General features: G+C 40.2%; 1 pseudogene; it reads left to right on the top strand.

Annotated features, from left to right (window-relative positions):
* The first annotated feature begins 27271 nt into the window (after nucleotides 1-27271).
* LOC114892187 lies at nucleotides 27272-70562 on the top strand (annotated as a pseudogene).
* Nucleotides 70563-72089: the final 1527 nt, after the last annotated feature.

The raw sequence follows: 72089 nt of genomic DNA, 5'->3' as shown, positions 1-72089 counted from the left end.
AATTACAGTTTTCTGAATGCGTGCAAGGGAAGTATACTGAAATTCTAGGAATCTATAAAATCCTTGAAAATTAAACATCTTTGGCATCTAAAGCGTCATACTTTTTGCAGCTCTGGCATATTAATAAGATAATAATTTTAGCATAAGTTAGCAATAGGCCACACCCCTTAATAGGTAACTCCTGGCCCTGATATGAGCAAGTCTGATGCTGCAAGACTAGGAGAGCCTTTCTCCACTCAGAGAGGTACATTAGGAGGATGCCACTCAGAGGTGTTGAATATCCTGATTATTGGGGTTCATCATTTTTATCTTAGGTAAGTCATATTAGTCTCTTAATATTTATTAGTTTTGCTTATGAAACTTGAACTCCAGAAAATCCACAGTTTTACCACTTTCTCTATATAGTGTTACAAATAAAATTCATTCTATTATCTATCCTACAATCTGAAGAACTAAAACATAAGTTAGCTGACACAGCCATCAGGTTAAAACGCTTGTAATAACATGTCAGTGCAATCAAATAAATTATTTGACTGTTACTATTTTATTTTTTACAGAATAGATAGATTAATCATCCAAGTATCCTGGGGAAAAAGATTTATAGTTTCCTTGTTAAGTGAGGGCAACAGGGATCAGAAAAACATAGAAAGAAAAATTATAGACAGTATTCTATGCTTACTCTATAAGAAAAGAAGAGAGGATATATTTGTGCCTTCTGATAGCATTGTGAAAGAGATGGGTTTGTAATTTAAAGATATCACAATGTAGCACAATTCTAAGTGAAAGACTGTGGAGACAGAAGAAAAGACAGAAAATCTCTACTGTTCTGAAACCATAGTGAAGAAAAAAGAAGAAAATATTTATTTGTACAGTATTAAGTATTCCTTTTCCTACACTAGAGTAGAGTTTTTTTTTCCACTTAATGTCACTGTACATATTTTATTTGCAAGATGCGTTAATTCCCCATTTAAAAGTTTCACCACCCTTTGTTTCCATAGTCAATTTTGTTAGAAATTATCCCTTAGAATCCTCTTTGCATATGTTTACAAACATTCTAATTAGTGGCAAATAGTCTCACTTATGTGATGTGAAAATATAGACAGGAATTTTAATTAAACAAATAATAAAACACTATTACATCTTCAGAAAATGTAATTACCTACCACTCATTTTGATACATTTAGTTGATCTTTCCATTAAAGAATCTATACACTATTAGTATATGAACTAGTTAGTTATATTCATGATGACTGATTGTTTTTATACATTTATTTCACCTAAAAAGAAAATGCATAGATATATCACTTAGGTCCATTGAAAAGTTGAGATAATGATTTCATATTTGATAAAATACTTAAACACAAGTGGAAACTTCATAATAAGAAAATGTATTTTATAAACTGATAATTCATGTATGTTGTAATTACTATTTAAAAACATAAAAAGCTCTCTTGTATGATATAAGCAAAAATTTAGCTCAAATTTTAATATTTGTATGCTATCTATGTTTACCTTCTGAAAATTAAAAACAATTACCATGTGTTAACAAAAATCCCATCGTACTGATATGTAAATACACAACAGGAGTGGAGGCAACACAAATATCCAAAATGAAATGAATTAATGAGTAAAATGCATGGAAAGGAATATCATTCAGCCTAAAAATGGAAGAAAATTCTGAGACGTTTTACACCTAGGATAAACGTGGAGGACATTGTAAGTAAAATAAACCAATCAAAAAACATAAAAAGCCCCCACAAACACTGTGATTTCACTTATTTCATGTTCCTAGAATAGTCAAATTTACAGAAACAGAAAGTAGAATAGTGGTTTTCAGGGCCTGGGGAAAGGGGAGTTACTGTTTAATAGTTTCAGTCTGCGTAAATGAAGAGTCCTGGGGGTTAATATTGGTGGTGCTTGCACAATAATATGAAAATATTTAACACCACTGTATTGACAGTACACTTAAAAATGGCTGTATCAACCAATTTCAGTGTGAACATCTGATGTGAATCCTGACTCATACAAACTTTCATGACGTAAAAGCACTTTTATAAGACAGTTGGGAAATATGAAACCTGACTGGATATTTAATATTAAGAATTGTTCATTTTTTACATATGATAATGGTATTGTGGTTGTCTTTTTCTTAAGTTCTTATTTAGAGATATAAATAGAAATATTTACAAATTAAATTGTATAATGTTGGATTTGTTTCAAAATAATGTCAATGGGTGGAGGTATTGATAAAACAAGATTTGTCATATGTTGATAACTGCTAAAGCTGGATGATTGATAGACACATGGGAGTTCTGTATACAATTCAATCCATTTTGTACGTATTCAGTTTTTCCATAATAAAAATTATTAAATGGTTAAGTTAAATATAAGATATTCTATTGCTATTGTACATTTTCCATTATAGCTTCCACTGGTAATTACTGGTATGTAAAAAATGATTTTTGTAAATTTGCCTAGGGTCTGCAAACCTGGTAGAATACTCTTATTAGTTCTAACAGTTTCTTGGTTGATTCTGACCGGTTTTTTTTAGTAAATGATCACATTTGAAAAAAATGAGTTTTATCTATTCCTTCAACATGTAAACCTCTCATTTTTCTTTCTTTAAGTCATTTGCCTGGAACTTCATACAGTGTTAAACAGTCCCAATGTTAGTAGGGAACTTTACCTTGTTCTTGATTTTAAAGTTTCCCCATCAAGTATATAGCATTCATTGTATAAGTTTTTACTGAGTTAAGGAAGTTCTCATTTATTCCAAGATTGTGAAGATTTTGTAATCATAAATAGATGCTAAACCTTATCGAATATTTTTCTGCACAATTAAAATATTATATTTTTCTCCTATTTTATATTAGTGTCATGAATTACATTTATAGAGTTTTTCTGATGTCAAACTATCCTTACATTCCTTGGCAAAACAAAGGTGATCATGATTTATCAGGTTTAATGGACTGTTGCATTCAGTTAGCTACTATTTGTTTGAGGACTTCTGCAGCTATGCATAAGTGAAATGAGCCTATAATTTTCTTTCCTTTCTGCCTTACCTGATTTTGGGATCAGAATTACGATAGCCTTATCAATTTGGTGGACAGGTTTTGTTCTTTTTCTCTTTTCTGAAACAACTTGAATACGATTAAAATTAACTCTTCTTTGGAAATTTGCTCGGATTCACCCATAAAGCCCTCTGGGGTTGGAATTTTTGAAGTGAAAGTCTGTGGTTAGTTACCATTTTGATTTTTAAATCTTTTCTTGAACCAATTTTGGCATTTTATAGTTTCCTTAGGAATTTATCCACTTCATGTAAGATATGAAATTTATTAACATATTGTTACTCATAATACCCTCATATTTTAATCTCTGGTTTACCTTTCTATAGTTATTTCCCATTTTACATTCTGTGTATTGCTTATTTGCATCACCTCTTTTATTCCTTGATCAGTCTTGCTAATCAAAATTTTAAAGTGTTAACCTTTTCAAAGAACAAGACCGTAGTTTTACTTATTTAGTATATTTTTTGTTCTCTATCTGCTTTCTGCCTTTATAGGTTTTATTTCCTTCCTTTTTTTTTAGTGTTTATCAATCTCTCTCAAACTTTTTGAGTTGGTAGCAGAGCTTATTTAATTTTTTTCGTGATTTCCTTACATGGATTTAGTAATATGTTATCTATTTCCATACATGGGAATTTTTAAAATCTAGCTTTGTTAACTTTTAATTTTAGTGGGAAATATAGCCTGAATAATATAGATCACCCTCTGTTTGTTGATTATATATTTCTGTTGATGCCTGATAGTTCATGATTATTAACTGTTCATGTTTTGGGTATGTCTGCTTATTTTTTCCTGCTTGACCCAGCTGTTTCTAAGATTAAAATCTTCAACAAGAGTTGTCAGTGTATTCTGGGAATTCCCTGGTGGTCCAGTGGTTAGGGCTCCTGGGTTTGATCCCCGGTTGGGGAACTAAGATCCCACATGCCGTGTGGTGTAGCCAAAAAAAAAAAAAAAAAAGACTTGTCAGTGTATTCATTTCCTCCTGCAGTTCCATCTATTGTTGCTTGATATACTGTGATACTGAATTAATAGTTTTATGATGCTAGTGTGCAGTGTCCTTCTTTGTTCGTTATATTTTTGCCTTACATTTTTTTTGATAGATACTAAGATTGATGATCTATTCTGGTCATTATTGTCAGATGGTATATGCTGTCCACTTTGTTGTCTCTCTCTTAGTTATCAGGTGTCTATTTCTTTTAACCTGTGTACTTATGTTATCCCAGGAGTATGAGCTGCTTTGTCTGGTACCGTGCAGGAGGAAAGGACCAAAGACTGGCTCTAGTCTTTGTCAGTCTCCACAAGTTCAAAGACAGATCAGAGGGGACCCAATAAACCCCAAAGCACCACACAAGTCACTGTTGATTGTTCTGGTTGACTCGCCAGCAACTCTTCTGGTCCAGGTTTACCTTTAAACCCCTTAGGAAGCAACAGCACTGGGAGAAGTCCACCTCCCTAGATATACTCTACTATTCCTTTGATATTGGAGGCGGAGAGAGTCAAGGAGCCCATACATTGTCCTGTATTTGCCTGTTTTCATCAGGACTCTAGTACTAAGTTGTTGACACCAGTGACCAGGCTGTTATGACTGGTTTCTGTGGGCAAGGAAAAGCAATGATTGTGACAAAGTAACACATGATAGAGGCAAGAGTAAGCTTTCACCTGATGCCTCTCCCGGAAGCCTCCCAATGAAACTGGTATTTCTGACATATTCAGTCCCACATACTTTCAAAATAAAAGTCAATAGGTAGCTCTTTCATTAGTCCTTTATTCCCTGGGCTCTCCAAGGCATTCCAACTTTCTGTGACCCATCATCTGGGGAATTCCCTCTCATACTCAACAGCTGATCTTGACTCTAACTCAAAATGTAAATTCATCTGCTTTCAATACCCCATTTATATAGTTATATCCATCTATATTCTTATTTCCCTTAACCTCATAGGAAGATTTTATCTCTCCTCTTATTTTGGGAAAAGAGGGAGGCTCAATTTAGTTTAACATATATTTATGAAATGCCTGCTATATGCCAAAATACATGGTCTATGGGCCCTTTGTGGATATTACAATCTATTTTACAGTCTATCCGGATAAAGGAATTTAAAAAAGAAGTTTAAATTCTGTCATGGGGGTTAGAAGAGGAGAAGCACAGCGTGTAAAATGAAGAATGTAATATTCTCTCTTCTTCCCTCCTACTCCTTCTTTGCTGTATCTGAAAGAATGGGTTATGATTTATGCATTGTGTTTAACTTCCAAGGAGGACATATTAGCTACTCTGACCTTGCTCACAGGGTATGAAGATTTCAAAGTTTACATTTTGAGCACTGGAGAATACGGACCTTTTAATCTTTCAATCTCTTCTTTCCCAAGGCTACACTGAAAAGATTTCTGAGGCTGCTCCCAATTATTAGCATCATTTTCCTTCACAAAACTATTTTACCCTCCTCTTAATGTAGCTTAGCCTGGTTTGTGAGGCCTGGGATCTCTTGGAATTGGCATGGACACAAACACTATCTTGATAACTCCTTTCCATGGCTTGAAATACTTGGCTCTTTCAGCTACTCTGATGCCCCGCTTCTTTCATTTTCCCCCTCCCTCACTGGCTGCTCCATTTTAGTCTCTTTTCCTGGAATGACGGAAACATTGGAACTCACTCCCTTGCATAGCTGTGAAAAGCTAAAACTTGACGCTTGGTGCTGCCTTATCTGATTTCAGTGAAACACACATATACAGTTGAAAGGGAAAACTTTCCTGTTTTCTCCCTACTCACTGAATGCTTTTGACACAAAATGTGTGATTTTTTTCCCACACTAAGCAATTCTCCCATTCTTTGAAGAAACCAACTTGGTGTCCTATAATTCAAGTCATTTTTGACACTATCTACCTGGAGTTACTGTCAGGTCCCAAAGGTTAAAGGGCTCAGTACCTCAAGACTGCCTCTCATGTCACAAGCCAATCAAAAGTCCAAGTTGTCCCTGTGCTATAGATCATTACAATTTTGAAATAGGCAACTATTAAACTGGTGAATCAATAACTATTAAAGGGTATAACTGATTCACTTTGTTATAAAGCAGAAACTAACACACCATTGTAAAGCAATTATACTCCAATAAAGATGTAAAAAAAAATTAATTAAAAAAAAAAACTATTAAAGTGAAGCAAAAACATAGAGACTTCCAAAGTGATTTAAATGCAGAATCCTAGATATTTAAAATGAGCTTTCCCCAAATCTTTTACGTCTTTCTCATGTCTAAAAAATACAAATAAAAAGATAGTCCCAAGACCAAAAAAAAAAAAGGATATAAGTTAGAAACAGCCAGATAGAAGAGATGCATAGGACAAGGTATGTGGGAAGGCATGTGGAGCTTCCATGCCCTCTCCAGCACCTCCACATGTTTACCAACCAGGAAGTTCTCCAAACCCCTTTGATTAGGATTGTTATGGAGGCTTTATTACAAAGGCATAATTGGTCATTAATGATTAAGTCCATTTCCAGCCCCTCTCCCCTTCCAGAAGGGCTGGAGATTGAAAAAAAAAAAAAAAAAAAAAAGATTCCCTTCCCCAAGGTTTTGGCTCCTGCAGGATCTCACTGGGGCCACTGCACTGCCACAGTGGTGTTCCTTGGGTGCACAAAAGAACAAACAAAGGGGGAATTGCTACATTCTCTGAGTGTTAGTTAGGAGTCCCCACCTGTTCTTTGAGCCTGAACTAAAGAGCTCCTCCTGGTGCTCTTTCTTTTACTGTATCTTGGCACCCAATGCCAGGAGATACCAGAGGAAGAAAATGGTAAACTCATCATCAATTCAGTGTTAGTTTAAATTCTGGTCTTCCTTCCAACACCACCTGCTATTATTCAGTTCTCAAGTCTTCAAATAGCTGCTCTATGCACTCTATCCAGGTCTCAGAGCTGGACTAAATATAGTATGAAGTCCATCTTCCAGTAGTGTGTGTTCACTGATATCTCTGCTCATTTGTTTTTTTATTGTTTTCATTTTTAAGCTTGATTCCCTAGGGGTCACCCCTGCGTCTACTTAGCTTAGTGTTCAGCCATAGGTTGGTCAGAGGTTGTGTCCAACACCTTGAGCAGGTAAGGTTTCCACTTTCCGCCAGTGGATCTGAGTGTGGACAGGGAGCACACCCAAACTTCAGGCTATTTTCAAATCAGTCCCAGCATTGACTTCCACATGTGCAGACGCCATCAGCCACGTGTTTGTGGGTGGCCTGGAATCCCTCTGGTGCCTGCCGTGTATACACACAGCCTCCAGTGAACCCAGGATGTGTGGAGAAATTTTCAGGCCCCCTGTGGCTATCTCACCTCCCAGATCTCTGTGTTAAATCTGCCAGTTCACCTGCCAGTCCATTGTTTGCCCCAAACAGCTCCAGAAGCTCCCTGTTTCTTTGCCACCAAGATCACACTTACCCTGACTACACTCCAAATCAAGTGAGCCGCCCCTGGCAGAGGCAGTAAAACTTAATGTTTTCATGGGGGTAGGGAGAGCAGCACACAGGAGAGGATGGAAACAACCCCAGCTACCCAGTCTTCACAGACATAGAAAACAAACTTATGGTTACCAAAGGGGAAAAGGGGGGGAGGGGGGCGGTGGGATAAATTAGGAATTTGAGGTTAACAAATACACACTACTATATATAAAACAGACAAACAACAAGGGACTACTCTACAGCACAGGGAACTATATTCAATATTTTATAATAACGTATAATGGAAAATAATCTGAAAAAGAATATATATATATGCATAACTGAATCCCTTTGCTGTACACCTGAAACACTGTAAATCAACTATACTTCAATTAAAAAAACAAAGACAAAAAACACCCAGACTCAGCATTCTTATCCAGAGTTCAGGAGTTTTCACCCACCAGTAGATACTTATCAATTTGTCATGTGCCTTTGATTGAATTACAGAGCTTGGAAATGTGTGTGTGTGTGTGTGTGTTTGTGTGTGCACATGCTTTACTTCATCCAGCTCTCATAGAAGCTTTTTGGAGAGAGGATTTGTCAGCCTTTCCATTCCATTATGCCAGAAGCCAGAACTTCTGGTAGCTACAAAGAATTTTTTAAACGGCCTCCAGGATTTCAGACCTTATTCCTGGAACCTGTGAATATGACCAAACAGCACTCCTCTGATTATGATGTTAAGCACAACTGACCTTAAGATAAGTTTATCAAAAAACAAAAAAAGGTTCTGCAGAGCCTATGGGCAGGACAGGAATAAAGACGCAGATGTAGAGAATGGACTTGAGGACATGGGGAGGGGGAAGGGGAAGCTGGGATGAAGTGAGAGAGTGGCATGGACTTATATATACACTACCAACTGTAAAATAGCTAGTGGGAAGCAGCCGCATAGCACAGGGAGATCAGCTCCGGGCTTTGTGACCACCTAGAGGGGTGGGATAGGGAGGGTGGGATAGGGAGACACAAGAGGGAGGGGATATGGGGATGTATGTATATGTATAGCTGATTCACTTTGTTATAAAGCAGAAACTAACACACCATTGTAAAGCAATTATACTCCAATAAAGATGTAAAAATAAAATAAAAATAATAAAACATTTTTTTAAAAGATTAAAGTTTATCAGAGTAAGCCTAATCTAATCACACTAACCCTTTTAAAAGCAGAGTTTTCTTTGGTGGCAGAAAACAAAGTCAGAGATTAGAATCTCGAGAGGACTGGACACACCGTTGCTGGCTTTTGAGGTGGGGGAGGATGTAATGAGAAATGGGGCAGCCTCTAGATGGGAGAGCAGCCAGCCAACGACCAGGAAATGAGGGCTTCTGTTCTATAACACAGGAACTGAATTCTGCCAACAGCCTTGGAAATGGATTCTTCCTCTGATACTCCAAGTAAGAGCCTAGCTGGCCAGCACCTTGATCTCAGCCTTGGGAGACCCTAAGCAGAGAACTCAGCTGAGCCCAGACAGAATCCATCTGCAGAAGCTAACAAATCTATGTTGCTTTACACCACTATGTTGTGATAACTCTTTATGCAGCAATAGAAAACCAATACAGGGATTGGTTGGGGGTCCACTTGGGGGTCCGCTTGGGGGTCCAGTGGTTAAGACTTTGCCTTCCAATGCAGGGGGTGAGGGTTTGATCCCTGGTCCGGGAGCTAAGATCCCATATGCCTCGTGGCCAGAAAAACCAAAACATAAAACAGAAGCAATATTGTAACAAATTTAATAAAAATCTTAAAAATGGTCCACATCAAAAACTCTAAAAAAAAAACAAAACCAATACATAACTCATAAAAAACAGTTTTCATTACTCATCATACCCACATGGGGTCTTGATCCCCTCTTCAGTACCTTCCTTGACAAGTGCAGCCAAAATACCTTACCCAGACTGGTAACAGTAGTCATAAAATCTGATTAAAGTCAGAAGTGTCCTGCCAGGATCTTATCAAAGTTGTACTTTGTTTATAAACTTATCTCTAAAATTATCCTTTGAAGATTAAAGGTAATTATTACAATTATTTTTATTATAAACTCCTTGCTGACCTCCTAGGGGTGGAGAGGAATTACAACAAACATAGTAAGACACAGATTAGGCCAAAAGGTTGGGCAATGAGAAAAGTTAAGAAAACCTATTCAACCAAGACAGGAGTTTGCTCAGCAAGGTTGTGGAAGCCAAGAGGTCAGCTGATCCTGGGAGAGCCCTTGTTTCAGTCTTCTGGACAAAGGAATCTATCCTGACCTGAGGCTGGCCACTGGCGAGATCCCAGCGATAAACCCCAAGGAAGATGCTTCACTCCCAATGTTGCTTCCCTGCTGCTCTGAATGGGACTCTGCCTCGTAATAACTGGCTCTTCTTTACTAAATCTGTAGTCTTGAACCCTGCTGAGAGCAACTTTTAGAAGGACAGGCATTTGTTCACACTAAGTGGGTAGTCTGTTAGCCACTTGCCCCAAACTGAGGTCAGCCTGTTCCCTAAGAGATTCACACAGGATTTCATCATAGATGCTCGCTCTAATCTTCTCAGCCTTGTGGGAAAATCCTCCCCAATAGGTCATTGTCAGCCCTTATTTGCCTTTCCTCTGCCTCAGATTCTCCAGAGAGGAGCTAGCCATGAATGTCCTGGTGCTCAGGCAGGAGCTCGCCATTGTGCTCACATGAGTCATTCGGGCTGAGCAATTATAAATTAGCAGAGGAGTGAACAGCAGTGTGTCCTGGAAACCCTTCTTCTAACTTGCTTTTAGTAATCTGAGGGATACTAATGTCAGCTAATTATTTGAAGAAAGAAGAACTTCAGGATAACTATTTTAAAACCAAAAACCAAAGGTGTCACTTTGAGTAAATATTCCTCAACTTTCAGTTGTACTATAACTACATTTCCCATACAAACTTAACTTTTAACTCTTGAGATTTTGTTGTTTTATATACAGTTAAAGCCAACGTAAAAGTTTTGGAATAAAAATGAAAAAATTTAGCTTAATTTCACTTAATGCACGGAATTAATATGAAGAAATTCTATCTTCCTTTACCGTCCCTTTTCCTCTACCCCATATCCAGCCCATTAGATAATCTGTTGAATTCATTTTCAGAATATATCTAGAATCCTACCATTTTTACCATCCCCACTGCCACCTTCCTGATGCAAGCCTGCCTCATCTCTCACCTGTAGAATTACAGTAGCTTTAACTGGTCTGGGTTCCCTAGAGCCTGCTCTACTCTGCAGTCAGAGTGATGATGTCATATAACATCCCTCCTGTGTTCAAACTCCTCCAGCGTTACCCCGCCTCACTCGGAGCAAAAGCCAAAGTCTATACAATCTGGACCTTTACTCAAAAGTAACCTCAGTGAAGCCTTCCTTGGTCACCCTACTGACAATGCTTACTCCCTCCCCCACCAGTTGTTCATAATCTCATCCCTACTTTGTGATTTTTTCTGACCTAACATACCACACTTTATATCTGTCAAATTACCACCCACGTAAGCTCCAAGTGGGACATAACCTTCGTGAAGGCGAGGAATTTTGTTCCCTACCCTATCCTGAAGCTCTAGAACATGGTTGCCACATAGCATGTGCTGAAAAATATCAGTTGGATTGGTGGACGAATGCATGCAAGGATGGATGGTTGGAAACGGAAACGAAACAGCTTAATTGGTAGTAACACCAAGCACTGCCACAAGATGGAGACCTTCCTTAATAGAAGTTTATCCCCACTTTTCCCTTCTGTTTCTATTTGCATTTTTTCCCCTCTGTATTTGCATAGGTGCCTCTTTTACCTACAGACTTGCCTGGGTTTCTCTCTAGCTGTTTGTGTGTGTGCGCGTTCATGTGCATCCTCTCTTCTCTTTTGGATTTTGTGTCTTTTCTTGTATATTTGTATACTTTTTCTCTGTATACATAGTCTCCACTTGCAGGATGGGGGAAACAACTTAGAACTGAAACAGATACCTCAGTTTTGGAGAGACCTTCAAGATGGCGGAAGAGCAAGACGCGGAGATCACCTTCCTCCCCACAAATAAAACAGAAATACATCTACTTGTGGAACAACTCCTACAGAACACCTACAGAACGCTGGCAGAAGACCTCAGACCTCCCAAAAGGCAAGAAACACCCCCACGTACCTGGGTAGGGTAAAAAAAAAGAATAAACAGAGACAAAAGGATAGGGACGGGACCTGCACCAGTGGGAGGGAGCTGTGAAGGAGGAAAAGTTTCCACACACTAGGAAGCCCGTTCACTGGTGGAGACGGGGGGCGGGGGGAGTGATGGGAGGGAAGCTTCAGAGCCACAGAGGAGAGCACAGCAACAGGGTTGCAGAGGGCAAAGCGGAGAGATTCCTGCACAGAGGAACGGTGCCGACCAGCACTCACCAGCTCGAGAGGCTTGTCTGCTCACCCGCCGGCCGGGATGGGTGGGGGCTGGGAGCTGAGGCTCCAAATTCGGAGGTCAGGTCCCAGGGAGAGCACTGGGGTTGGCTGCATGAACTCAGCCTGAAGGGGCTAGTGTGCCACAGCTAGCTGGGAGGGAGTCCGGGGAAAAAGTCTGGACCTGCCTAAGAGGCAAGAGACCATTGTTTCGGGTGTGCGAAGAGAGGTGTCCATCGACAGATGAATGGATAAAGAATATGTGGCACATATATACAGTGGAATATTACTCAGCCATAAAAAGAAACGAAATTGAGTTATTTGTAGTGAGGTGGATGGATCTAGAGTCTGTCATACAGAGTGAAGTAAGTCAGAAAGAGAAAAACAAATACCGTATGCTAACACATATATATGGAATCTAAAAAAAAAAAAATGGCCATGAAGAACCTAGGGGCAAGACTGGAATAAAGACACAGACCTATTAGAGAATGGACTTGAGGATACGGGGAGGGGGAAGGGTAAGCTGAGACAAAGTGAGAGAGCGGCATGGACGTATATACACTACCAAACGTAAAACAGATAGCTACTGGGAAGCAGCCGCATAGCACAGGGAGATCAGCTCGGTGCTTTGTGACCACCTAGAGGGTTGGAATAGGGAGGGTGGGAGGGAGACACAAGAGGGAAGAGATATGGGGACACATGTATATGTATAACTGATTCACTTTTATAAAGCAGAAACTAACACACCATTGTAAAGCAATTATACTCCAATAAAGATGTTAAAAAATAATTTTAAAAAAAAACCATTGGAAAAAAAAAAAAAGAATCCGCCTGCCAATGCAGGGGACACGGGTTCGAGCCCTGGTCCAGGAAGATCCCACGTTCCGCGGAGCAACGAAGCCCGTGCGCCACAACTACTGAGCCTGCGCTCTAGAGCCCATGAGCCACAGCTACTGAAGCCCGTGTGCCTAGAGCCCGTGCTCTGCAACGAGAAGCCACCGCAGTGAGAAGCCCGTGCACCGCAACTAGAGAAAGCCCGCATGCAGCAACAAAGCCCCAACACAGCCAAAAATAAATAAATAAAATAATTTTAAAAAAAAGCATTGCTTGGGGGGCAATGGGGAGTTAAGGATTAGGAGTAAAAATTGAGACTGTCAGGAAAGAGGTGTGTTCGGGTGTGTGTGAAGGTTTGGACTGAGTGACATAGGTCAGATCACAGTGATTCTTATAGATGTTATCTCATATCTCATACCTCCTCTGACATGTGCTACTTTGGGTGAAGAAAGAACCCCTTAGAAGAATGAATAGGATTTTTTTCCCCTGAAGTACAAGTAATTACCCACACACTTAAGTATCAGCCCTTTAATTCTGCAATGTCTGGGGAATGTTGGGGAGGGGAGCCGTCCAAGGACTCCAACTTTTTCAGGTTTGTAGGAAAATGGCTTGGTAAGGCCTGAAAAATCAAAGCAAAACTTTGAGTAGAAAGAGACCAGTCAGGATTGATGAGGTGATGGACGTCACCTGGGGTGTCCCATTGCTTTCTACACAATATGTATGGAGTTTTATGTTATTCAATAAATTTGTATTCTTCAAGTTGCAGGCAGTTTCAGTAGCACAACCCATGGCAAAAACTGCAAGAAAAGGACCAACTGCCAAGAGAAAGATCCAAGAATTAGTCTTCTCTCATCTTTCTCACCTCCTCACCTACATCCTATTCTATCTGCCTTCCTTGAGGAAGAAAATGGTGCTCAGAGTGCCCCGGAATCTGTGGTTTCTGTCCTCTGTGAGAGAAGCAACAACCACAGCTCTAGCTCTGTTCAGGGACCAAGACTTGTTTCCCTCTGACCCCAACATCTTCCCAGTTTAGGAAGGACCCCGAAGGACCCCTGCAGTCTCAGACACATGGCTAAGACTGGAGCCCCTGTGTGCTGACTAGGGGAGAGATGGTTGATCTAGGGAAGAAGGCTGAGGTCAGAACTCATGTATTCAACTAAAATGTCCCTGTGGTGCCTGTTTTCTTCCTTACCTTTGTCTCCTTGAGTAAACAAGAGGGAAGAAATACAGATCCCCCTTGGGATCAGATTCCTTCTCCCCAGGGCTATGAATTTAATGGGATGCTAGCACTGTGGAACCTCATTGCATGTCTATGCTTTCCATGACAAGTTGGAGTAGACAGACTGCGCCATTATCAAAGCCCCAGCCCTCCCTTGTGTCCTTTGTGATATCCCATTTTCCTCACTCATCTCCAATTCATCTGATAGCCCTAGGTCCTCCTTCAAAATCTTCTCAAAAAAAGAAAAGGCATAACTTGCCTCCATTCCCACCACATTCTCTCTCCCATCATTTAATCATCTCCTAAAATACCACTAATTTCATGAAACCTTTTGTAAGTTGTTCAGAAAAGACCTGATGGTGCCCCTTCTAGCTGTACAGTCCAATACTGTGGTTATTCTCCCAATTCTTATCTGAATGGTACATTTGCTCTTTATCACAAATACATACTTTTATCCTACTCAGGAAAATTAAAATCCTTTTACAGATTTCAGAATGACACCATGTAAAAATTAAGTGTTTGATTATGGTTGTTTGGTAATAGCCATAATGGTAGTGATGTTGAAAAGCCAGAACTGAAGTGTCACCCTCTTCATTGCCAAAGAGTCAAGGCCCAATTCCAGGAGGTCATGATATGACATATTCCCAAGTCTCAGACTCTACTATGGGAAACAGTTGTGTTATCCTCTCCTCTCCTGACAGATGGCTTCCTCCAAACCCTGAAGGGATAACCAGCACTTGCCCCTGTACCAGTCCTTGCTGTCTATGGTATTTAGCCTCTAGGATGGCCCCCAATGTTTTCCATTTCCTGGTATTCACGCCCTTGTGTAGTTTCCTCCATTGCTGTATCAGGGTTAGTCTGTGAAACCAGCAAGATACAGCAGAAGTGATGATAATGTCACTTCTGAGATTAGATTACTTAAAAACTGCACTTTTGCCCACCCTCTCTCCCCTTCTTCCTCCTTTTCCTCCTTCTTCCTCCTCCTCTGCATTCCCCTCCTTTTCCTTCTTCTTTTCCTTTTTCAAACGATTGTTTTGTTTTAGGCTGCCAAGTTTTGGAGTAATTTGTTACACGGCAATAGATATTTAATACAATATAACATTTAAGAAGAGGAACACCAAAACACCTGGCAAAATATCCATACCTTGGCCAATAACGGTGAGACATTTTGTCTCTGCACCAGTACAGGTGAGTAAAACTGGTTCACAGGAAATGTCATTCTCATTGAAGCATGCAGGACATTTAATGCCATTGGGGTTTGGGGATTTCTGAGGCACTGAATGAAGAGAAAATTTTCGTCTTAAAGAACAAGTTTTAAAAAGAGCTGAAAACATTAGCCCCTCTCCTTGAGTCATGGTTATTCAAGGATTCCTCCCCCCCAAAATCAAAATTATTTACAACTAAGATGGCATGGAGGGTGCAGGGGAGGTAGGTATTAAGTGGGAAGATGTAGCCAAAAGGATCTTCTAGTAATTTGATGTTATCTCTTCTTCTCTGCCTTGGCTGGAGAAAAGTGCTCAGATAATGGAGAGAAGATAAGCTATGGTCTAAAAAGTACTGTTAAAGGAGTGAGGAATTAAACAGGTGAGGAAAGACAACTTTTCAGCTGGAATGGGAAAGTAAATAATTTAACCTCTGATCACACTTAGAGTAAATCCCCAAGACCAGTTCCAGCCACCTAACTGTCATTCAGTCTCCTGTGCAGGAGAAGGGCTTGTATCCATCCCTTCACAGGGAGGAAAGGCAATCAGTGAGCAAAATCACTGAGCAGCTCAGAAGCAGAGAGACATGTCACAGGAAGGTATTTGGAAGGCAGAGACTTAAGTAAGGCAATGAATTGGGAACAGGGTTGGGAAGGGAGAGAGAGTAGAGATGTGTTGGCACTCACCTTGTAATTCCCCTTGGTTACACAGCTCATCTTGGCAGCACTGGCGCTTGTACCCAAATGTTTGATTATCCCCCAGTGATGCTGACAAGACCAGTGGGACACACGAACTTGAAGAACAGCCTTTCTCCTCAAAAAATTGTAAGAGCTGCCCTGCAAAGAACCAATCACAGAGGGAATTTTCCCTCTGAACCATAGAGAGAGTGATGCCCAAATGGGCAGCAAGTATTAAAGAATTCTGTGCCTCCAATCACTTTGTTTTTAGTCTTTTCACTTCTTCAAGGGTCTTTCTGCATTTGTCCATGGAACGAAACGTGGAGGGATGATTTGTTAGTGTAACCGAACAGGACCCTGTGGAGCCTTCCTGGGACAAATCCCTCCCCTATAACCTCTGCTGTAGCTCCTCTTGGAAGTGCCCAGATAATAGTATCTCATACATATTTCCTGAGTTTTTCAGATGCTAAAAAACATTACCAAGTGGAAGAAATTAATTACTTGATGATCATGAGCACATAGCACCCAGACCTTCTGGCACCAAAAGATTGATAACATTAATCACCCTGTTACCTCAACATCAACCAATCAGAGAATTGTGCATGAGCTGATCACATACCTCACGGATGCCCCTCCCTCACTGGGCCTTTAAAAATATTTTGCTGAAACTTTCTTAGAGTTCAAAGTGTTTTGAGCACAAGCCACCATCCCTCTTGCATAGCCCTGCAATAAACTTTCCTCTGCTCCAAACTCTGACATTTCAGTTTTTGTGACTTCACTGTGTGTCAGGCACATGAACTTGCACGGGGTAACATTAGCATTTGTTAGAATGGGAGTGTCATATCCCAGTGAGGTTCATGATGAACCGGGATGGTCTATCCTTTTTCCTGGAGCCTCCCTTCCTGCCACCTCACACCCGCCCCACACTTCCAGCCCCATCCTGGTAGGGCATGGCATAAGGAAGCAAGGTAAAATAGAAGATTCACAGGAGTAGCAAAGAAAAACAAAGCCTGACTCCGTATTGGATCTATTCCTTTAGCTCTAACCTTTGTGCTCTGTTTCCTGTGTTCAGTCATGCTGGCTCTGCACCTTTTGTAAAAGAATGTCACCTATAGCCTGAAATATATATGATAGCCCATTCTGAAGGCCTCCCAGGCTTGACCTTTAAAGGTATAAACACTTTTCCATTCACCTAGAGATAAAAAGTTGCAGAACAGAAAATAACATTTGTCTTGTTGGAGGTTTACAGGAGCATGTCACGAGACCTACACGGACAGCTGCAGGAACAAAGGATCATCATATCCACTCCAGAATCTGGCCGGCACCAAGAAGTTTGCAACTACCAGCTACACCCCCTCCCCTTTTAGTATAAAAGAAGCCTGAATTCTAACTTGGGTAAGATGGTTTTGGGGAACACTAGTCCCCATCTTCTGCTGGCTTTCCAAATAAAATCATCATTCCTTGCCCAACACCTAGTCTCCCGATTTATCAGCCTGTCATGTGGTGAGCAGTATGTTTGAACTCTGTTACACAGGGAAGTGAGAAGCTCCATCAAGCTGGGGAACACAGCAACCTCCCTCACTCTAAACACCTTCCTTGTCTGTCCCACATGCCTAGCAGCATGGGCAGGGGCCTGGCACAGCATACCTGATGTCCGCAATTCTTGCTTGTAGCTGAAGCAGCTTTGAGACGTTTCACAAGTTGTCTGTGGGTCGGTACTACATGTATAAATAGAGCAGTTTACACATTGGTAACTCTCTACGAAAAAGAAATTTAAGTTGTTCAGAAAGTAATCCAGGAATGAAAACTGTCAAGAATCATAATTGATGCTTCCAATAGCCAAACATTCCTGAGAGTCAAAGTGCCATGAAACCTGTTCCCTGTGGGGCTGGATGCCTGCCTTCCTTCACTCAGTCCACAGCTCTTCCCCAGGGCCACAAAAGACCCCACTCATACTGAGCCACCACCCTCTGCACAGGCTCAGGCCCTCTCAGCTGCCCATGGCCTGGGATGCTAATGAGGGTCTCCATCTCTGAAGTGTTCATCACTGCACTTGGAGCTGAACCTGGTCTCTCCTAAGTGGGCATTCCTCTCCTGTATTGCCACCTTACCCTTACAGTCTATGAGAGAAAGGGGTCATTTGTTTATTCTTACCTACAGAGCTGAAAACCAAGGTGGTGAGGACACAGGTGGTGAGGAGGCTCTTCGGGGTTGAAGATAGAGGCATGGTGGCACTGCAGAAGGCCCAGGTGAGAGCAGAAGGGTCAGGGCTATGGGGTCCAGGTCTCTTGTCAGACAACCCAAGCACTATACAGGGTGCCCATGTATTCATTCATTTGTTTCACAAGTGAGAATTTGTCAAGCCCTCGCTTTATGCCAGATATGCCTCTTTTGGGGGATGTAAAGGTGAAAAGGATGCTATCTCTGTCATCAAGAGGCCCACAGGAGAAGGACCTTCCTTCCTTAAGAAGAATTCACATGAGGGATTTCTTTCTTGGATGGATATGGAAGGTGCTGGAGCTCCCTCCATAGCTGAAATAGGATTATTTAGCCAAGAAGAAGAAACCACTCTAAGGTCTGAGCCTGTCGTACTCTGAGACATATAGCCCCTTAGCCAAGGACCCCGATTTCTCAATTCCAAAGTCACCTTCCCCCAAAGAGCCAGTTCCCGCTGCATCTGTTACTCACCATCTCTCAAGACACATAGGTTCTCTAACAAAATGACAGAGCCAGGATTTGCTAGATGAATCCGGATATTCTTTCTAACCTTGTGTCATCAATGCTCCTTTCCAAAAGCCCATTTGAATTTTGCCAACTTAGGAAGGAAATTCAGCTTCCATGTCTTGTGGAAATCACAAGCCCCACTTACCTTCAGACTCGTCCTCCCAGGGGTCCGAGAAAAAGTCTGAAACATCACAGTGTAAGGACCAAGGAGTAGTTGGGGCCCCTCCACCTTTTCCTTCCTGAAGGCAAGTTTTCAGGAAATGACAAAACCTATTTCACACTCCGAATTCCAAGTCTCAACTTCCATAATTATCATAAGTTGACCTAAATAGTCTTAGAGACAAAAATATATATATGAAACCTGTTCAAGAACGACCTCTAACCTCATTCTGGTTGACCAGATGCCCAGAAACCCCCAAAGTCTTGGACTCTGGATCTGTGAGGTGCAACACAGGGTCTTCCCATGCTTGGATAGGAAGAAGGATTGCCTCTTTTTTCACTATCCTCTAACTGAAATTTAGCCTTTCCTTCCATAAATGGAGTCCACAAACCACAGCAAAACCACCCACCCTTAGAAATTTCTGAGGTTTTCCTATCACATGACATCTGCAGACATAAAGTATTCTTTGCCTTCATCGACTACTTCCAGATTATGTCCTTATCAGTCCCCTGCTGGAGCCTGGTGTCTGATACATTAATAAAGAAGCATATTGCCTACTATTCCACACATTAGTAGAGTTATATAACTGTATTTCAATGTACAGTTGACCCTTGAACAGCAGGGGTTTGAACTGCACGGGTCCACCTATATGAGGATTTTTTTCAATAGTACTTGCTACATGATCAGCAGTTGATAGAATCCATGGATATGGAAGAGTGGATACGGAAGAACTAAGGATAGGGAGGAATCGCATATAGAGATGACCAAATATAAATTGTAGGCAAAGTTTTGCACGGAGAGGCAGCACCCTAACCCCTATGTTGTTCAAGGGCCAACTGTAATTATAATCCTATGTGGTTATATATGGAATCTAAAAAATAAAAATAAAAAAGGTTCTGAAGAACCTAGGGGCAGGACGGGAATAAAGACGCAGATGTAGAGAATGGACTTGAGGACATGGGGAAGGGGAAGGGGAAGGGGAAGTTGGGACGAAGTGAGAGAGTGGCATGGACTTATATATACTACGAAATGTAAAATAGATAGCTAGTGGGAAACAGCCGCATAGCACAGGGAGATCACCTCCGTGCTTTGTGACCACCTAGAGGGGTAGGATAGGAAGGGTGGGAGGCAGATGCAAGAGGGAGGAGATATGGGGATGTATGTATATGTATAGCTGATTCACTTTGTTATAAAGCAGAAACTAACACACCACTGCAAAGCAATTATACTCCAATAAAGACGTTAAAAAAAAAATCCTATGTGGTTTAATTGTTTTCATGAGAAGGGGTCCATAGCTTCCACCAGGCTGCCTGGGCCCCCTGTCACAGACGGTTGCCACCTCACTTCTGGAAGTAGTAAAAGCACTGTCTGCCTCCCAAAGCAGAGCTCTGCCCTAATGCCCAAGAAGAAGGTGTAGCTCAAAGCTGTGCATTTTATGATTCTCTTATTTCCTCTGCCCATCAAACTTTTCCCTTTCTCCTAATGCTACTTGCTTATGAATTCCTGACCAACTGAGGTGCTGGAGACAAGGATAATTTCTGGCAGAGAAAGTGTGAGGCTGGGAGACCAAACTTATAGTGTGGTCTGGGATTAGAAGTTCACCAGTTAAATCCAACTACTGCTGTCATTCAATGATGCTGGCCGCCCACTCGGCCTGGCTCACAGTGTGGCCTGGAACTTGAAGCACAGGCCAGGCTCAGGAAAGCAGAGATGTTTGGGTGAAATGAGCCAGTTTTGTCATCACTGATGGAGAACCTTGGCCCCATCTCTCAACTCCAGGAGGACAGAGCAAGGCCTGGGACCACCTGACTCTGTGCCAATGTCCTGCTTCTCAGGGTGGGTTCTCAGCAAACCCTTCAGGGCTGTGGTTACTGTGGGAGGGTGCCATAGGGCACACCATTCCTGGGGGGAACTCCTAAAGCATGGGAGTGTCCAGGTGTTCACTATCTTTGAGTTGTGGCCCCCACTCACCCTTGGTTTCAGAATCATCCCGCCAGCCTCCTTGCAGAGAGCCCACTCTCTCAAGTCAGCTGTGCTCATTCTTGTTACCAGAAATGATGTTATGTACCATGTCCCAGATAAAAACCATGTCATGAGAAATTATCCCCCTCCTATCAGCTCAGCTCCTGGGCACAGTTCTGAGAGGGACCCACTCCCTTTTCTCCCTGCCATGTGCTGAGCTAAGCATACACATGTGGGAGCCACTCACCCACCTTTTCGGCCCTCAGTTTCCCCCTCTGGAAAGTGGAGATTAGACCGAACCCCACTTCTTAGGTTAGTTTGGTGTGAGGGTGACATGAGCCCACTGTACTGAGAACAGCTGTTGATACCAGCATCAACTAGTATCTCCTTGTTTGTTCTCTTTACTCTCACAGATCAGTCAGCATTTCTTATGGCGCATTTGCTTCCTGACTAGGTCCCTGGATTGTTCCAGGGGTCAAAGTCTCCAAACCAGACCAGTTGGTTGCATGGCTACAGGGCAGCCTCTCTTACAACGCCAGTGAAGAGAAGGTGGCAGCCCCTTTGTCCAGACATGCTGTGGGAGCCTCAGGCTGGAGGGGAGACCCTGGCCCACAGTGAACCCCAAGAAACCCCTTCCTGGGATAAAGTCTTTCTTACCTTGAGAGATTTCTTCTGGTCAGAGGAACTGGGCACCTGAGCCACAAGTCCCCAGTGGTCTGAATCAGAGGGACAGGGGGAGTACCGTGTTCCATCCCAAGAGGCACCTGACTTGTCAGAGCTGAGACCAACAAGGGCTGGGTGGTGAAGTGCTGATGCTCGTTCGGAGCTTGTAGTGGAAGCCTGGATTCCCCACAAGGCTGAGCACTAAGGAAGGGAACAGGGGCAGTGACTATGTCCCATTCCAAATAAAAACTAGACCCTGAAGAAGGGCTGGAGGAGAGGTGGAGGGAGGAACAGAGCATGGAGACCAGCCCAGTCAGTGACTGACCAAGAGGAGTTGACCCTCTATTTTTACTTGGGCTGGATTCTACCCTTTGGGTTCAGTGAGGGACTAGCACCCAGACCCTGGTTAAGCCTTCAAGATTTGAGACAGAAATGCCCAGGGCAGGTGGAGACAAGCTACAGAGGAATGGGGCTTCTGACAACACAAGGTGCAGGCAGAGTGAGTGGGCATTGTTCTGAGAGAAGGGACAGCTTCAGTAGGAATCAAACATCCTGTCCACCTTCCTGGTTTCTAGCTCTGTATTGCTCAAGGATGCTCGGTGTGACCAGAGGCTTGGGACACTGGGTGTCAACTCACCTTGTTCTTTCTTGGTATTGTCTTGCTGTGTGGTGTCTTTGCTCCAGTGTGTGACCGTCTGTGAAGAATTATCCCTGGACCCAGCCCTAAGCCCCTTGCTGACCACCATGTGCAGTCAGGCAGCATGGGGGTGGTGTGGTCACAGTGATGCAAGACAAATGGCCACTGCCCCCAGAGCTTGAGCCTCAGGGCAAATGGCATCCGGGTTTGACCATCACCCCATGCATGAGAAGCCATTGTCATAGTCAAGTGAGATGTAAACACAGTCTCAGCCCTCAGATGCCTCCTCACCAGCCTGCCCTTCTTGCCATTACTGCCCTTGCTCTCATTCTTTATTTTTCTGGCTTCTTCTCTTTCTCCAATCTCGGGGATTATCCGAGGTATCATCTGATCCTTTGATGAGGAAAATGCTGAAGTGAACATGTTAAGATCCCAGAGAGGAGGCCATCTGTGTGAGGCAGCTGGAACCTGCCAAAAGATCAGAGTTTCAACATGGCGGAGAACCCAACCAAGCAGTAGGAGATAGATGGATGGAGTTCCAGGGCTGCCACCTGGGACCTGTTTGACTTTATACTTTCTAGAGTCATCCAGGGTGCTTTGTCACTTTTGTTGCTTTTGGTGCCAAGAGATTTGCCCTTAGAAGCCCTGTCTCTATCTGCTGGCCATGAGGCTGGTGCTGAGTGGAATGAGAGTGGGAGGCCCAGGTGTGAATCTTGCTTATCCCTCACCACTCCCCGAGTCCACAGTGTTAAGGAAGATCAGAGACCATCCTACTTCCTGGTCTAAGGACCTCAGAGTCAGACAATCTGGGTTTACATCCTGGTTCTGCTGTGTGACCCTAGTCTAGTGACTCAACCTCTCTGTGCCTCAGTTTCCTCAATTATAAAATAAAGATAATATCGGAGTGATCTCATGGAGTGGTTGTGACGCTTACATGAATTAACATATATACTGCACTTAGAGCAAACGGTGCCTGTTTCACTGAGCAGCTAATGTTATCATTTATTAAGCAACTATTTTGTGTCTGAAATGCTAAGCAACATGAATAGGCACAGACCTTATCTTCAGAGAGGGAGGGTGAGAGGGAAGAAGGAGAGGGAAGCAGGTGAGGAGGTTCCCTGGAGATGAGGGACACCATAGGAGGATGCTCACCCAGCCCGGGCACTGCCCAAGAATAGCTAAGCCTGGTTGTAACAGGAAAGAACAACTCTCATTCCATATTAGATCTGTTTCTTTTACTTTAAACTTTGTATTCTATTGCTTTTGCTTTGAGCTAAGAATGTTGCCTAGGACTTCCCTGGTGGTGCAGTGGTTAAGAATCTGCCTGCCAGTGCAGGGGACATGGGTTCAAGCCCTGGTCTGGGAAGATCCCACATGCTGCAGAGCAACTAAGCCTGTGTGCCACAACTACTGAGCCTGCGCTCTAGAGCCCATGAACCACAACTACTGAGCCCACATGCCACAACTACTGAAGCTTGCACACCTAGAGCCTATGCTCTGTAACAGAGAAGCCACCACAATAAGAGGCCCTCATACTGCAACACATAATAGCCCCCCCTCACCGCAACAACAAAGACCCAACACAGCCAAAAATAAATTAGTTAATTAAAAGAAAAAAAAAGAATGTTGCCTATAGCCTAAAATATACAGGATAGCTTAGTCTTAAGGCTTTGACCTTTAAGAGTATAACATTTTTCCATTCATATAGAGATAAAAAGCTGCAGAACAGAGAATAACATTTGTCTTGTTAAAGGTTTACAAGAACATTGTGACAAAACCCATGTGGACAGCTTCAAGAACAAAGGATTCCTGCACTAAGAAGTTTGCAACAGCCAACTCCCCCACCCTCTGCCTTCCCCTTTTTAGCATAAAAGAAGCCTGAATTCTAACTGGGGTGGTTCTCTAGGACATTGGTCTGCCATCTTCTCAGTCTGCTGGCTTTCTGAATAAAGTCATTATTCCTTGCCCCAACACAGCTCATCTCCTGATTTATTGACCTGTCATGCGGTGAGCAGAATGAGTTTGGACTCAGTAGCATGGTAGGAGGAGCAGTGGGTCTTTCATGGGGCCCATGAGGCCTGACAAAGCCCTCCCCAAGAAGGAAGCAGGAGGGCACCCAGAGAGAACTGCTGTCTACTGCCCACAAGCCCAGGGATGTCTGGAGGCCAGGATGAGCAGCAGGTAGCACTGGGCTCAGGCCACCTCTGGGGAAGACCAGAGCTGACCCGGGAGGGAATAGTGGCATATTCACTATCCAGGTTTTAAACCTGTGGCTTCATCATCTGGGAAAAGTGATTGGGATGGGGACACTCATGAGTGCAGGTCCCTTGGAGCCAGATGCAGGAGCTGAGAGAGCACAGAAAGCAAAGCCAAACCCAGCTGAGACATCCTGGAAACAGTGGTCTGCAGCAGGCCCCATCTCCACTATCCTTGTCTGCTGTTCTCACCTCTCTCCTTTTATGACCCAGGCATATGAGGCTTCACCTGTAGGTTCTGAACAATGGCCTATTCTCTTCAGAAACTAAAAGCCAGATATCAGCAAGTCATATGCAGGTCAAGGCAGTGAGCAAGTTCTGTGAGGTTTCACGTTTCTTCAAGCTCTTTGATCATTTATATATTAACACCTTGACATTTTTGCTAAAAGTTTATGACAGTCTACATAAAACATATATATGTATAAAATTCATAAAGATACTGATCTTTATCATATTACGTTTACGTTATGTGGTGCAAAGTCTATTGTTTAACAATACATTTAGGAGAATATTTTCCCATCACGATACCATTTTTGGTTTGTTTTTTTGTTTAAAACAATACACATTTATTATCTTATAGTTCTGAAGGCTAGAAGTCCAAAAGAAGTTTCTTTTTTTAATTAATTTTTTTATTGGAATATAACTGATTTACAATGTTGTGTTAGTTTCTGCTGTACAGCAAAGTGAATCAGCCATACATATACATACATCCACACTTTTCTAGACTCCATTCCCATACAGGTTATTACAGAGCACCAAATAGAGTTCTCTTTGCTATACAGTAGGTTCTAATTAGTTATCTTTTATATTCAGTAGTGTGTATATGTCAATCCCAATCTCCCAATTTAACCCCCGTTTTCCCCTTGGTAACCATAAGTTTGTTTTCTACATCTGTGACTCAATTTCTGTTGTGTAAATAGGTTCCTTTGTATCATTTTTTTATATTTTACATATAAACAGTATCTTATGATATTTGTCTTTCTCTGTCTGACTTACTTCACTCAGTATGACAATATCTAGGTCCAACCATTGGATGCAAATGGCATTATTTCATTCTTTTTTATGGCTGAGTAATATTCCATGTTATATATGTACCACATCTTCCTTATCCATTCCTCCATCAATGGACATTTAGGTTGCTTCCATGTCCTGGTTATTGTAAATAGTGCTGCAATGAACATTGGGGTGCACGTGTCCTTTCAAATTATGGTTTTCTCTGGATATATGCCCAGGAGTGGGATTGCTGGATCTTATGGCAGTTCTATTTTTAGTTTTTTAAGGAACCTCCATACTGTTCTCCATAGTGGCTGTACCAACTTACAGTCCCACCAAAAGTGTAGGAGGGTTCCCTTTTCTCTACACCCTCTCCAGCATTTATTGTTTGTAGAGTTTTTGATAATGGCCATTTTAACCAGTGTGAGATGATACCTCATCGTAGTTTTGATTTGCATTTCTCTAATAATTAGTGATGTTGAGCATCTTTTCATGTGCCTATTGGCCATCTGTATGTCTTCTTTGAAGAAATGTCTATTTAGATCTTCTGCCCATTTTTTGATTGGGTTGTTTGTTTTTCTAATATTGAGCTGCGTGAGCTGTTTTTATAGTTTGGAGATTGATCCCTTGTCAGCCACTTCATTTGCAAATATTTTCTCCCATTCTGTGGGTTTTCTTTCTGTTTTATTGATGGTTTCCTTTACTGTGCATACAATGCCTTTAATTGTTACATAGACAAGTCACATAGCTTCCTTTCTGCAAGCTCCATGTGATGGGATTTCCATCTGCCTTGTTCACTTTTGTATTCTCAGCATCTTTGACGCTAGTGCCTGGTTAGTGCTCAGTAATATTGGTGAATGACTGCTCCTGTTATTCTTGATCTAAGAACACCAATTTTCTATTATTTGATGCTTCCTATTTAATTCTTGAAACATGTGGGAGACGTACTATGATGTGATGATACATTTCAACTTTTCAAATGTAAATAAGGCCACATTTCCTGAATTTAGCCTTTTCTTCCTTTAATAAACATTGATATTTCTCTGAAAGAAATATAAAATAAAATCAGTTTCCTGAATTCCTGAAAGGGATTGCAATTACCTTTTTACAATAAGGTTTTCCTTAAAGGTCCTGACTTTGTAAGTAGAACCCAGGCTGCATCCACTATAGAAGTGGCCCAGGTCTCCTTCTACACTGAGAGAGTCACAAACACAGAGCTGTTCAGCTCCAGCTGTTCATCTCTACCCAATGACCACCTCCAGCCTGAATTCCCTTAGTAAACACACTCCTACACCCGTGACAGATGGGCCTTTTGTCTGGCAAAGCAAACACACAAATCTAAAATCTCCCCTCTCCTTTCATCAGAGTCTAGAAAATCTAAAAGGGCAGGTGCCATCTTATTCCAGACAGAACCCAAAGGAACTCAGGTACTTCATGGAAAGACTTCTCTCTATAGAGATATAAGAAAGCAGAGGCAATACACACTCTCACATGCACTCATGCACACTCACATTCACACACTCATACACAGCCAGAAGATGAATTGGAAGGTAGGACTTGAGGAAGTCAGGGAAAACAGACCTTATGAAACAGGAAAACTTCATGAGATGAGAGAAAATCAATAGGAATAATGAGATGTAAAATGAGATGTTAACATATATATATATATGAAAGAGGGTGGGATGGGGTGTGGAAGCAGAGGGAGGGAAAGAGGCATCAGGAGGACCAGCCTTGCCCAACTATTATTCTTGACCACAGTACCAGCAAGGTGACTGGTAAAGAGGAAAATGTCTGACTGAAAAGATAAGTACTATTTCCATCAAGGCCTAGAATTACCCACTGTGCAAGTAGGTCCAATCAGACAATATCCAAATGGTTCAGAAAGCCACCAAGTTGATCTTTGGGTCCTTATAGGTCCTACAGCAAAATGTTCTGAAGCATCTGTGACTACAGTAGCCAAGAGCATGTTATGGATAACAATATCCAGGCTTCCCCTTGGGAAAGTAACTAGCCTGTTTGTAGAGGAGACCCACATGTCACAGTTGGCTTTGAAATGTATGGTCTACACAATCACATGACTTTTCTCAACCTAGACATGTAGTCTCAGAATGCTGACCACCATGGACAAGAAGGAAATGGAAAAAGGAAGTAGGATTTGAATATGAAGCATCATGGATAGGCAACTTCAAGGTGGACAGTCCCATAGTGAATGATTTTAGCAGGAACCACAGACAGCAGCAGCTCAAGTTCCCCAAGGCATTAAGGTTTTTAGAATGTCCAGCCTACCTGGTGCTTCAAATTTGGTACCATATCTTAGATTTTACTCAGGTAGCTAAAGAATCTAGCCTTCCTCAACAAACTCCCAGATTCAATCCCATTATAGTAACTTCAGCCCAAAATATCCCAGCTGACCATAGTGCTCCAACATATTTGCACATAGATGGTATCCTTCCATCTGTGATAAGAGTATGGAGGGAAATTTGATTTTATTAACACAACTGTATAGAACCAGCTGCATTCTGGTTGGTGTCTCAGTTTAATTGCATGCACCCTCAACAAGTCTGTCTACCTTTCCAGCCTGAGGTGTGGACCCTTTGTCCTGCATTTAACCCAACAATCCAACAGCCAGGTCAGCAGGGCCACCAGAATTCTCATCTGTGTCCATCAGCTCACCATTTAGGCTACAACCATGGAGAGTTCATTCATCTGGTAGGTCACAATCATCTATGCATTAGTCAATATAATATTCAGAATATTTCAACAGAACCTTCAAAAAACAGATTGAAATTCAACTTGAACTTTTGTGAAGTTTCAAGTTGAAAATAATAATTGAAAATAAATAATTCTTTGACCTGTTGTATTAAAAAATAAATTTAAAATTAAAAAATAAAGAAAGAATTCTTTGAAATGGCATTTTTCTGGGCTTTGAACCTGCAGCACTTCTTCTTTTGTTGACAGCCAGACTTTACTAGAAATCAGCCAACTATTTACATAGCTGCCAGTCCCCAAAATACTAATGAGGCAATGTCCCATATTAAACATAAAGTCTATATTTCAGCTAAAGACATGAAGAAGATGAACAGGTTATGCAGAATCAGCCCACCCTTCTGATATCTACAAAATGTGGACCATCTGCTGGCTCCAAAAATATGTCTGAGCAAGTGATCACAGACTCTACACTTATTTGTTGCAATACTTCCAAATATCAAATAATGGGCAACCGCTCTACAACTTCTCCTCAAGCAGTGGTCTCCCAACCCAACACAAAGCATCCTTTCAAAATTGCAGTTTCTGACCTGAAGTTTTACCAACTGGTGTCCTCAATCTTTGAACTTTCTGAACTTTCAAGTCTTCTAAACCTTCCTGACTGTTGTATACAGACAGAGTGTATTCAGCAGCTCATAGGCCAAATTTTCACACATGAGGCTAGGCTAATACAAGTATGGAAATTGAATGTTATTAGTTGTTATAGACTGTGTTGTGTCCCATAAAAATTCATACGTTGAAGACCTAATACCCATTACTTCAAAATGTGACTGTATTTGGAGATAGTGCCTTGAAAGAGATAATCAAGTTAAAATGAGGTCATTAGAGTGGGCCCTAATCCAACATGACTGATGTCCTTATAAGAAGAGGAGATGAGCACACAGACACACATAGAGGGACCACCATATGAAGACACAGGGAGAAGATGGCCATCTACAAGCCAAGGAGAGGGGCCTCAGGAGAAACCAACCCTGCAATCAAGAATTTGATCTCACACTTCTAGCCTCCAGAATTGTGCAAAAATAAATTTCTATTGTTTAAGACTCAAGACACAAAATATGGCAAAGGAGATCATTGAATTTGTGCTGTCTCTACTTATTTCATCACCCAGCCTTAGTCTATTGTGAGCAGTGAGAACGGCTAAGGCATTTCTGAGCCAAAAGGCTCACTATGTTCTCTAAAGCCAAACCCAAATTTAGGAGACGTGGCATCATTACCATGGCAGAATAAGAGTTTTCTACTGTCTTCTCTCAAAGAACACTAATTTTGACAAATACCTACAGAGTGCCTTTGTGGAAGTCTGGGAGCCCAGCAGAGAAATTCTAGCACAGAGTTGGAGCAAGAAAAATTCATAAAGAAAGAAATGGAGATCCATGATTTGGTCTGTGGTTTTCCCAATAAAGGGCTCAAAATAGTTGTTTTAAGGAAGCTAAGTGTTCTACAGGAAAACACAGAAAGACAAGTCAATGAAATCAAGAAAATTATACACAAACAAAATAAGAACTTTAACAGAGAGATAGGAATTATTAAAAAGAACTAAATAGTAATTCAGGAACTGAAGAATACAAAGATGAAGTAAAACCTGCAATAGAAAACATCAGCAAAAGATTGGACTAAGAAGAGAAAAGAATCTATGAGGAAGAATACAGGTCATTTAAAATTATCCATTCAGAGAAGACCAAAGAAAAAAAAGAATGAAAAAGAGTGAAGAAAGTCTAGTGAAAAATGAGATATCACTAAAATAAGAAACCTATGCATACTGGAGTGCCAGAAGGAGAAGACAGGGAGAAAGGGACATAACGTTTATTGAAAACAATACTGGCTGAAAATTCCTCAAATCTGGGAACAGATTTGGACATCAAAATTCATGAAACTCATAGACCCCTCCCACTAAATTTCAACCCAAAATAATCTCCTACAAGACACATTATTTTAAAATTGTCTAAAATCAAAGACAAAAAGTGCATTTTCAAAGCAGCAGGAAAAATAAAGTTCCTCACATACAAGAAAACCCCCATGAGGCTACCAGCAGATTCCTCACCAGAAACTTGCAGATTAGGAGAGAATAAGATGATATATTTAAAGTGCTAAAAGAAAAAACTGCCAATCAAGAATACTTTGCCCAGAAAATTTGTCCTTCAGAAATGAAGATGAAATACTTTCAGAAACAAAATATGAGGGAGTTCATAACAACTAGACCAGTCTTTTAAAAATGCTGAAAGTCCTTCAAGTTGAAATAAAAGGAACCTAATAAGTAAGACGAAAACATAAAACACACTGGTAAAAGTATGTGGTCAAATTCATAATACTTTAATACTGTAATATGGTGGTTTGTTAACCACTTAACTATAGGATAAAGGTTAAAGCAAAAAGTACTTTTTTAGTTACAACTATAATAATTTGTTAATTGACACACCATGTAAAATTGCATATATTGTGACATCAAATATAATTGTTGGGGTGGGGAATAAAAGGATAGAGTTTTGTGTGCAATTGAAGTTAAGTTGTTATCAGCATAAAATAGACTGTATATCAATAAAATGTTTTATGAAAGCCTCATGGTAACTACAAAGCAAAAACCTTCATTAGATACACAAAAGATAAACAGAAGAAAAGAAAAGCACATCACTCTAAAAATCATTAATTTACAAAAGAAGAGAGAAACAAAGGAAGAAGGGAATTACAAAATAGCCAGGAAACAAATTATATGGAATTAGTAGGTCCTGGCCTATCAATAATTACTTTAAATGTATATGGAATAAATTATTCAATCAAAAGGCATACAATGGGCCACCGCTGCTGCTGCCACCCCTGCACAGGAGCCATCGCCATGCTCATGAAACCACTTCTGCCGCCACCGACTGAATCCAGCCGTGTGGCTGACAGGGGCTAGGTGCTCCAGCCTGGTGTCTGGCCTGAGCCTGAGGTGGGAGAGCTGAGTTCAGGACATTGGACCACCAGAGATCTCCCGACCCCATGTAATATCAATCGGCAAGAGCTCTGCCAGACACCTCTGTCTCAACACTAAGACCCAGCTCCAATCAACGACTATCAAGTTCCAGTGCTGGACACGCTATGCCAAACAACTAGCAAGACAGGAACACAACCCCACCCATTAGCAGAGAGGCTGGCTAAAATCATAATAAGTTCACAGACACTGCAAAACACAACACCAGACACTCTCCAGCCCACTAGAAAGACAAAATCCAGCCTCATCCACCAGAACACAGGCACCAGTCACCTCAATCAGGAAGCCTACAGAACACACTGAAACAACCTTACCCACTAGGGGTTGACAACAAAAACAATAAGAATTATGAAACTTCAGCCTGTGAAAAGGACATGCCAAACACAGTGAGTTAAGCAAAATGAGAAGACAGAGAAATACACAGCAGATGAAGGAGCAACGTAAAAACTCAACAGACCAAAAAAATGAAGAGGAAATAGGCAGTCTACCTGAAAAAGAATTCAGAGTAATGATAGTATAGATGATCCAAAATCTTGGAAATAGAATGGAGAAAATATAAGAAACATTTAACAAGGACCTAGAAGAACTAAAGAGCAAACAAACAGTGATGAAGAACAAAATAAATGAAATTAAAAATTCTCTAGAAGGAATCAATAGCGGAATAACTGAGGCAGAAGAATGGATAAGTGACCTGGAAGATAAAATACTGGAAATAATTCCCACAATGCAGAACATAGAAAAAAGAAAAAAAAATTGAGAACAGTCTCAGAGACCTCTAGGACAATATTAAACACACCAACATTCGAATTATAGGGGTCCCAGAAGAGGAAGAGAAAGAGAAAGGGACTGAGAATATATTTGAAGAGATTATAGTTGAAAACTTCCCTAATATGGGAAAGGAAATAGTCAAGTCCAGGAAGGACAGAGAGTCCTATACAGGATAAATCCAAGGAGAAACACGCAAGACACATATTAATCAAACTATCAAAAATTAAATACAAAGAAAAAATATTGAAAGCAGCAAGGGAAAAGCAACAAATAACATACAAGGTAATCCCCATAAGGTTAACTGCTAATCTTTCAGCAGAAGTTCTGCAAGCCAGAAGGGAATGGCAGGACATATTTAAAGTGATGAAAGGGAAAAACCTACAACCAAGATTACTCTACCCAGTAAGGATCTCATTTAGAAAGGACAGAGAATATAAATGTTTACAGACAAGCAAAAGTTAGGAGAATTCAGCACCACCAAACTAGCTTTACAAAAAATGCTAAGGGAACTTTTCTAGGCAGGAAACACAGGGAAGGAAAAGACCTATAATAACATATCCAAAACAATTAAGAAAATGGTAATAGGAATATACATATCGATAATTACCTTAAATGTAAATGGATTAAATGCTCCAACCAAAAGACATAGACTGGCTGAATGGATACAAAAACAAGACCTGTATATATGCTGTGTACAAGAGACCCATATCACACCTAGGGACACATAAGACTGAAAGTGAGGGGATGGAAAAAGATATTCCACACAAATGGAAATTAAAAGAAAGCTGGAGTAGCAATTCTCATAACAGACAAAATAGACTTTAAAATAAAGACTATTACAAGAGACAAAGAAGGACACTACATAATGATCAAGGGATCAATCCAAGAAAAAGATATAACAATTGTAAATCTTTATGCACCCAAAATAGGAGCACCTCAATACATAAGGCAAATGCTAACAGTCATAAAAGGGGAAGTGGACAGTAACACAATAACAGTAGGGGATTTTAACACCCTGCTTTCACCAATGGACAGATCAACTAAAATGAAAATAAATAAGGAAACACAGACTGTAAATGACACATTAAACAAGACAGATTTAATTGATATTTATAGGACATTCTATCCAAAAACAACAGAATGCACTATATTCTCAAGTGCTCATGGAACATTCACCAGGGCAGATCATATTTTGGGTCACAGATCAAGCCTTGGTAAATTTAAGAAAATTGAAATCATATCAGGTATCTTTCTCAAAAACAATGTTATGACTCTAGACATCAATTACAGTAAAAAAAAAATGTAAAAAGTACAAACACATGGAGGCTTAACAATACGCTACTAAATAACCAAGAGATCACTGAAGAAATCAAAGAGGAAATTAACAAATACCTAGAAATATGCCACTCTATCACTTTGTCCCAGCTTACCCTTCCCCCTCCCTATGTTCCTTGCTTTGTGACCACCTAGAGGGGTGGGATAGGGAGGATGGGAGGGAGACACAAGAGGGAAGGGATATGGGGATGTATGTATATGTATAGCTGATTCACTTTGTTATAAAGCAGAAACTAACACACCATTTAAAGCAATTATACTCCACAAAAGATGTTAAAAAATAATAACTAGAAACAAATGACAATGAAAACACAATGAACCAAAACCTATGGGATGCAGCAAAAGCAGTTCTAAGAGGGAAGTTTATAGCAATACAATCCTACCTCAAGAAACAAGAAAAATCTCAACCTTACACCTAAAGCAATTAGAGAAAGAAGAACAAAAAATCCTCAAAGTTAGCAGAAGGACAGAAATCATAAGGAGGAGATGAGAAATAATTGAAAAATATATGAAGGAAATGATAGCAGAGGTCAATAAAACTAAAAGATGGTTCTTTGAGAAGATAAACAAAATTAATAAATCATTAGACAGACTCGTCAAGAAAAATGAAGACTCAAATCAACAGAATTAGAAATGAAAAAGGAGAAGTAACAAATGACCCTACAGAAATAACAAGGTTCATGAGAGATTAGTACAAGCAACTATATGCCAATAAAATGAAAAACCTGGAAGAAATAGACAAATTTTTAGAAAAGCACAGCCTTCCGAGACTGAACCAGGAAGAAATAGAAAATATAAACAGACCAATCACAAGCACTGAAATTGAAACTGTGATTAAAAATCTTGCAACAAACAAAAGCCCAGGACCAGATGGCTTCACAGGCAAATTCTATTAAACATTTAGAGAAGAGCTAACACCTATCCTTCTCAAACTCTTCCAAAATATAGCAGAGGGAGGAACACTCCCAAACTCATTCTACGAGGCCACCATCATCCTGATACCAAAACCAGATGTCACAAAAAAAGAAAACAAAAGATGTCACCAAAAAAGAAAACTACAGGCCAATATCACTGATGAACATAGATGCAAAAATCCTCAACAAAATACTAGCAAACAGAATCCAACAGCACATTAAAAGGATCATACACCATGATCAAGTGGGGTTTATCCCAGGAATGCAAGGATTCTTCAATATATGCAAATCAATCAATGTGATACAGCATATTAGCAAATTGAAGGAGAAAACCATATGATCATCTCAATAGATGCAGAAAAATCTTTCAACAAAATTCAACACCCATTTATGATAAAAACCCTCCAGAAAGTAGGCATACAGGGAACTTACCTCAACATAATAAAGGTCATATATGACAAACCCACAGCCAACATCATTCTCAATGGTGAAAAACTGAAACCATTTCCACTAAGATCAGGAACAAGACAAGGTTGCCCACTCTCACCACTATTATTCAACATAGTTTTGGAAGTTTTAGCCACAGCAATCAGAGAAGAAAAAGAAATAAAAGGAATCCAAATCAGAAAAGAAGAAGTAAAACTGTCACTGTTTGTAGATGACATGATACTATGCCTAGAGAATCCTAAAGATGCCACCAGAAAACTATTAGAGCTACTCAATGAATCTGGTAAAGTAGCAGGATACAAAATTAGTGCGCAGAAATCTCTTGCATTCCTATTCAGTAACAACAAAAAATCAGAAAGAGAAATTAAAGAAACACTCCCATCTACCATTCCAACAAAAAGAATAAAATACTTAGGAATAAACCTACCTAAGGAGGCAAAAGACCTAAGTATGCAGAAAACTATAAGATGCTGATAGAAAAGAAATACAAACAGAAATAGAAAATAAATACAAAGAAAATACAAACAGATGGAGAGATATACCATGTTTTTGGATTGGAAGAAGCAACATTGTGAAAATAACTATACTATCCAAACAATCTACAGATTCAATGCAATCCCTATCCAATTACCAATGGCATTTTTCACAGAACTAGAACAAGAAATTTTACAATTTGTGTGGAAACACAAAAGACCCCAAATAGCCAAAGCAATCTTGAGAAAGATAAACAGAGCTAGAGGAATCAGGCTACCTGACTTCATACTATACTATAAAGCAACAGTAATCAAGACAGTATGGTACTGGCACAAAAACAGAAATATAGATCAATGGAACCGGATAGAAAGCCCAGAGATAAACCCACGCACATATGGTCACGTTATCTTTGACAGAGGCAAGAATATACAATCGAGAAAAGACAGCCTCTTTGATAAGTTGTGCTGGGAAAACTTTACAGCTACATGTAAAAGAATGAAATTAGAACACTTCCTAACGCCATGCACAAAAATAACCTCAAAACGGATTAAAGACAAAATGGATTAAGGCCAGACATTATAAAACACTAGAGGAAAACATAGGCAGAATAATCTATGACAAAATTCAAGGCAAGATCTTTTTCGACCCACCTCCTAGAGAAATGGAAATAAAATCAAAAACAAGAAAATGGGACCTAATGAAACTTAAAAGCTTTTGCACAGCAAAGGAAACTAAATAAGACAAAAAGACATCCCTCAGAATGGGATAAAGTATTTGCAAACAAAGTAACTGACAAATTAATCTCCATAATATAGAAGCAGCTCATGCAGCTCAATATGAAAAAATCAAATAACCCAATCCAAAAATGTGTGGAAGATCTAAATAGACATTTCTTCAAAGTAGACATACAGATTGCCAACAAACACATGAAAAGATGCTCAACATCATTAATCATTAGAGAAATGCAAATCAAAACTACAATGAGGTATCACCTCACACCAGTCAGAATGGCCATCACCAAAAAATCTACAAACAGAAGTGCTGGAGAGGGTGTGGAGAAAAGGGAACCCTCTTGCACTGTTGGTGGGAATGTAAGTTGATACAGCCACTATGGAGGACAGTACGGAAGTTCCTTAAAAAACTAAAAATAGAACTATCATATGACCCAGCAATCCCACTACTGGGCATATATCCTGTGAAAACCATAATTCAAAAAGACACATGTACCCCAATGTTCATTGCAACGCTATTTACAATAGCCAGGACATGGAAGCAACATAAGTGTCCATCAACAGATGAATCAATAAAGAAGATGTGGTACATATATGCAATGGAATATTACTCAGCCATTAAAAAGAATGGAATTGAATTATTTGTAGTGAGGTGGATGGACCAAGAGTCTGTCGTAAAGAGTGAAGTAAGTCAGAAAGAGAAAAACAAATACCGTATGTTAACACATATATATGGAATCCTGAAAAATGGTACTGATGTACCTAGTGGCAGAACAGGAATAAAGACACAGACGTAGAGAACAGACTTGAGGACACAGGGAGGGAAGGGTAAGCTGGGACGAAGTGAGAGAATAGCATTGACATATATACTCTACCAAATGTAAAATGGATGGCTAGTGGGAAGCTACTGCATAGCACAGGGAGATCAACTCGATGCTTTGTGACAACTTAGAGGGATGGGATAAGGAGGGTGGGAGGGAGGCTCAAGAGGGAGGGGACATGGGGACATATGCATACATATATCTGATTCACTTTGTTGTGCAGCAGAAACTAACACAACATTGTACAGCAATTATACTCCAATAAAGATGTGAAAAAAATAAAAAGGGAATTCAAAAATATCTCAAAACCAATGAAAATGGAAACACAACATGCCAAAATGTATGGTATGCAACAAAGCAGTAAAAGAGTGAAGTTTATAGCAATAAACACCTACATTTTTAAGAGAAGAAAGATCTCAACCACCTAACTTTCCATCTCAGGGACCTAGGAAAAGAAGGACAAACTAAGCTCAAACTTAACAGATCAAAGGAAGTAACAAGGGTCAGAGCAGAAATAAATGAACTAGAGACTATAGAAACAATACAAAACATCAATGGAAATGAATTGGGTTTTGAAAAGACAAACAAAATTGAAAACACTTTAGCTGGACTAAGAGAAAAAGAAGAAAGAAGACTCAAATAAATAAAATGAGATAATAAAGAGGAAATGTTAGAGCTGATAACCACAGAAATACAAAGGATCATGAGAGACTACTATGAAAGATTATATGCCAACAAAATGAATAACCTATAAGAAACAGATAAATTCGTAGAAACATACAACCTACCTAGAGCTAATCATGAAGAGAAAGAATATATGAACAGACCAATAATAGGTAAGGAGATTTAATTAGTAATCAAAAATCTCCCAAAACAGAAAAATCCAGGACCACATGGTTCACTGGTGAATTCTTCCACACATTTAAAGGAGAATTGACACCAATCTTTCTCAGACTCTTCCAAAAAACTGAAGAGACAGGAACATTTCCAAACTCATTTTATGGATCGGATACCAAATCTAGATAAGGACACTACAAGGAAAGAAAACTGCAAATCAATATCCTTGATGAATATTGATGCAAAACTTCTCAACAAAATACTAACAACCCAAACAGCACATCAAAGGATCACATACCATGATCAAGTGAGATTCATCCCTGAGCAGCAAGGATAGTTCAGCATACACAAATCAATAATGTAACATCATATGATCATCTCAGTACATGCAGAAAAACATTTGACAAAATTTAACCTTTAAAAACAACTCAACAAATTCAGTTTAGAAGGAATGTACTTCAACATAATAAAGATTGCACGTTTTCTCTAAGACAAGGAATAAGACTAGCGTGCCCATTATTTCCATTTCTATTCAACATAGTACTGGAAATCTTAGCCAATAATGGCAATATAAAGAAATAAAAGGTATCCAAATCAGAAAAGAAGAATTAAAATTGTCTTTTTTTGCAGATGATATGATCTCATATATAAAAAAACCCTAAAGACTCAAAAAAAAAAACCCTTAGAACTAATAAATGAATTCAGTAAATTTGCATTATGGAGATTCCTCAAATGATTAAAAATAGAACTACCATCTGATCCAGCCATCCCACTTCTGGGTGTATATCCAAAGGAAATGAAATCACTATCTCAAAGAGATATTTTCACCCCCATGTTCATTGCAGCATTATTCACAATAGCCAAGATATGGAAGCAACCTATGTGTCCATCAACAGGTGAATGTATAAAGAAGATGTGAGATATATATATACACAATGGAACATTACTCAGCCATGAGAAAGAAAGAAATCTGCTGCTAGTGACAGCATAAATGGAATTTGAGGGCATTATGTTAAGTGAAATCAGTCAGACAGAGAAAGGCAAATATGTACCATTTCACTTATATGTGGAATCTAAAAAAAGTGGAACTCAAAGCAATAGAAAGTAGAATGGTAATTACCAGTGGCTGAGGGATGGGGGGAATTGGGGAGATGTTGTTCAAAGGGTAGAAAATTCAATTATAGGATGAGTAAGTTCTGGGCATACAATTATATACAGCATACTGACTATAGTTAATAATACTCTACTGCATACTTGAAATACAATAGGAGAGTAGGCTTTAATGTTCTCACTACACAAAAAGAAAAGTAATTATATGAGGCGATGGATGTGTTCACTAACCTTATCATGATAATCATTGCACAATATATACATGTATCAAATCATATTTACACCTTAAACTTTAACAGTGTTATATGTCAATTATATCTCTATAAACCTGGGGGGAAGCTTAGGAAACTAGGTGAGAAAATGGATACTAGGATTCTGTCAAGTTGAAAAGATAACAAGACAGTGCTATGCTAGTATGAACTGTCAGCCCCAGGACTGCTAACACTTCAATGTAGTGTTATGGGCAGCTGGTACACACAGTTGATGATCTCTTGAAGGACTTGGCAGGTGGAAGTAAAGGAGAGGAAGATCAAGGTGGCAGAGTAAAAGGACACAGGGCTCACCTCCCCTCATGAACTGCAACTACATATAGAGCAGCTCTTACTGAAATTGACTTGGGGACTAGCAGAACGGCTTTTCTAAAATGGAGGCTGTAAAGAAAGATCCACGCAGAGTCTGGTAGGAAGGGAGGAGAAGTGATATGGTCAGGATCTGCACCCCTAGATGGAAATACAAAAGTGGAAGGGGATATCACAGATTTGGGGATCCTTTCTGGAGAGTAAAGGGTTCAAGCCCCATATTAGGCACCCACCACTGAGGTCTGACACTGGAAGGATGAGTTCCCTTAGCTGCTCTGAAACCAGTAGGGCTTACCAGAGAGCTATAAGAAACCATGCTCCACACTTCAAGAGCACACACACAGACTTGCTTACTTCCAGTCACAGAGTGGAGGCAGCAGATTGAAAACTGCCTGGGTCCCTACCCAGCTTGCCAGAATCTCCCAAGCATGCCCCTCAGCCTGAACTGGGCTCCTGCCCTAGCCCTGCTTGCCCTGGCACAGATTCCCACTAAGGCAGAGGCTGCCATTGCCAATGAGAGTGTGTCTACTTGGAGGGAACAGAGCCAGCTTGGACCTTGGCCCTGCCTCTCACTGAGGCAGAGACAGTCATTACCAATGTGCACAGCAGTGCACACACTTGGCAGGGAGTGAAACTAGCTCCAGGGCAGAGACTGCCATTTCCGAAGCTTGTGTGCCCATGCATTCTTGGGAGAAAGTGAAACCAGCTCAGTAGGGTGGCACTAACACCTCCAGCCAGGGAAGCCTCTAACCAGGGCAGTCGCACCAAGGAATATGTGAAAACAGCACAGAAGTGCAGACCCAATCCCTCAGGCACTGGCCGTGCCCCAAAATGAGGCAGAGACTGTTTTCACACCTGAAAGAAACCCAAAAACTTCAGGTTCCTGCTCCAGCCCCTCAAGCTAAAACCCTTTCCCCAATAGGGTCATGACAGTAATTGAGCATAGAAGACCCAGCTTTCACATGGCTCTGGCTCTAGAACCCTCAACTCCAGCCCTACCTCCCACAAAGGTGGTGGTTGCCAGCACATCCTGGGGAAAGACCCAACCCATGCTCATTTCGGATCCAGTTCTCCCACTGAAGCCACTGGGCACATGCAGACTATATAGGGATGCTCCCAAACAAGGACACACTCTCGACACCAGGATATGGCTCTGATCAGAGGATAGGTTTCACCTAATTTCATAGAGACAGAGGGAGTTAAACAAAATGAGAAGACAGAGGAATCTGTTTCAAATGGAAATTTAGAAAAAACAAGAAAAACAACCTGAAAAAAACAATTAATGAAACAGAGATAAATAATTTACCAGATAGAGTTCAAAGTGTTAATAATAAGAATGCTAACTGAACTTGGGAAAAGAATAGATGAACACAGTGAGAATTTTAATAAGGAACTGGAAAATAGGAAGAAAGGAGCTGAAGAATACAATAAATGAAAAGAAAAATACACTAGAGGGAATTAAGAGCAGATTAGGTGATACAGAAGAATGCATAAGCGATCTGGAAGATAGAATAACAAAAGTCTCCCAATCAGAACAGCAAAAAGAAAAAACAATTTTTTAATGAGGACAACTTAAGAGACCTCTGGGACTACATCAAGCATACTAACATTCAAATTATAGGGGTTGCAGAAGGAGAAGGAAAGAGAATTTGATGAAATTATGGCTGAAAACTTCCCAAACTTGAAGAAGAAAACAAATGTCCAGGTACAGGAGTCACAGAGAGCCCCAAAGATGATGAACCCAAAGAGACCCACACCAAGACATATCATAATTAAAATGGAAGAAGTTAAACATAAAGAAATAATTCTAAAGGCAGCAGGAGAAAAACAAAGAGTCACATACAAGGGAACTCCCATAGGCCAACAGCTGATTTTTCAGTAGAAACTTTGCAGACCAGAAGGCAGTGGTATGATATATTCAAAGGGATGAAGGGGAAAAACCTACAATCTAAGATATTCCACTCAGCAAGGTTATCATTCAGAATTGAAGGAGAGATAAAGGGCTACTCAGACAAGCAGAAACTAAAATAATTCATCAATACTAAACTGACATTACAAGAACTGTTAAAGGGTCTTCTTTAAGTGGAAAAGAAAAGGTTATAACAAGAAGTAAGAATTTATAGGAAAAGAAAAACCCCACTAGCAAAGGCAAATAAATAGTAAAGGCTGTGAATCAGCCACTTAAACAACCTAGTACAAAAGTTAAAAGACTAAAAGTGTAAAATCAACTACAAATACAATAAATTTTAAAGGATAAACATAAAAATGTAATATATGACATCAAAAAAAAAACCAACCCAAAATGTGGGGGAAATGTTCGATCTTTTAGAATACATTTGAACTTAAAAGACTATCAGTTTAAAACAAGTAGATATAGTTACAGGTCAACATATATGAACTCCATGGTACCACAAAATAAAAATCTGTAATAAGGCTTCCCTGGTGGCGCACTGGTTGAGAGTCCGCCTGCCGATGCAGGGGACACTGGTTCATGCCCCGGTCCGGGAAGATCCCACATGCCGTGGAGCGGCTGGGCCTGTGAGCCATGGCCACTGAGCCTGTGCGTCCGGAGCCTGTGCTCCGCAACGGGAGAGGCCACAACAGTGAGAGGCCCGTGTACCGAAAAAAAAAAAAAAAATCTGCAATAGACATTCAAAAATTAAATAGAAAGGAACATAGCATAACATATAAAAACTCACCAAACTACAAGGGAAGAGACTAAAAGAAGAAGTAAAGAATAGAGAAACTTCACAAGGGAATTCTATCAAGCTTATAAAGATTTAATACCTGTCCTTCTCAAACTATTTCAAAAAATTGAAGAGGAGAGAACACTCCCAAACGCATTCTAAAAGATCACCATTATCCTGATACCAAAGGCAAAGACACTACAAAAAAAAGAGAGAAAATTACAGATCTATATCTTTGATGATTATAAAGTTAAAAATCTACACCAACATATTAACAAACCAAATTCAACAATATATAAAAAGGGATCATACATAATGATCAAGTGGGATTTATTCCATGAAAGCAAGGATAGCTCATTAGCTGCAAATCAATGTGATACACCACATTAACAAAATGAAAGATAAAAATCACATGATCATTTCAATAGACACAGGAAAAGTACTTGATAAAATTCAATACCAGTTCAAGGTTAAAAAAAAATGTCAACAAAGTTGGTATAGAGGGAACATATCTCAACTTAATAAAGGTCATAATGACAAACTCACAGCTAACATTATACTCAATGGTGAAAAATTAAAAGCTTTCCCTCTAAAATCAAGAACAAGACAAGGATGCTCACTCTTGTCATTTCTACTTAACATAGTATCAGAAGTCTTAGCCCTAGCAATCAGACCAAAAAAAGAAAGAAAGAAAGAAAGAAAAGTCATCCAAATTGGAAGGGAAGAAGTAAAACTGTCACTATTTGTAGATGACTTTATATTATATATAGAAAACCCTAAAGTCTCCACCACAAAAACTATTAGAACTAATAAATGTATTCAGTTAAGTTGTAGAATACAAAATTAATATAAAGAAATTTGTTGTTTTTCTATACACTATTAAAGAACTACCAGAAAGAAAGCAAGAAAACACATTTCTTGTGTTTCTTTTAGATGCAATTGTAAATTCACATTTACAATTGCATCTAAAAGAAATACCTAGGAATAAACTTAACCAAGGAAGTGAAAGACTTACACTATGAAAACTATAAGACATTAATGAAGGAAATTGAAGACGATACGAAGAAATGGAAAGATATTTCATGTTCATAGACTGGAATAATTAATATTGTTAAAATGTCCATACAACGCAAAGCAATCTACAGATTTAATGGAATCCCTATCAAAATACCCATGACATTTTTCACAGAAGTAGAACAAATAATTCTTAAATTTATATTGAATCACAAAAGACCCTGAAGAGCCAAAGTAATCTTGAGAAAAATAATAAAGCTGGAGGTATCATGCTCCCTGACTTCAGACTATATTACTTTACAACTATAAGGCTACAATAATCAAAACAGCATGGTAGGCACAAAAACAGACACATAGATCAGTGGAACAGAATATAAACCTATTCACATATGGTCAATTAACCTATGACAAAGGAGACCAAAATACACTATAGAAAAAGACAGTCTCTTCAATAAGTGATGTTGGGAAAACTGGACAGCTACATGTAAACGAATGAAATTAGAACATTTTCTCACACCATATACAAAAATAAACTCAAAATGGATTAAAGACCCAAATGTAAGACCAGAAACCATACAACTCCTAGAAGAAAATGTAAGCAGTACACTCTTTGGTATAAGTCTTGGCAATATTTTTTTGGATCTATCTCCTCAGGCAAGGGAAAAACAAGCAAAAACAAACAAATGGTGATTCACTTTGTTATAAAGCAGAAACTAACACACCATTGTAAAGCAATTATACTCCAATAAAGATGTTAAAAAAATCAATAAACCGAAATACAAATTGAAAAAAAATAATAAAAAATAAACAAGTGGGATCTAATTAAAATTAAAAGCTTTCACACAGCAAAGGAAATCATCAACAAAATGAAAAATCAGCCTACTGAATGAGAGAAAATATTTGTAAATCATATGACTGATAAGGGGTTAATATCCAAAATATATAAAGAGCCCATACAACTCAATATAAAAAAACAAAACAACCCAATTGAAAACTGGGCAGAAGACCTGAGTAGAAATCATTTTTCCAAAGAAGACATACAGATGGCCAACCAGCACATGAAAAGATGTTCAACATCACTAGCCATCAGGGAAATGCAAATCAAAACCACAAGATATCACTTCACACCTGTCAGAATGGCTATTGTCAAAAAAGGCAACAAATATCCATACACCTACAGTCAATTAATCTTCAACAAAAGAGCTAAGAATATACAATGGAGAAAAGACAATCCCTTCAGCAAGTGGTTTTGGGAAAGCTGGACAGAATCATGTAAATCAATGAAATTAGAACACTCCCTCACACCATGTTTTTTAAAAACTCAAAATGGTTTAAAGACCTAAATGTGACAGGTCACCATAAAACTCCTAGAAGAGAACACAGGCAAAACATTCTCTGACATAAGTCATAGCAATATTTTCTTAGATCAGTCTCCCAAGGCAAAATAAATAAAAGCAAAAATAAAGAAATGGGGCCTAATTAAATTTAAAAGCTTTTGCACAGTAAAGGAAACCATCAACAAAATGAAAAGACAATCCACAGAATGGGAGAAAATTGTAAATGATGCAATCAACAAGGGGTTAATTTACAAAACATACAAACAGCTCATACAACTCAATATCAACAAAATAAACAACCCATATCTTGGCTACTACTCTTTACAGTACCCAAGATATGGAAGCAACCTAAGTGTCCATCAACATATGAATGGAAAAGAAAATTATATATATATATATATATATATATATATATATATATATATATACAATCAAATATTACTCAGACATTAAAAAGAGTGAAATTTTGTCATTTGTAACAACATGGATGGAGTGTATTATGCTCAGTGAAGTAAGTCAGACAGAGAAAGACAAACACGGTATGTTATCACTTGTATGTGGAATCCAAAAAATAAAACAAATTCATGAATATCAGAAACCAGAAATAGACTTATGGATGCAGAGAACAAACTAGTGGTTACCAGTGGGGGAAAGTGATGTGGGAAGTGGTAGATAGGGGAAGGTGTTTAAGAGGCACAAACTACTATGTATAAAATAAATAACATACAAAAATGTAGAGAACAGTGAATATAACAAATATTTTATAATAACTTTAATATGGAGTATAGTCTATAAAGATATCGAATTACTATGTTGTATACCTGAAACTAATATAACATTGTAAATCAACTATACTTTGATTTAAAAAAAATTTTTAAGAATGGTAGCTTTTCTATTTGTGAAACTCTATACATATAACAAAAAGGAAAAAGTTCAACTATTTAAACCGCTGCCAAATGTACCAGTCGGCAGGGAGGAACTTCCCAAATCTGTGAGACTGTTGGCCTTGCCTTTGCCTTTCTTATAATGGCCTCCATATTTGATGCCATTATTGAAAGTGTACAGTTGGCAAGAAAGGGGCATGCATCACTTGTGCAGTCTGCAGCACAATGCTCCAGTGCTTCACTTACTGTAAAGTCTGCTTTAGGAGACCTCTTTTCTTCTATATTATTTTCTTATCTCTCTAAAGATATAAAATAATAGTCTTTTTTAAAGAGTTTTATTGAGATGTAATTCATATATCATACAATTCACCCATTTTGAAGTATACAATTCAATGGTTTTCAGTATAGTCTCAGAGTTGTACAATCATCATTACTATCAGTTTTAGAACATTTTCCCCACCCCAAAAGAACTGTGCACCTTTAGTCATCACCACCCTGTCCCCCTACCCCCCACCACCAGCCCTAGACAAACATTAATCTACTTTCTGTCTCTATATATTTGCCTGTCTGGACATTCCACATAAATTGAATTATACAATATATGGTCTTTGTGTCTAGTTTCTTTCACTTAGCATAAAGTTTTCAAGATTCATTTATGTTTTAGCACTTATCAGGACTTCATTTCTTTTTATGACTGAATATTATACCACTCTATGAATAGACCAGATTTTATTTATCCATCAATTGATGGACAGTTGGGTTGTTTCCACTTTTTGACAATTACGAATGTTTTTATGCTGTTATGTTATGAATGTTATATTGTTAGGTTGTTATGAACATTCATGTACAAGTTTTTGTGTAAATATACGTTTTCAAATATCTTGTATATTTGAAAGTATATACGTAGAAAAGGAGTTGCTGGGTCATGTGGTGACTCTATGTTTAACTGTTTATGAAACTGTAGACTGTTTTCCAAAGTAGTTGTATCATTTTCAGTTCCCACCAGCAGTGTATGAGGGTTATAATTTGTCTACAACCTCACCAACACTTGTTATTCTTTGTCTTTTTTATTATAGCCATCCAAGTGGGTGTGAAGTGGTATCTCATTGTGGTTTTGATTTGTATTACCCTAATGGCTAATGATGTTGAACATCTTTTCATGGGCTTATTGGCCATTTGTATATCTTTTTTGGAGAATGTAAAAGTATTTTGTTAACTAATTTTCTTTTTGTTTATTTTAATAGTTAAACATAATCATGTTTTTAAAGCCTTATCTGAGAAAAGCAATGCCTTAAAATCACACATCGATAATGAAATGAAACAATGCTCCAAATAACTTTACTGATATTGTTCTTTGCACCCAGAAGTGCCAGGGTTCTGTGAAGGTCTACAGACACTACACAGTGAAGTGCAGAAAACACAGGAATAATGCGTTTAGGTCACATTGTACACTGAGTTTTGTGATGCGTGACAAGAACACAATTTTGTGTCTTATTTGGGGAAGTTTAAAACAAAAGATAAGATCAGCCTACTGACCGAGTGGCAACTTAGTCTTGCTTCATCTGTCAGGTGTCCTGCAGAACTTTCACAATAGATTATAAGGAAATACTTTCAAGACCAGCAACAGCAGCAGTACCCACAGCCTTTTTGGAGGGAATTTTAAAGGCTTTCCTTTTTGGGCAATCAATTTTCAAAACTGAATTGGTGACAATATTATATGCATTTCAAAAAGAAGGCTAGCTACATTTAGGGTAGTGGAAGAAAAGCTGAAAAAAAGAAAACAAGCAAACCTGAACAACTGAAGCAATCTCAAACAACTTTATTTTGATGATATATTTTATAAGTAAACAAATATCCAGGGGATCAGAAATGTATATAACTGGGTGAAATCAAGCATGAGAAACAATAGAAATTTTTAGTGTGCGTAGCATTTCAGTTTGAGATGATGAAAAAGCTCCAGAGATGAACAGCGGTGATAGTTGCACAGCGCTGTGAACATATTTTATGTCACTGAATTGTTCACTTTAAAATGGTTAAAATGGTAAGTTCTATGTTATGTGTATTTTACCACAAAAAAATTTAAAGAATTAATAAAATTCATTTTATTTTATTTTTTTAACATCTTTATTGGAGTATAATTGCTTTACAATGGTGTGTTAGTTTCTGCTTTATAACAAAGTGAATCAGTTATACATATACATATGTTTCCATATCTCTTCCCTCTTGCGTCTCCCTCCCTCCCACACGCCCTATCCCACCCCTCTAGGTGGTCACAAAGCACCGAGCTGATCTCCCTGTGCTATGCGGCTGCTTCCCACTAGCTATCTATTTTACGTTTGGTAGTGCATATATGTCACAGACCTACTAGAGAATGGACTTGAGGATATGGGGAGGGGGAAGGGTAAGCTGTGACAAAGTGAGAAAGTGGCATGGACATATAATTCATTTTAAAAGGCAGTGTTAATGCTTAGAATCAAAGCTAAAGGGAGAGCTGAAATACAGCCAAGAATGAGAGAACAGAATGTCCCCTACTGGAAATGCCTGGCATGGACACTAAGCATGAATAAGACAGTCGTAGTCATCTGTGAGTGTCAGATCCTTGACTATAAGCTTTGCATGTTGTAAAAGGGAGGAAACAGCTCAATCCCAGTCAGTTCAACCACAGACCAAAGTCTTTGTTTTCAAAAATAGACCTTGTGTTTCAGCTTCATCTGCCATTCATGTGAAGACATACAAATAAGCTATGACATGTTTTATTAATAAAATCTATTTGGATTTCTTGAATATATATATTTTTATATATAACCAAAACTTAAAGAACTCAAGGAAATTGGAAGACCCGGGATATTAAAAGACCTGGAAGTTTAGAAAATTTGAATCAGAAATCAGCTTATTGGAATTCAAGAGTCTGTGGGTGGAAAGAGTACACAGAAAAATAGACAAATAGCAGAGAATGTGAGTATGTGGAGGGACCAAATTGAGAGGAAAACACTAAGACACCAATGGATGGAGGGCCAAGATATGAGCAGAACAAGAAACCCAAGGGTAGGGGTGAGGGTACAGGGGGAAACATTCACATCCAACCCAGTAAAGGCCTGGAGATTTAAAACATGTGCTACTTTCTTCCACCAAATGAGTGAAGCTTGCGAGTGTTGCTGTTAAATTGTTACTCTACTAGAAGCCTTACTACTGGTTCAGGAGCTTCCAGACCCTGCTGAGAGCAGAAATTGAACAGACAGCCTATAAATCAAGAACCTTAAAAGGTTTCTACATTCTAATTAAATATTCCCACTTCAGGGAACCTATTCTATGCAGAGAAAGCTTGTGCACAACTGTTTATCCCAGAACTGCATGGTTGTCACCCAAGACTCTGAGGGGTCACAGAAGGAAAACTATGGGCATGGTTGAAGGATGCAAAGTGCCTTTAACAGCAAAGGTGGCAGGACATCTAGGGAAGGTCATGCAAAGCAGGAACTGAGAGCACCTGAGCTCAGGCAGAGATCCCCATGCCAGGGTCCCTAAAGCACCCCAGGAGCTCAGATACTGAACACGTGGCCCTTGTCAAGTAAAGATCCCAGCAGAATGAGAGGTCTTGGAAAATGGAGCCATGTGCCGGCCTCCTTGCCAGGTGCAAGTACCTAGTGCCAAACTACCCTGCCAGATGGTTAAGACCTACTTCAGGAAGGGGAAGATGTCTCTCCCCAGCAGTCCACTGTCTGGAACCCACTCTGGGAAGCATCCCTGTCATGACCAGTAATTAAGAGCAACCAATATTCCCAATCAGAAGATAATGAGTAAACTACAGGACACCTATGTGATGGAATTAATACCATCATGGGGAGGTACTAATACGTATGCAGCAAAGCTCATGGGACATTATTAAGATTAGAGATCAGGATACAAAACTCTATTTAAACAATTGAAGTCAACTGATTCAAAAATAAGTAGAAGAGACTACAAAAACATACTGAAATTTCAGGAGTGATTATCTGAGTTTATCGTAGTTATTTTCTTCTTTTAGTTGTCTATTTCATTTTTAAAGTTTAAAAGAATTTTGCAGAACTTACATAAGCTTAATAAAGAAATTTATTTTTAAAATATTTGTAAATAATTCATGTTTTTGAAAGTAAAGGCTATTTCCAAGAAAGCATTCTCGATGGTGACAAATGTTGAGGTGCACTCCAGGATGGGTTGCTGGGGGTGAGACCAGGACTGTCTGTACATACCCAGGGCAGAGCTCCTGGGGACAGGACACCCTCATCATGCATGACTGTTGTGATGACTATTATAGGGGAAAACTGAAGGTCAGTGGAGATTGGAAGATGAGAAGGCTTGGAGGGCTAGCTGGGTGGGGATTGTGTGGTGTATCTGCCCCAAGGTAACAAGGGTTTAGCCATATGCATAGCAAACCAAGGAAGAACATTTGCGAAGGAGGTGGGTGGAGGCTGGGCAGGGCTCACACACCAAAGGAGCCCTGAGGCAAGGAGAGGCGCAGGAGCCAGTGCAGGAACCTGGATCTGGTGCCTATCTCAGAGCATCTGAGGCAGCCCTGAGCAGACCACTCCAATGGTAGCATAGGGAAGTGGCCAGAATGAGTTCAGACATGGGAGCAGATCCAGGTTGGCTGGAGGGACTGAGGGAAATGCACCGGTGGGAAGGACAGAGGAGCAGGGGCCCTCTTCCCTGTCTGGAAGGGCACACTGGCCAGGCTGGAATCAAGCTGGAGGAGAAGAGAAGGGAGAGAAGCAAAAGGGTGACCAAACCAGGCCTCTGTGAGCTACAGCAGGCCTCTGCCTAGCATCCTCCCCTCTCCTGCCCCCTTCATCACTCTGGTCAGAAAACTATAGTGCCTATGGATAAAAATACTATATTATACAGTTAACATTTGCAAAGAGCATAGATCTTATGCTGTGTTGTTACCACACATAAAAAATAATAATTTTGAAGGGGGCAGGAAGAAACTTTGGGAGGTGATGTGTATGTTTATGACTTTGATGTTGGTGATGAACCCTAAACTCACAGAGTTGTATATGTTAAATACACATAGCTTTTTACATGTCAATCATACTTCAATGAAATGATTTTCAAAAAAAAAGAGGAAGAAGAAAGAAGGAAAACCAGTTCTTCAAGAATCCACAGGGCACATACAACCTGCTGGAGGCCTGCAGCTCTCCCTGTCCCCTCCCAGGACTCAAGGGACACAGATCCATGCATGCCCACACATGCCCCCACCCAAGCCCTCCCACAACAGGTGGTCTCCACTGCGGAGCTCCCCGACTTGGTGTGTTTCAAACTCTGCCTCCCCACTGCCTGAGCTGCTGCTTTTCTTTCTAGTCTTTCCTCTTCTTTATTCCTGTCTCTCAGCCATCTAGGCCCAGCTGCTCTTGCCCTTTCACCTCCAAAATCACCTGTCTTTACATCTAGGTCTGGGGATGAGCTCAGGAGCTTTCAAACTCCCTGAAATTATACGTGTAAGTGTGTGTATGAGAACAACAGGCACTGAACAAGGTGGCCTTGCCATTCCCCTCAGGTTGACTAAACTTTAGCAGGTTTCCTCTAGACCCTAGGCCCCTGACCTCCCTTTTCTCAGAGCATTTACTTTAGAAAATTTGCCATTTTAAATCATTTCTCTTTACAAGAGATGTACATCTTTTTAAAAGCCTACTGACAATTTTACAACCCAGAAAAGTTTTTCTCAAGGTTTTGGAGCCATCCCTTTGAAACGTCATCATCGATGGAGACAGCACGCCTCTTTCCCAGTCTCTCTGGTGAGTGGGTGCCTTGCTCGGAATTGCAAAACTACCTCCTGACACAAAGGCAGAAGTTTATTTTACCTCAGGATAAAGCCAATTAGCAAACACAAATGGCTCTGGCTTCTCTCTAATGTACTCCAGTACTTTCCCACTAAGTCACCCCAGCCCTTAAAAACTCTTCCCCCTCTGCCTCAATGGAGTTGAGTTCAGACTGAGTTCTGGCCTCTCTCCCCTATGGTGATAGCTATGAATAAAGTATTGGTTGCCTGTTTAACCTTCTCTGATGCAATTTTTGCTTTGAAAATACATAGATGCCTTCTTCTGAAGAGAAGAGCTTGGCTTCCACCAGACTCTCCCATGGGCAGTGACAATAGCCGGGTTCTCCAGTACCCACTGGCACCACTCCTGGGATAAATAACAAACTCTGTTTCAAGTCCATGCTTTATTCTGTGAGTTTGGGAAGTAAAATGTGCTGTCTTTTCTCTAGGTGACCATTCATTCAACATTCATTCCTCCCACCTGTTGTGGGTCAGACATACCCCAGGGATGGTGGAGCTCAGGCTATGAACACAGAGGCAAATGCCTGCCTGATACACTGGAGGCTGACCAGTACAGGGGAAGGAAACTGAGTGAGGTAAGTGGGGGGAGGGGGTCCCCTAGACAATCCCCTTTCTGTCCCTGCCTCTCTGAAAGGGACATTAGAGCCAACCTACAGAAATGGAGAGGTGAGCCCTGCAGACACGTGGGGAAGAATGTTCTGGCAGAAGCACTCTGAGTACAGAGGGTCTGAGGAGGAAGCAAGTGTGGTGTGTTCTGGAGATGTCAGGAAGACTGGGGCAGAGTGGGGTGAGGCAAGGTGTGGTCTAAGAGAGACTCGTGGGCAGCAGTGCAGGGCCACATGGGCCAAGGAAGGAGCTGTGGATTTTATTTTGAATCTCTGGGAGGTTTTGAGCAAGGGAGTGTTCCTGATGACCAGAGGCTTTAGAAGGATCTGGGTGGTCTATGCAGAATGGATTGCAAGAGGAAAGGCATGTGAGAGGATAGGTGGTGATGGCAAATGGAAAGGGCATTGTTTTTTAATGCCCTAACTTGGTGAAACAAAAAGTTGGCAAATTAACAATAATTCTCATAGTTAACATGTATTGAGCATCTGTTATATGCCAAACACTGTTCCAAGCACTTCCATGTATTAACTTCTTTAATCCTCATATTAACACTATTATGTGGGTTCTACTGTGACTCACATTCTATAAATGAGGCTAGAGAAGTTACAAGGCTATGAAGCTAGTACATGGTAGAGTTTCTAACAGATGGCACAAGCAGACCCTGATATGCGTTCATTGGGAAACTCCAGTGGGAGAAGGCAGGAGTGACACAGGGAAGGGAAAGTCACTGGTAAAGTGTGGGTTACTGAGCCAGCTACTACTCTACAGAGCCCACTTGAGACTTAGGCCTACCGAGGGGCACTTCTCTACCAGCTCTCATCCCACAGTAATGGAGGCTGGTCTCAGTATGAAGTCCCCAGCACTTCCAGCTGGCCCTGACTATGTGTGGAATGGGCCTGCTGAGCTCTCAGGTAGAGAGCCACATGGAGAATCTAGGTGGGTAGTCTTGGAGATCTGGCACCACATTCTCACTCTTTGTTTATTTTTCCCTGCAGCTCTTCCTCAAAGTTCTTTTTACTGGTCTCTAAAACCAAGAATCTGGGAACTTCCTCTCCATCATTGGGTCCCATCTCCTTCTTTCTTGGCCTCTGTCTGCCTCAGCTTTCACCAAGAGTCCAAAGGATGCAAAGGAAGCAAAAGTCCAAGGCATCTCCGCAGAAGGTGATGACTGCATCTTTTTGTGTCTCACTGAACAAATCCCTGAAGAGAGAGGAGGGCAAAGGCACCCAGTGAGGAGCACTTGAGTGTTTGGTGTGTGCTATATAAATGGGCCAAAGATGGCCTCTGTGTATCAGCTCCTAGGTTGTTTATTTCTTCACAGAAGGCTGCTACCCTTAGCTTAGAAGCCTGTGATCACGAAATTCAAATTTTTAATTATTTTTAAAATAGCCCAAACAAGCAAAGTTTTAGACATTCAGAGACTGCCTTTGTATACCTCCTTGAAACCTCATCCAACATCATTTAGATAAGGTCTTGCAGTTATAAGGCCCCAAGCTACTAAGGCACTTCAGAGTTCTCTGACCTAGAGACTCTCCATCGTGTTGCTAAGTGACATCACCAAAACACATAAGTCCCTCCTCTGATCCCCTTCCCCCCGGGAGTTCCTTTGTCTTCCTTCCCTTCTGGATAGGGGCCCCCATGCCATAAGCCTTTGGACAACCTCATACTGGGAGAGACTTCCCCTTGCATGTGGCCCTATTCATCCACTGTCAGTAAAGCCTTTTATGTGTTACTGCTTCCCCTCGGTCACCTTTTTCCTTGATCAGCCCCAAATCCCTTGAATGTTCTGAAGTGTGGGTAGCAGAAAGGATACATATTTTGCTGGAGGAGAAGTGGGAAGGACAGACCCCACTCCTTTCCCTATCTTTCCATCCACCATAGCAAGGGATGGGAGCCCCTCACAAATGGGAAGGGAGGCAGAGTTAGGGCCTGGTCCCTGGCCTCCCTACCAAGAAGGAGAGCAAAGCAAAGAGTTCAGACTCCAGCCATATGTCTGACTGACTTTCGCTGATTGTATGTGATGAGATAAATTACTGTGTGTCCTGGACAATACCCCTGAGTGTGTGTGAAAGGCAGCAACAAGTTTACAAGATGGGTGGCTCAGTAAGTATGGAAATGTAGGGATGCCTGGAGGGAAACAAAATGCTCACATAAGCAGACATTTGATCATAAAATTATCATGTCCAATAACGTTGTTCCAGGGAAATCTGGAGCAGAACACCCCAAAATCCAAGTGTGTTGACTACTGATCAAAAGTCAAAAATAATATATCATAAACAAATGACTGTGTGCCCCTGTATAATGAAATGAATGAACCTCTGCTACATGTAGCAACATGGATGAAACTCAAAAACATTATGCTGAGGAAAAGAAGCCAGACACAAAACAGTACACAATGTATGATGTCATTTATATAAAGCCCCAAAACAAGCCAATCTATCTAATCCAGTTGTTTTCAATTGGGACAACTGGCCTCCCAGGAGATATGTGACATTGCCTAGAGATATTATGGGTTATTACAACTGGGGGTGCTACTGGCTTCTAGTAGGAAGAGGTCAGGGATACAGCTAAACATACTAAAAGACACTAGACAACAGGACAGCCCCCCACCACAGAGACTCATCTAGTGTCACATATCAATAGTGTGAGGTTGAGACGTCCAATCTAATCCATAGTGTCAAAAAGCAAATCAGGGTTGTGTGGGTTGATGATTGACTGAAAGTACATCAAGATCCCCTCTGGGGTGTTGGATATATTTCACTTCTTGATTGTGGTGGTCATCACACAATTATAAACACATGTCAAAATTCACTGAACTGTGTATCTCATTTCACTGTATGCAAAGTATAACTTAATAAGGTTGATTTTTAAAAATAATATAGACTTCTGTATAACTAAAGACAGTGAGGCCACCTACCTAGGTGTCTCCCAGTATATCTTCCCAAATCAATACAAAAAAAGAAAAAATTAAAATCTACACAAAACCATACCATCAGCATAATTTGAAGGCAGAGAATGTCAAAATTTCAAAGGAACTGTAAACTAAAAGAAGAAAATATTAGAGTTGATAAATGAATTCAGCAAAATTGCAGGATACAAGATCAACATACAAAAATCAATTGTATTTCTACACACTAGCAAAAAACAATCCAAAAGGAAAGAAAAGAAATTAAGAGAACCAGTCCATTTACAATAGCATTAAAAAGATTTAAAAACCTATGAATAGCCAAGGCAATCTTGAGAAAGAAAAACTGAGCTGGAGGTATAATGCTCCCTGACTTCAGACTATATTACAAAGCTACAGTAATCAAACAGTAGGATACAGGCACAAAAACAGATACATAGATCAATGGAACAGAATAGAGAGCCCAAAAATAAATGCACACACTTATGGTCAGTTAATCTATGACAAAGGAGGCAAGAATATACAATGGAGAAAAGACAGTCTCTTCAATAAGTGGTGCTGGGAAAACTGGACAGCTACATGACAAAGAATGAAATTAAAACATTTTCTTATACCATATACAAAAAATAAACTCAAAATGGATTAAAGGCCTAAGTGTAAGACAAGAAACTATACAACTCTAGAAGAACACATAGGCAGAACACTCTTTGACATAAACTGTACAAATATTTTCTTAGATTTGTCTCCTAAGGCAAAGAAACAAAAGCAAAAATAAACAAATGAGACCTAATTAAACTTAAAATATTTGCACAGCAAAAGAAACCATCAACAAAACAAAAAGAAAACCTACCTCATGGGAGAAAATATTTGCAAGTGATATGATCTATAAGGGGTTAATATCCAAAATATATACAGTTCACACAACTCAATATCAAAAGAAAAAAAACCCAAATAAAAAATGGGCAGAAGACCTGAATAGACATTTTTCCATAGAATGCATACAAATGGGAAATAGGCACATAAAAAATGCTCAACATTGCTAATCATCAGAGAAATGCAAATCAAAACATCAATGAGGTATCACCTCAAACCTGTCAGAATGGCTATCATCAAAAAGTCTACAAATAACAAATGTTGGCAAGGCTGTGGAGAAAAGGGAACCCTAGCTCACTGTGGGAATGTAAATTGGTGCAGCCACTATGGAAAACAGTATGGAGGTTTCTCAAAAAACTAAGAATAGAACTACCATATGATCTAGCAGTTCTACCACTGGGTGCATATCCAAAGGAAAGAAAAACATTAATTCGAGAAGATACATGCACCCCAATGTTCATAGCAGCACCTTTTACAATTGCCAGGATATGAAAGCAACCTAAGTGTCCATGAACAGATGAATGGATAAACAGTGAAATACTGCTCAGCCATAAAAAAGAATGAAATTCTGCCATTTGCAACATGGATGGACCTGGAGGGTATTATGCTTAGTGAAATAAATCAGACAGAGAAAGACAAATACCATATGTTATCACTTGTATGTGGAATCTAAAGAATAAAACAAACTAGTGAATATAACAAAACAGAAACAGGCCCACAGATATAGAGAACAAACTAGTGGTTACCAGTGGGGAGAAGAAGGGTGAGAGGGGCATGAAAAGGATAGAGGATTAAAAGGTACAAACTACTATGTATAAAATAAATAAGCAACAAGGATATGTATTGTCCAGCACAGGGAATATAACCAATATTTTATAAAAATTTTAAATAGAGTATAATCTATAAAAGTTTTGAATCACTATGTTGTACACATGAAACTAATATAATATTGTAATTCAACTATTTTTCAATATTAATTAATTAATTAATTTGAAAAAAAACCCTAGGAATAAATTAGGCAAGGAGGAACAAGACTTGCACACTGAAAACGACAAAATTCACTGAAAGAAATTAAAGAAGGCCTAATAAATGGAAATACATTCCATGTTCATGAACTGGAAAACAATATAAGATAGCAATACTCCCCAAAGTGATGTACACATTCAATGCAATTCTTATCAAAATCTCAACAGCCTTTTTTTTCAAAAATGGAAAATCCAATACTAAAATCCATCTGAAGTAGTAAGAGAGTCAAATAGCCAAAGAAGTCTTGGAAAAAAAAAAAAGTTGGAGGCTCATACACCATCTAATTTCAAAACTTTCTACAAAGCTATTACTTATTGCCACTTACTACAAAACTTACTACACATCAAAACAATATGGTACTGGCATAAGGATAGACATATAGATCAATGGATTAGAATTGAGAGTCCAGAAATATGCTCATAAACTATAGTCACTTGGTTTTTGACAAGACTATTTAATGAGGAAAGAATAGTCTCTTCAACAAATGGTTCTGGGATCACTGTATATCCCAAACAAAAGAATGAAGTTGGACCCCTACCTCACACCTTATACACAAATTAACTCAAAATAGATCAGAAACCTAAATATAAGACCTAAAACTATTAAACTCTTAGATGAAAACATAGGGGTAAATTTTCATGACCTTGGCAATGGTTTCTTAAATATGACAAAAAGGCACTAACAACAAAAGGAAAAGGTGATGAATTGGACTTCATCAAAATTAAACACTTTTGTGCATCAATGGACAGTATCAAGAGAGTGAAAAGACAACCCACAGAATGGCAGAAAATATTTGTAAATCACATATCTGGTTAAGGATCTAATAGCTAGAATAAATAAAGAACTTTTACAACTGAACAACAAAAAGACAACACAATTTAAAAATGAGCAAAAGACTTGAATAGACATTTCTCTGAAGAAGATATATAAATAACAAACAAGCACATGAAAAAATGTTCAACAACACTAATCATTAGGTAAATGCAAATCAAAACAACAGGGAGACACTACTACATACCTAATACTTAGAATGACCATAATTTTAAAAATAAAAGTGTTGGCAAGAATGTTGAAACATCATGTTTCAAGTGGGAATGTAAAATGGTGCAGTCACTGTGGAAAACAGTTTGGTGGTTCCTCAATAAGTTAAAAATAGAATTGCCATATGACCCAGAAATTCCCCATGTTGGTATATACCGTAAAGAATTAAAAACAGGGGTTTGAACTTGTGCCTGATGTGTGCATAATAACACTGCCATGATAGTCATAAGTGTTACTGAACCAAACTTGGGTCCACTCATCTACACATAGTTAAGCCAATCTACTGACAACGGCTTATGGTGAAGGAAAGTGCAGCATTAATTGTAAGGCACCAAACAAGTAGTCTGCACAGCTGATTCTCAAAAGACCTGAACTCCCCAATGGGTTTCAGGGAAGTTTTTTTTTTTTGGCTGCATTGGGTCCTAACTGCTGTGTGAGAGCCCTCCTCAGCTGTGGCAATTGGGGACCACTCTTCATTACAGAGTTCAGGCTTCTCACTGTGGTGGCTTCTCTTGCTGTGGAGCATGGGCTTCAGTAGTTGCAGGCTTCTGTAGTTGTGGCTCACAGGCTCTAGAGCACAGGCTCAGCAGTTGTGGCGCACAGGCCTAGTTGCTCCGTGGCATGTGGGATCTTCCCGGACCAGGGCTCAAACACGTGTCCCCTGCACTGGCAGGCAGACTCCCAACCACTGTGCCACCAGGGAGGCCCCCAGGGAAGCAGTTTTAAAGGCAAGGTGAGGGAGGGGAGTCTCAGGGTGTGTGATCAGCTTATTCACAATTCTCTGATTGGCTGATGGTGGGGTAACAGGGTGGTGTCACAGAGGTTAACATTATCAGGCTCCAGCCAGTCTGGGAGCTATGTGCTCATGGGCATCATGCAATTAACTTCTTCCATTTGGTAGGAGCTTTAGTATCTGAAAAACAAGTCAGGAATGTGCATCAAATACTGTTATATATGTACTTCAGGGAGAAACTAAAGATTCTGAGACTCCCATATGACTGATTTACTGTTTAAATTGTCACCAGTTCTCCTGGCCCAACTGCTATTTTTGTCACTACATATTCACACCCTTTCAATCTTTAATTCTTGAACCAGGCTTTGGTGACTAAGGGGAGGCTTTGGTGACTCAGGGGAGGCCTGGGAGATTTTCTACAAACAAGAGGAAGGCAGAGGATTTGGCGGGGGCAGGGGGGTGGTGGTCTGTCTCAGGAAAGCCTCTTAGGGTCCTGCTTAGTTACAAAAGGTGGCAAAAACTCAAATGTCTGTTAACAGAGGAATGGCTAGACAAAATATGTTATAACCAGACAACGGACTATTATTCAGCCATAAAAAAAATGACACACAGGTACATGCTACGACATAGATGGATCCTGAAAACACTATGGTAAGTGAAAGAAATCAGATACAAAAGACCACATAGTAAATGATTCCATTTATATGAAATATCCAGAATAGGCAACTCCATAGAGACAGAAAACAGATTTGTAGTTGCCAGGGGCTAGGGAAGGAGGAGAATGAGCAATGACTGCTTAATGAGTATGGGCTTTCTTTCTGGGGTGATGAAGGTGTTCTGGAACTAGATAGTGGTGACAGTTACACAACATTGTGAATGTACTTAATAGCACTGGCTACAACGGCTAATTTTTTTTTAATTTGTTAATGCAGAGTTCTTGACTATAGGATTTTATCCATATATCTATTCCTACATTAGTTATAGAAAGAGAACTATAGTTTTCATTTAACTGATTAGGAAAACACAGTATTTCAAAAAAATAGAAACAAATGACTCACATAATATGGGATGTTAAAAACACAACTATTCTAATTTCCCAAAGTTTACCTTTTGCTAAAAGATTATTAGAAATATTAATATTATAATAATTAAATTGACCATTATTGGCATTTATTTAATGTTGAGTAGCTTGTTAAGTTGTGCAGATTAGTGACCAATTGTGCATTATTTCATTTAATCCTCACAAATCCCCAATAATGTAGATTTTTTATTAATTGTATATCACAATCCTCTTATGAAGGTTGAATGAGATAAAATATGTACTGTACTTTTGTAAACTTAGAAGTGAAAGATATACTCCTGATATGATTATAAAATTTGTTTCTGCACCTATTAAATCAAAATGAAAAAAAACAATTTAAAAACAAAGAAACAAAATTTCCTAGAAAAGTAGAAAAAGGACATGAACAGACAAAATATGTGAGATCTATATAAAATCTTAGTGATCTTTAAACATTTGAAAAAATATTCATCCAACTCCATAATTAGAGAAGTGCAAGTTAAAACACCACTGAGATACCATTTCTCACCTGTAGACTAGCAAACATTAAAATGTAAGACAACACATTCTTTGGCGAGGCCATGGTGAAACATATCCCCTCATAAACTGCTGGTGAGGAGGCAGAATAACACAGCACTTCAAGAGTAGAATTCAGTAAACCTAACAAAACTATTATATGCAGTTACATTTCTTTGACTCACTTCCAGGAATCTACCCTGAAGATGTACCTCTAGCAATATAAAAATACATATGCACAAAGGTATTCATTGAAACATTGTGATTTCAAAATATTGGAACAACCTAAATGCCCATACAGCATGAAGAGGTTAAAAAGACACACTCTGGAATCCTGAGCACCCCTAGAACAGGATGGGAGACTCCATGAACAAGTGCAGAGCGATTTCCAGGATATATTGTGAGGTGAGAAAATCAAAGTTGCAGAAAAGTAACTTATAATAGGCTGCTCTGTGTGGGCTGCTCTTAACTGGTTGGTGTCTATTAAGCCAAGATGACCAGATGGGGTGCCCTGGACAAAAGACAGGTCCAAGAGAGGCCTCAGTCCCCAAGGAGGTCCTTCACTGATGCGGACTGTGCCCCCTCCAAAGTGCAGACAGGCTTCTTCTGGAAGGGCACCCTGGGCCCTCAAGCAGAGCACAAACCCTCTGTAGCTCAGCCTGAACCATTTCCATGCTCCTGGGTGTGCTTGGGTCTCAAACGGGGTGGTATTTGGGTGGGGGGACAGAGAATCCTTTTGCCAAGAAGGTCTCTGACCCTCAGGAGGAAAATAAATAATAAACAAGCAAACAAACAAATAAAAGCTTAATTCATCCAGATAAAACAGTAAATAATTTACAGAGAAACCATAGAAATTATTGATTTTAAGAAATGAAAAAGTTAAACTTTATTTCTGTTCTGTGTCCAGTTCAGAGGGGAAGAAAGTGGAAGCAAGTGAGATGGGCTGGGGGAACACAAATTACACAGTGAACTCCAAGAAAAAAGACAAAAAGTGAAACGGAGAGCTGAAGGCAGGAAGAAAGACAGCTGGGAGTATGCTCTTAGCCGACACCAGGACTGAGTGCCCCAGGGCAGGGACACTGGGTCTCAAGCCGGCCCCTCAGTTGAGGAGAAGCTTGGCCTTGTCCAGGCTCCCAGGCCAGTGTGCTCACTTGAGACCTCAAGTTCTTCCAAGTTCTCTGTTGCCCCTTCACACCTGCCGTGAAGCCTGAAGAGGATGATGCCTAAACCCAAGTCCTCACCATGGATATAACGTTCTAAAGGGACACAGGTGGGAAGGAAACTGAGGGATCTTGAAGCCAGGAGAGTCGACTTGCTCAGGGACCCAGCCACCCACACCCAGTCAGTAAGAAAGCAGTAACAGCTCACCTTGGCTCTTCCTTGATTTTCGATTTTCGTGGTCAGGGAGAACTTGATCCGATCCCAGGACCTATGTAGATAGCTGTGTGTAAGGCATCTGGCCTTTGCAAGCCTCAGTCTGCTCAGCTGGCCAAATAATACCCTACCTCCTGAAAATAAAGTGTGACACAAAGCCAGCTGCTTAGAGGGAGCTTTGACTTCGGTAGCATCACCACTGTTACCATCCTTGTGGCTTCTGATATTGAGTTGATGCCAAATCACACAGAAGTGGGGTCTGGGCTTATTGAGGTGCCTCAGGGACCCTCGATCCCCTGATTTAGTCTTCATATCTACCTCTGTCACAGACTCTTGCTCGTTTTCTCACCTACCATCTGGTTCAACTTCCTCACAATCTCCACATCTAGGTAGCATCTCCAATAAGGTGTAAAGTGATGGTCATTACAATTAGTTCATGGGAAATAGGTCGCTCTTAGCACCAAGAAAGTGGCTGCAATTTGAGACTGTGACAGTCCCTGGGGAAATATGAGCAGCAGGGGACCCTGCTTTCTCTGTGTCAGCCAAGCCCTGCCACCACTATTAATCTACATAGGACTTCCACCTCTGAAGCCAGGGTCAGGGACCTACCTCCAGCTTCACGGTTGATGTTCAAGGAAGCCACCCCACCTCATCCTTTTGGAATTGTGAATCACTACATTGTACACCAACTATATTTCAATAAAAAATAATAATGGAAAACCACTTCTGGGAATGATTCACTGTGAGACCCTGGCATCAGAGATCCAACTGATCACTATTCCCTTTCCTGGGATGCTGTGCTTGACCTTACTTCTCTTGGTAACTTGGCGGATGGGAGCACTCTTTTTTCTGAACATTTTTTTTTTATTATTGGAGCAAAATTCCTTTACAATATTTTATTAGTTTCTGCTGTACAATGAAGTGAATCTGCTATATGTATACCTATATCCCCTCCCTCTTGGACATCCCTCCCAACCCCCGATCCCACCCATCTAGTTGTCAAAGAGCACCGAGCTGAGCTCCCTGTGATATACAGCAGGTTCCCACTACCTATCTATTTTACACATGGTAGTGTATTTATGTCAAAACTAATCTCCAAATTTGTCCCACTCTCCCCTTCCCCCTCTGTGTCCACATGTCTGTTCTCTACATCTACGTCTCTATTCCTGCCCTACAAATAGGTTCATCTGTACCATTTTTCTGGATTCCACATATATGTGTTAATATATGATATTTGTTTTTCTCTTTCTGGCTTACTTCACTCTGTATTACAGACTCTAGGTCCATCCACATCTCTACAAATGACCCAATTTCATTCCTTTTTATGACTGAGTAATATTCCATTGTATATATGTATCACATCTCCTTTACCCATTCATCTATTGTTGGACATTTAGGTTGTTTCCATAATCTGGCTATTGTAAATTTGCTGCAATGAACATTGGGGTACATGTGTCCTTTTGAATTATGGTTTTCTCAGGGCATATGCCCAGGAGTGGGATAGCTGAGTCATATGGTAGTTCTATTTTTACCTTTTTAAAGAACCTCCATACTGTTCTCCATAGTGGCTGTATCAATTTACATTCCCACCAACAGTGCAGAAGGGTTCCCTTTTCTCCACACCCTCTCCAGCATTTATTGTTTGTAGATTTTTTGCTGATGGCCATTCTGACCGGTGTGAGGTGATACCTCATTGTAGTTTTGATTTACATTTCTCTAATAATTAGTGATATTGAGTATATTTTCATGTGCCTCTTGGCCATCTGTATGTCTTCTTTGGTGAAATGTCTATTTAGATCTTCTGCCCATTTCTTAATTGGATTTTTTTTTATATTGAGCTCCATGAGCTGTTTGTATAATTAGGAGATTAATCCTTTGTCAGTTGCTTAATTTGCAAATATTTTCTTCCACTCTGAGAGTTGTCTTTGCATCTTGTTTATAGTTTCCTTTGTTGTGCAAAAGCTTATAAGTTTCATTAGGTCCCATTTGTCTATTTTTGTTTTTATTTTCATTATTCTAGGAGGTGGGTCAAAAAATAACTTATGGTGGTTTATGTCAAAGAGTGTTTTTTCCTATGTTTTCCTCTAAGAGTTTTATAGTTTCTGATCTTACATTTAGCTCTTAAATCCATTTTGAGCTTATTTTTGTGTATCATGTTAGAGAATGTTCTAATTTCATCCTTTTGCATGTAGCTGTCCACTTTTCCCAGAACCACTTATTGAAGAGGCTGTCTTTTCTCCATGGTATGTTCTTGCCTCCTTTGTCATAAATTAGGTGACCATATGTATGTGGCTTTATCTCTGGGCTTTCCACCCTGTACCAGTGATCTGTATTTCTGTTTTTGTGCCAATACCATACAGTCTTGATTGCTGTAGTTTTGTAGTATACTTTGAAGTCAGGTAGCCTGATTCCCCCAGCTCCATTTTCCTTTCTCAAGATTGCTTTGGCTATTCGGGGTCTTTTGTGTTTCCATACAAACTGTACAATTTTTGTTCTAATTCTATGAAGAATGCCGTTGGTAGTTTGATAGGGATTACATTGAATCTGTAGATTGCTTTGGATAGTATAGTCATTTTTACAATATTGATTCTTCTAATCCAAGAACATGGTAAATTTCTCCATCTAGGTTTAGTCCTAGGTTTAGTCCTAGGTTTAGTCCTAGGTATTTTATTCTTTTTGTTACAATGGTAAATGGGAGTGTTTCCATAATTTCTCTTTCAGATTTTTCATCATTAGTGTATAGGAATGCAAGAGATTTCTGTGCATTAATTTTGTATCCTGCAACTTTACCAAATTCATTGATTAGTTCTAGTAGTTTTCTGGTGACATTTTTAGGAATCTCTATGTATAGTATCATGTCATCTGCAAACAGTGACAGTTTTACTTCTTCTTTTCCAATTTGGATTCCTTTTATTTCTTTTTCTTCTCTGATTGCCGTGGCTGGAATTCCAAAACTATGTTGAATAATAGTGGTGAGAGTGGACATCCTTGTCTCCATCCTGATCTTAGAGGAAATGCTTTCAGTTTTTCACCATTGAGTATGATGTTTGCTGTGGGTTTGTCATATATGATCTTTATTATGTTGAGGTAGGTTCCCTCTATGCCAATTTTCTGGAGAGTTTTTATCATAAATTGGTGTTGAATTTTGGCAAAAGCTTTTTCTGCATCTCTTGAGATGATCATATGTGTTTTTTTCCTTAATTTTTTAATATGATGTATCACATCGATTGATTTGCATATATTAAAGAATCCTTGCATTCCTGGGATAAATCTCACTTGATCATGGTGTAAGATCCTTTTAATGTGTTGTTGGATTCTGTTTGCTAGTATTTTGCTGAGGATTTTTGCATCTATGTTCATCAGTGATATTAGCCTGTAATTTTCTTTTTTTGTGTGATGTCTTTGTCTGATTTGGTATCCGGGTGATGGTGGCTTCATAGAACGAATTTGGCAGTGTTCCTCCCTCTCCAATTTTTTGGAAGAGTTTGAGAAGGATAGGTGTTAATTCTCTAAACGTTTGATAGAATTCGCCTGTGAAGCCATCTTGTCCTGGACTTTTGTTTGTTGGATGATTTTTAATTACAGTTTCTGTTGCATTACTTGCGATAAGCCTTTTTATATTTTCTAATTCTTCCTGGTTCCATCTTGGAAAATTGTACCTTTTCAAGAATTTGTCCATTTTATTGGCATATAGTTGTTTGCAGTAGGCACTTATAATCCTTTGTATTTCTGTGGTGTCAGTTGTTATTTCTCCTTTTTCATTTCTAATTTTATTGATCTGCATCCTCTCTCTTTTATTCTTGATGAGTCTGGCTAAAAGTTTATCAATTTTGTTTATCTTCTCAAAGGACAAACTTTTAGTTTTACTGAGTTTTGTTATTGTTTTCTTCATTTCTATTTCATTTATTTCTGCTCTGATCTTTATGATTTCTTTCCTTATACTCATTTTGGGTTTTCTTTGTTCTTCTTGTTCTAGTTGCTTTAGGTGTAAGGTTAGATTCTTTATTTAAGTTTTTTCTTGTTTCTTGAGGTGAGATTGAACTGCTCTAAACTTCCCTCTTAGAACTGTTTTTGCTGCATCCCCTAGGTTTTTGGTCATCTTGTTTTCATTGTCATTAGTTTCTATGTATTTTTTTTTTCTTCGTTGATTTCTTTGGTGATCTCTTGGTTATTTAGTAGCACACTCTTTAGCCTCCATGTATTTGTGTTTTTTACAGGTTTTTCTCCTGTAATTGATTTCCAATTTCATAGTGTTGTGGTCAGAAAAGATGCTTGATAGGATTTCAATTTTGTTAAATTTTCCGAGACCTTATTTGTGACCCAAGATGTGATCTATACTGGAGAATGTTCCATGTGCCCTTGAGAAGAAAGTGTATTCTGCCACTTTCAGGTGGAATGTCCTATAAATATAAATTAAATCTATCTGGTCTATTATGTCATTTAAAGCTTGTGTTTCCTTATTTATTTTCTGTTTGGATGATCTGACCATTGGTGTAAGTGGAGTGTTAAAGTCCCCTACTGTTATTGTGTTACTGTTGATTTCCCCTTTCATGGTTGTTAGCATTTGCCTTATGTGTTGAGGTGCTCCTACATTGGGTGCATAAATATTTACAATTGTTATATCTTCTTCTTGGATTGATCCATTGATCATTATGTAGTGTCCTTCCTTATCTCTTGTAACAGGCTTTACTTTAAAGTCTATTTTATTGGATACAAGTATTGCTACTCCAGCTTTCTTTTGATTTCCATTTGCATGTAATATCTTTTTCCATCCCTTCACTTTCAGTCTGTTTGTGTCCCTAGGTCTGAAGTGGGTCTCTTGTAGACAGCATATATATGGGTCTTGTTTTTTATCCATTCAGCCAGTCTGTGTCTTTTGCTTGGAGCATTTAATCCATTTACATTCAAGGTTATTATTGATATGTATGTTCCTATTACCATTTTCTTAATTGTTTTGGGTTTGCTTTTGTGGGTCTTTTTCTTCTCTTGTGTTTCATGCCTAGAGAAGTTCCTTTAGCATTTGTTGTAAATCTGGTTTGGTGGTGCTGAATTCTCTTAGTTTTTGCTTGTCTGAAAAGCTTTTGATTTCCCTGTCAAACCTGAATGAGATCCTTGCTGGGTATAATAATCTTGGTTGTAGGTTTTTCTCTTTCATCACTTTAAGTATATCCTGCTACTACCTTCTGATCTGCAGAGTTTCTGCTGAAAATTAGCTCAAAACCTCATGGGGATTCCTTTGTATGTTATATTTTGCTTTTCCCTTGCTGCTTTTAATATTTTTTCTTTGTATTTAATTTTTGTTAGTTTGATTAATATGTGTCTTGGTGTGTTTTTCCTAGGATTTATCCTGAATGGGACTCTCTGCACTTTCTGGAATTGCACAACTATTTCCTTTCCCATGTTAGGGAAGTTTTCCACTATAATCTCTTCAAATATTTTCTCAGACCCCTTCTTTTTCTCTTCTTCTTCTGGGACCCCTATAATTCAAATGTTGGTGTGTTTAGTGTTGTCCCAGAGGTCTCTGTGATTGTCTTCAATTCTTTTCATTCTTTTTTCTTTATTCTGCTCCTCGGCAGTTATTTCCACCATTCTGTCATCCAGCTCATGCATTCGTTCTTCTGTCTCAGCTATTCTGTTATTGATTCCTTCTAGTGTATTTTTCATTTCAGTTATTGTGCTGTTCATCTCTGTTTGTTTGTTCTTCTAGATCTTAGTTAAACTTTTCTTGTATTTTCTCAGTCTGTGCCTCCATTCTATTTCGGAGATTCTGGATCATCTTTACTATCATTACTCTGAATTCTTTTTCAGGTAGGTTGCCTATTTCCTCTTCATTTATTTGGTCTTGTAGGTTTTTACCTTGCTCCTTCATCTGTGACATAATTTTTGTCATCTCATTTTTTTTTTTTTTTTTTTTTGGTGGGTGGGATTGTGTTCCTGTCTTGCTGGTTGTTTGGCCTGAGGTTTCCAGCACTGGAGTTTGTAGGCTGTTGGGTAGAGCTGGGTCTTGGTGCCAAGATGAGGACCTCCAGGAGACCTCACTCCAGTGAATATTCCCTGGGCTCTGAGGTTCTCTGTTAGTCCAGTGGTTCAGACTCAGAGCTCCCACTGCAGTAGCTCTGGCCCAGCCCCAGGCTTGTAAGCCAAGATCCCACAAGGTGCATGGGGCAGCAAAAAAAAAAAAGAAAAGGAGAACAATAACAAAAGTAAAAAATTAAATTAAATTAGAAAGCAAACATGTATGTTAGAAAGAATAAAACATATTATATATATATATAGATATAGATATAGATATAGATGAAACAAAAACTGGAAGGTAAAACAGAACCACAATAGTAAAAAAAGAAAAGAAAAAGAAAAAAAAAGCAGGAAAAAAGGCCTTGGCTGTGGGGGGTGGGGAGGCGGGGCTTAAGTAGGGGTAGGGTTTAGGTGGTCGATGGGGCCTATGCTTAGGACCCACAGGGCCAGAAAAGGCCCTGAGGGGGTGGGGGTGGGGCTTAAGCTCAATGCAGCCAGAGGGAACCAGTTGTGCCTCTGGCCTTGGAGGGGAGAGGACCAGGTCCAGGAGCCCAGCAGGCTTCCCAGGGCCAAGTGGGTGGGGGAAATGCCCAAGGCACCTCCCCTGATCCCCTGACCCCACATGGTCCCTGCTGTCCACCTCTCCTCCTCTTACCCCCTCTTTCCTCTCTCCTACACCCTTAGGATCCCCACAGCCGAGGGGGCCTCAGAGGGCAGAGGACCAGGCCCAGGAGCACAGCAGGCTTCCTGGGGCCTGAGTGGGTGGGGGAAACACCCTCTGCACCTCCCCTGATCCTCCAATCCCAGAAAGCCCCACCACCACCCCCCTCTCCTCTTCTTACCCCACCTCCCTCCTATGCCCCTAGGACCAGTGCGTCCTGGAAGGGGCCTCTGAGGGCAGAGGACCCGGCCCAGGAGGCCTGCAGGCTTCCTGGGGCCTGACTGGGCAGGCGAGATGCTAGGCACTCTCCCCCATGATCCTCCAAGCCCCTGAGGGTCCCTCCAGGCATGGGAACGCCTCCCCCTTCTCAGCTACTCCTCAGGGGTGCTTGCTTGTCCTGTCCAGCCTCCACTTCTTCTCTCCCCTCACTCCCCTCTCATCCTACCCAGTTGCTTGGGGGTTACTACCATCTCCTTGGGTGTTGTGGTCCCTCACCAGTGTCCAGCAGGTGCCCTAGGTGTGGGGAGATGGGACCTCCACATCCTCCCCTGCCACCATCTTGACTCCACCCCTGATGGGAGCACTTTTAGGTACACCAGAATCCCTGGAATTACTTGACCCAAGTAGCTGGTCTCCCCAGCATAAGAGCAGCAATGTCCTGAGCCCACTGCCCATCTTGCTTGGGTCCTCCCTTCTCTCAACCTTCCTCACTCCCATGCTCACATCTACAGTCACACTTGTATGCTTAAGGCTCCTGCAGAATATATCAAGACCAGCATTCTTCTCACAGTCCCCTGGGGCATATTCACTCATCCAGTTAAAAACAGATATTGAAAAGATTCATAGTGATTAGTGGTTTTAGCTTTGGTTCAGTTCATATTTCAGATCAAGAATTATTTGAAGATCTAGTTCAGATGGTAGTTCAACTGAGAGGTGTGTGAACAAAGAATATTGCCTGCCACTTCAGTTAACAAAGGATGTTGTGACCATAAAGCCATCAGCCACAGAACCCACCCTTCTCCCCATCCCCACCACCCCACCTCGCCATAGTGTATCCTGAGGGGAATTAAGGAGGGAGAAAAAGAGGATTCTGGCCTTAGATAGTTAAGGTGCATATCAAAGGGATAATTTCAGTGAGCCCAGACTGTTGCATCTTCCCATACATAGAAAAGCAGTAAAATCATTAACTTGAGATGTCTGTTTTTTGTGATTAGCAGCAATCTTTTGATGTCCCACTATACAGTTTTATTTCAGCAAAATCTCCAATATATCTTGGCTCTTTCCTGTCGACTGAAAAAAATGCACAACGTGAGAGTTGTGAGTTAAGTTTTACTGGGCCCAAAATGAGGACTATAGCCCAGGAGACAGCATTTCAGATAGCTCTGAGAAGCTGCTCCCAAGAGGTGGGGGGAAGGTCAATATATATGTGATTTTGGTGAAGGGGAAGTATGTGCAATCAAGCACATATTTTTTACAGAAGCTTTCTGCTAGTCCCATGAAGGTCACTGCTAGTGACAAGGAGCAGACGTCACCATGAAGAATTTTAGTGCTTTTCTGGTTATGAGGAGATACAAGAATTGGGCTCATAAAATCATCTCTTGAAAATATCTAACTATCTGAAGACTTGCTCTGCCAGCTTTTCCAGAGCACAGAGCGCCTCATTCCTGATCTCCACACTAAACTCCTTTCAGGGGATGTTGAAGGTCAGCAGCTGCAGCAGCTCATAACTTGATCCTTGTAGAGGTAGATGGCAAGTGCCCATTTGTAGGTGACATCCCTTATCTCTTTGGAATAGTCCCTCAGAGAGATCTGAGAGGCTGTATCCCAGGCTTAAGTCCTCAGTAAGTCTGCCCAATAAAACATAATTCTCAGCTTTTAGGTTGTGCATTTTCTTTCAGTTGACAGGTGCTATATCCAGTCCACAAAAAAGAGAACCCGACACCCTCCTTCTGTCTTCCTGGGCCAGGAACTGAGTGGGGTGGGGAGAGAAGGGCAGGGTGGAAGGGCTTGGAACCTAGTGGAAACAGTCCCCTGACCTCCCCCTTCCATGGGGGGGGGGAGTTGTTGCTGGGAAGAGCTGACCTCCCCAGAGCCTATGTTGCCCATAGCCTTGTGTCCAGGTGGTGCCAAATAGCAGCTCAGCTCAATGGAATATGAGCAGAAGAGCTGCCTGTCACTTCCAGGTTGGGACAGTGGAGATGCAGGTGGGAACCTGGGGCTGGAGTAGAGTGGATTCCAAGGAGAGTCGGGGACCTTGGGGGTCTGAGGGCAGAGGGCTTCTATATCTTGACTGGAGGAGTGGTTACATGGGCACATTTGTCAAAACTCATTAGTTGGTACACGTACATTTTATTGTATGTAAATCATACAATATATGAATGAAGCTAATTCTAAAAAAAATAAAATAACCTGGGCAAAAGAGCTTTACCAACTGTAAAGAGCTGTGAAAATCAGTGATTCATGATTTGTCCAACTGTACAATGTGAGTATAGAATTCTGTGGACCTCCTCAGATACAGGGTTTATGCTGGAGCCCAGGCTGGGACTAAGGAAGAATTGGCAGCAAAGGGCTTTATCTGGGTGGGAAGTCCTAGACCCTGCCCAGAAGACAGGAATCCAGAGTTAAGTGTGGGCAGCCAAGGAAAGGAATGTAGACATTGAGCAGGAGTGGTGTTTTGCCCTGGTCCCTACTCTGGGTGAGGAGACAGGAGCCAACAGTGCAAACAGAAGTGCATAGAATAGTGTGAATTACTCTCAATTACAGCAGCAGGACAGAGCATTTGCCCTGGGCATGTCCCTACTACTTCTCCATTTAAACTCCCTCCCTGTACTGTCTTTCTGCTGTCTTTCTACCTGCACCCTACAGCCTGAGAACCTCCCAGAATGGAAAACCAATCCTACTCCTACTTCTGTGCTTACCTCTGCCGTGGCCCTTTTTAGCCCTCGGTCTAAAGCCCAAGTCTTTCCAATGTGTGGAACCTCCTGGGATCTAGCCCTGCTCACCTTCCAGCTGCCTTCCCAGTCCTCAGCCCTGATTTCCATTCCTGTGTGACTCTTTGCAGTTCCCCAAAAGTACCACTTCTTCTCATCGATCCTGAGTGGGGGAACTTCCAGGAGGTTCTAAGAACAGGTCAGCTCTGGTGGTGCCCTTGGCTGCCTGGAGTCAACAGCCACGTGAAGATGTAAGCAAGCTGTGCTGTGGCCTGTGCAGTCATGGTGGCAGCAGCCATAGAGATCTGGGGAGGGGATGAAAAGGGAGAGGGAATCCTGAGACACGGAAGTAGCTATAACTTTGGTGAGGTCAGCATGGTCTGAGGGAAGTGGGCCAGGGCTGCACTCTTCACTCTTTCTGGTAGTCCACCCTCTCCCTAGAGGATGGGGAGAGCTGCTTTCAAACTGGAGTCATCTGCATAGACTAGTATTTACTCCTTGACAAGGGGAACTATGTTGGCAGCTCTTACAACCACAGGCATCAGGCATTATCACTATCTCTCTAGTAGTAGTGGGAAACTGAGGCACAGAGAGATGACATCTGTTGCCCAAAGTTCCAGGCCTGGAATTTGAAGCTATGCCTCTGGCTCTAGAGGCCATGCCCCTTACCACCAAGCCATACTGGCTCTGATCCTGGCACCTTGATCCTGCAAGGTGCATGTGGATAAACTACTTCCTCCCAGGCCATGTAATTGAGGCCTGGCCCCTGGGGCATGCTGCGTGGTCCTCTAGACTCTCTGCATGTCAGCAAGCTGGGTGCAGAACCATTAACTAAGAACCCAAGAATTCCAGAGGATGGGAGAACCATGGAATAGAAGGAGTCTGGCCCCTTCCTCACTCTCAGAGGGGAGCTGCCCAGGACAGCTGCCCAGTCAGGAACATCTACATGGGTTTAAATAACTGAGAAATCAACTCTCCTTGTATTAAACCCCGATGTTTTTGTGTTTTTTTTACTAAGATCTATTTGTTACAGCAGCACACCTTAGCTTATTTTTAGTTGCAAAGGAGAAAAACAGTAACTTTATAGTGGAGAAACCTGGCAGATATGACCTTAACCAAGCAATCAAGATTAACATCACCAGTTGATACGACATATCAACATCATGTAACTCCTGATAAGATGCACTGGGGCTCTGTACCCATGTTCCATTTCATGCAAGGCTACAAGACACATCATTTCTGTGGGATTCTTGCCAAAAAGACATAGCCTCAATCTTATCCTAAGAAAACTTCAGACAAGCTCAAATTTCTGAAAAACTGGTCAATAAAATAAATACCCCAGAACTGTCACAGAGTGTGGGAGACTGAGGAGACATAACAACTAAATGCAAAGAATTGGATCCTGGACCAGAGAAAGGACATTAGTGAAAACTGGCAAAAGTCAAATGAGGTCTATTAGTTAGCAGTATGGTTTCAATGCTAACTTCCTGGTTTTAGTAATTGCAGTGTGGTTATGTAAAATGTGAATGTAAGAGGAAGGTGGGTGAGGGGGTACTAGAACTCTCTGAACTATTTTTGAAACTCTTTGAGAAATCTAAAATTATTTCAAAATAAAAAACTAAAATAAATAAATGAAAATGAATGTGGT

Source organism: Monodon monoceros, unplaced genomic scaffold (genome assembly GCF_005190385.1).
Source record: "Monodon monoceros isolate NGI ecotype Baffin Bay Population unplaced genomic scaffold, NGI_Narwhal_1 Super_Scaffold_12, whole genome shotgun sequence".
NCBI lineage: Eukaryota > Metazoa > Chordata > Mammalia > Artiodactyla > Monodontidae > Monodon > Monodon monoceros.
Note: the sequence above shows the minus strand (reverse complement) of the source record. Positions and strands in the feature narration are given on the sequence as shown.